Source organism: Venturia canescens, chromosome 8 (genome assembly GCF_019457755.1).
Source record: "Venturia canescens isolate UGA chromosome 8, ASM1945775v1, whole genome shotgun sequence".
Classification (NCBI taxonomy): Eukaryota; Metazoa; Arthropoda; class Insecta; order Hymenoptera; family Ichneumonidae; genus Venturia; species Venturia canescens.
The window spans coordinates 12,730,254-12,802,342 of record NC_057428.1 but is presented as its reverse complement, the minus strand read 5'-3'; the positions used below and the strand labels follow the sequence as shown (position 1 = coordinate 12,802,342).

General features: G+C 42.5%; 1 protein-coding gene across 2 annotated transcripts; it reads left to right on the top strand.

The window, feature by feature from the left end:
* The first annotated feature begins 19,487 nt into the window (after positions 1–19,487).
* On the top strand, positions 19,488–63,507 carry LOC122414411 (retinal homeobox protein Rx-like). 2 transcript variants are annotated; one of them, XM_043425670.1, is made up of 5 exons: positions 19,488–20,620; positions 35,866–36,092; positions 61,588–61,685; positions 62,097–62,275; positions 62,775–63,507. In XM_043425670.1, the coding sequence occupies exons 1-5, from the start codon at positions 20,440–20,442 to the stop codon at positions 62,936–62,938; spliced, it is 849 nt and encodes a 282-aa protein (XP_043281605.1). In that variant the 5' UTR covers positions 19,488–20,439; the 3' UTR covers positions 62,939–63,507. The 2 variants fall into 2 exon arrangements, with proteins under 2 accessions (XP_043281605.1, XP_043281606.1); XM_043425671.1 differs by having other exon boundaries at positions 62,755–62,892.
* Positions 63,508–72,089: the final 8,582 nt, after the last annotated feature.

Here is a 72,089-nt window from a genome sequence, read left to right as displayed (position 1 = left end):
ATTTTGCTGGCATCGAATGCAATATATTTTCGCGTTCTTTCTATTCGGTGCCTTCCATTTAAATCAGAATTTTTAAGATAGCTCATGCACGAAACGATTTTCTTAATAAAGTCTTGACATTTACACAGAATTTAAATGGATAGTCGACTGACACGCGCATCAAATTTTAAGGGGCTCCGTCTTATTCGTTATTAAGATAAACGGGTTTAAATATGAAGAAAAATACACACAGGGTTATAGAGGCCATGTGTAAAAAATCGTTTATCTTTCTATACAACGAATGAACGCTTCCTACGAAGTTTATGAAAAAGTACATAATAACAATGAAGTGCATAATGAAGGTTTGGGAAAAAATTAAAGACGATTGTTTTACTAGTAATAAAAATATATTACGTTAAAGATTGAACGAAATTGGTAATGTGCACTCGTATAACCTCACATTTGCTTATTTCAGCATTTTGGGTTTTCTTGGCTTGGCCTGTCATTCCTGTCATAACCTTCTGTCTTTTTATCAATACTTTTTTCTTTGTGCTCTCTAATGCGATTTTTTACATAAATAACTAAAGTATTTTCACTGGGGACGAATGAAATTTGGGGTTCAGTCAGTGATGGATCCCCGATTAATTAATGGCTCGTAATTTCATTCGCCAAAAGATAAGTTGGAAAAATGTATATTTACAATTTCGAAATAATGAATCTGACATTAATTCGAAGTGATATATCTTTAATTATGGAGTAAAAATCGATCCAATTTGGACACCCATTAAATACGATCCTTCGAAGATGAATGTTTGCATTCATCTTCGGTTTTATTGACTAACGTCCACGAGCATGGACCAACCGCAAAGCAGCTTCGGATTTTTCTGCATGGAGCCTCTGCGCCTCATCCGCACGTGAATAAAATGAATTTATCCAAGAAGGTCTTTTCCACGAATCGGGTTGCTTCTATGGCGTTTGGCTAATGCAGTTACGTCGGCAGTCTCGATAATTGGTGATAATTCGATGAAACTTCGTTGAGACGCTCATCAAGCAGGGTCTTATAGGGTGCTTGGCGAAATATCCTTTCATTCAATTATACACTCGATTTCGATAACGCAATTATCACATCTACTGCATGCAACTAAATATGAATATCAGTATTTTCAAAAGGAAATGTCTAACGTGCCGGAGATGTGATAAAAAAAGTCTTTCCCAATCATCGGATTCGTTGAAAAACTCGGAAACAATCAGCAATCGATATAATTTGTGAGTGAATCCGAAAGCTCACAGAATTCAATGACTGATTCCCCGTTCTTATTGTTTTTCGTTCTCAAAGCTTATTCTCAAGTGTCACATGAAAGCAGATACGAGAAATTAAACGGGAGAGAACTATTTTCCACAAACGTTAAACGAATGTCGAAGCTGTTGAGCGTAGTGAAGATAATTGACAAGGAAAAAATGAGGCGTGCGAATGAGTTTCACCTGATTCAAGGAACTTTTAGTTCTATGTCAAAGCTTTCAGCTCTCATAATGCAAAATTTAAGGTTAGCGAAAAATCTGCACTACCGCGAAACGCATCAGCAGGGGGCTCCAGAAACTGTGAACTTTTGGCGACATTAACGATAGCGAAAGCTGTGCACGCTTGGCAGTGAGGACTTGGAAAACTAAAAGTGAGAGTTTACCGATCAGAATAGAACGTGCAAAAACGTTGGCTTCCACTGTCTTTTGTCAATGGCAACACCGACCGAAAGTACAGTAAAAAAAGTTCGGTTTTCCAACGCCCGACACTCGACAGAACGGCGTAGAACTTTTTTCCACACCCCGCAAACACGCATCTCTGTGAAGCAACGTTCATAACACCTTCCATTTAAAAAGTCGGAAATGACGGAAAAAAGGGAGTGAGGAACAAGCTCCGTTGCCGAGAAAAAGAGAGGGTTTAAGTGCGCACACCACAGAGCAGAGGAGAAAATAATAAACGAACGTTATACACGGCCGAAGCCGGTACACGAACAAGTGTGCAAGAGTCTCGGATTGCATTCTTCGGTCTAATTAGGTTTGTTCGGTTTACGTATAGCGAGCGGTCCAATTATCGATAATTGCGTAAAGATGTCACTCCCTAAGCGGATTCCTGGCGGTTTTACGATATATTGTGTTCCACGTGGGTGTGTGTACGCGTCTGTGTGTGATTGGGGAAAGACTAAGCTGTGCCCCGTGGACCAGGCAACCGGATTGTGTGAGTCTCGTGTAACCCAACAGGGGAACCGTTACTTCACATTAAAATGCATCCCCCTCGCCTCCTCTCCTTCTCACTCGTTAATACACTCGCCTCGTGTACGTACACCTCGTTTTTCGCTATCGCAACACACCGCGACAACAATGACGAACGTTCCTCTTTTCACTATTTCTCTTTCACGTTTCTATGTTCTCAACACCCTGCGCGCGATAGCTTTTGTATGGGTTGACGCTAAATTTCCATGTATTATTAGCAGTAACAGACGCGTCAGGCGTTAACAGTAATAGACTTTCACGAAAAAAAAACGATTTCGTCCTGATTCTTCGTCCAATTAAGCCCCATTTATTCGTTCATTCAATCAATTATTTACGATAAAAATATTATCGCCCAAATAGAAGTTATCGTGGTCGACTGCTGGTACTTGGAGTCCTTAAAAAATCCCCGGAAACTTTGCATCCAACGAAATGTTACAGAGGAAGAAATGCTGCTTGAACAATTCGATGACATGCAGGAGGATGATTAAAGTAGTTTGGTTTAAGTATAGATTATTAATAAAATTAATAAACACTTGCATTGAGAATATTTTGATGATAAAAATGTAATAAAATGCTTTAAAAATATCATAAAAGATCAAATTTATACTTCAACTTGACTAGTTAACGATTGAGTCGATATCGGTGACACTCGAAATGCACATAATCTAGGGAACTTTTTTATTGTGCGAAAGAAAGTTTACATCGGTGTAATGCCACGGAGAAAAAGAAATGATCAATTCGTTAAAAAAAAGCGAAGCTACTAGACGAATGAAAGCACGTGAGAAACTCGAAATTGTAATAAGTGAAATAATTCAAAATCTTAACTATCATTCGCCGCGAAAAAAGTGGATCTTCGCCGTAGTTTATCGAAGGGCCGAACCACTTGCAAAAGTTATCAATTAGCACGATCGCTTACGGAAATATCTCAAATATCGTGGCTCCAATTAATAAATTTCGTATCGAAGTAACAGAGAAAATTGAATGAAAATTGCTTTTTGGAGCATTGAATGTTCATTTCGTGTTGAAAAAATAAAACACTTCACGTTTATTTTTCGCTTGGCGAAGGTGTTAGTCTGTGCAGATTAATGGTCATGTATGTGTGCGTTTGTGTGTAAATCGAACGTCACAAAATTTTGACAAGAGACAACTATTGGAAATCATACGGAACTGTATTCGATTCTCAGTACCTCGGGAAGTAAAAATTCCAACGTTCTCACTACTCCTTTTCAGAATTCATGCCACGGTCAAGCAGTTTTTGGCTGAGATAATTTGGCGTATATCTCTCTCGGAAAATAGCTAATTTAGCGACTCATACGTACGAGTTTATCTTTCTGTATTGCGGGGATAAAAAACTTGGCCTTTTCACGAGAGGCGTCTGGGTGAAAAATGAGGGCACAAATTATCTTTTTTGCTGAGCGTTTTTTTACTCGTGCTCGCTCTCAGCAGTTTTACCTCTGCGGTAAAGAGTTACGGCGCGCATCAGAGCAGCGCACAGTAAAAAAGTAATACAGCCCCGGTTTTCTCGTTGAGGAAAACGTGACATACAGAAATTGAATTAGCTTGCCGTGGCGAAATTGAAAAATCTCTTAAACCGAGGCAAAACTGCGGGCAAAAGAACTGCTCTCGGTTTTGCACTCTATATACGTACGCGGTACATAAATACATGTATATTGTATAAATAAGAACGGGTACATAGAGAAAAACCGACAAGGAGACGTCGGGAGAGTGAGGCTATGGAGAAGCACACGCGGGTGGTGGCGCGCACCAGCGCAAAACTCGTTTAAAGATGAAAGGACGGCTAACGACTTATTTTTGATAAGAAGAAAAAGTTAAGGCACTTTGCGGAAGGAGAGCACGGGAGGTTTGGCTCCGCAGCGAAAACGCAAGAAACGAATGCGGGGGATCGAAGGGCGGGGGGGGGGGGGGGGGGGGTGTGGGGCAACTGTGTATGTACAGGAAAAACCACCGAGTCGAAGACGAGAGTGCCAAGAAACTTGTACGTGAGATTACTAGAGAAAAAGGAGAACACACTCTCGTGCGATTTCTTGCTTTCTACTCTAAACTATTTTTCTTTGAGTTCACATCTTCCAAGTTCATTTCATCATACCGCCTTATTTGTGAAAACACAAATACTACGAATTCGTGCACTTTGAGATTCCGTTTCGTATGGAAAATATTCGCCAAAAATCATTTGTTTGAACTCAAGTAGCATCGGGTCATGAAAATTGTGACAATTCTATTTTGTGTTCAGCAAAATGACTAATTTTAAAGATCAAACAAAATTTATTTATACTTACATCATTCACAACACAATAAAATAAAAAAAAACTTTTCATTTTCGTTTCGAATAATTGTTTTCAAATCCTGTTTGTTTCATCGTACCAGTTAGTTCAATCGTTACTCGTTCGCTACTAAATAAATTCAACGATTTACCTCGATTCGCGAAAACTTGGAGAGTAATCGAGCAACGGAGAAATATTTTGCTCGAATTATATCCGTTGAAATTTTGAGATAGAGCTCGGTTTCCAATTTCTCGTTGCAAAGTAAAGAAATTTTTGAGAAATTATCGTCGCGAATGAAACTGTTTTTTGTCGCATCCCGAAAAATATTTTTTCCCAATTGTTGATACGCGAAAGCCCTCATTCCGTTGCGCAATCATCGACTCGTTAAAATCGCCTCTCTCCAGTATTTTCGGGATTCGTCATCCGTCAAAAAGTCACAATACCCAGAGGCCCATCGTCCAAACGGTGCGTCAGGAAAAGTGAGAGGGCAGCGAGTAAGCAACGAAAACACAACAGTTGGGCCAAGCTCAACTCAATTGCCATGTCAAAACGATGTGAAATGGGATTGATGTAATTTGGTTAGCCGCCCTTCTCCTAAATCCACCGTTTATATCCTCGTCCTATTCTCGTCCTGTTTTATACACACACGTCTCGCTACACTCGCGAATACAGCGACATGCAGAAAATCCAAGTGGTAGTCCGCTGATGTACCGGGTGTTTCGTGATAAACCAGAAGTTAGGACTCCTTGCTGCGGGGCTGATTCTAATGACTTATGAAGTCAAGCCAAATGACCGGGCCGCCCTTTCTGCCGCGTGTTTGTGTGCGTGTGCGCAAAACCTCCACCGAGTCAGTCCTAGCCACGAATTTGACGCGTCTGAATGTGCGCATTGGCAAATACAGGGATAAGAATTCGAGTGAGTTTATGGTGCCGTTGGAATAACTCGAGAAAATTGAATAGTCTTTCGCCCTCGTCGTTCCTAGGCCGTCAAACACTTATCCGTCCCTCCGTTTTGGCGAACCTTACTAACGTTTGAATCTTCCTTTTGGTAACACTCATTTGTATATTCGGGGGTCGGTAAATTTGCGTTTTTTCTACGATCTCATTTGATGGGGAATTATCGACGAAATGAGAGAGAAAAAATGAGACGAAGAGCGGTGCATCGAAAGTGGTCGGGACGATGCGAAGCAAATGCAACTGGAAATTCGGTGCTTTTTACCATCTCCTACGGGATTTTGGGCACGACGATTGCTGATTGGAAATAAATCGTTTCGTGAGTTCGCATGTATCTCTGGTTCGTGTAACGTTACGTCGTAATTACGCATATTTTCGAGTATTCGAAGGCGTGCCGAATGCGCTTTCGGTTACGAGGAGAAATGAGTGATTTGCAGAGATTAATCGGGAATCGGAAAGCGCGTCAAGCAAATCTACGGAGTTTACAAAAGCACAAAGCGGTGCGATGTCCAAACTGACGATCATTCTCGCACGCATCGACGTTTCCATTCCCCCGCACACTCTTTTTCCCTATACACGTTTGTATTTTTTTCGTACATAGATATATAGAGAGAGAGAGAGAGAGGTGAAATATATATTTGTAAGGGTGGGAGGTGGTCGGCGAGGGTGAATATTCACCCCGCGGGACTCGACACGCCCAACTTCGTTAAACTTCGATTCCGGCCGTTCTTGCCCTCACTCGCGCTTTGTCAAATGCCAGAGAAAAAGAGAAAGAGAAAGAGGGTCAAGAGAGAGGGCTGCTCTCGGGGCCGGAGCCCGCGCACACCTCTCTCGCTGCCCGATAATCGATTGCCTGGCGATTAAAAAAAGCAAACATACAGAGAGCCAGAGAGGGCGGAGGGAGAAGAAAAAAAGTGAAAATAAAATACTCGTGGGTGGGCAGTTACGCGACGAGAGCTTGTTATATTCGTGTAGTACTGGAGGGGATCGAGGCTCGAGGGATGAAAACGGTACAGGGGGTTGTGGGGGGGTGGGAATTGAAAATTGGCTCAACAACGATCGCACCTGATGGCTATTCCTATTTATAGTACACATTTGTGTGTAAACTATACATATGATTGCGTATTACAAGATCGTTTTGAGCTTTTTTTGCATGTAAAAGACTGCGAGCCCCGGCGTTGTTGACATCGTTTTTGGTGACAATGGGGAGCATCAATTTTTCGTCATTCCCGTTAGTTCAATTTCATTACTGTCCTCGTTTTCCAACGCAGGCGGATCGATCGGGACCTTTGACGAAACAAACTCGTTCCACGGAACTTTTGAGAGCCGCACAATTTTGTTCGAGGAATGAAAATGGAGCCGAGTTTTTTAATCAAACGCACGCAGCGCTGGAGCCTCTAAAAGTTTCTATGTACTCTGCTGTTCGCTCAAATGCTTTTTCGAGTTGGAATCGACGTGTTCAACTGTACGCGGATATACCAAAATGTTTTTTTTTTTTTTTTTTCCTTCGTTTCGTTTCTATACAAATACTTTGCGGAATAATGTTTTTAGTGAAATATATGATAAATGTAGTAAAAAAAATGAAAATGCCCAAAATGCAGCGGCAACCCTCGGGCACATGTGTGGATTTTCTATCCAGAAACTTCTCGAGTAGTATCTGTATATTTATGAAATACATGGCTCTATAGAACTCCGGCGGTTTTCTGGTGGCGGTTGAAAGAACCAATTTTGTCCTAATAGAAAAATCCCCAGCGCCGAACCCAATTTATAAACCCGCAAACATGGCTGGCTGACTCGCTTCGTAAAATGGTATTTGTGTAAGAATATGTGTGCGCTCGTGTGTGCGTACGAGCTCGTGGTTTTGTGTCGACGAAGAGAGGGTGTGCGGTTACCAAGTACGTTTTTCGTGCATACGTGGGAGGGGATGCCCACACGCGTATATCCCTCTATCGTCAGTTCGTGCTCCGAATCCCGTCACACAAAACCCCCGGCAGAGAGGCCAAACGAGACGAGCAAAACCCCGTACATCGAATTTATAAAAGCGCGCGCCGTCGCGGCGAAAAGCGCGAATTTTTCACTTGTATATACAGCGCGTGCACACCTCTTTTCTCCTGCTCCTCCTCCGCCGCCGCCGCCGCCCCCCCCCCCCCCCCGCCCTCTTCCGACTTCTTTTTCCTGCGTCATCGTTACGTTTTCATTACTATCCGAAAGGTGGCAAGAGCCTGAGTGGGGAGGAAAAAGCACGAGGTGTGTTGAAAAAAGGAGAAGAATGAACGCTCTGATGCTGTACGAACTCGTCGCGAGTTCAACGAAAAATGGGTATGGGGATTAAATCACGATGCAGGGAAGAAAAATTGAGGGTTTTTTGTATTTATGAAAATACTGACGATGAATTCGCGTCTTCTTTAGGCATGCACGACACGTTGAATGCCAATTTCTCAATTACGTTTTTCGTTTGCGAATTATATTCGTTTGAATATAAATAACTCACGAGAGAATATTTTAAAAATCCACTTTTTTATGCCCGACGAAGATGTCAGTTGACCACACTTCCGGTATTTTGTCATTCTGTTAATTTTGAAATAAATATTCTAGCAGAAAAATATGTCAGAGCTATTAAGGAAGATCATGCGTTATTTGTGATCCAAAAAGCAACTGAACTTTTTTGGTCTTTTGATGATCGAAGAAAATATTAAAATTTATTCTCGCAATTATTAAAGTTATGTGTAACTCATTTGTTGAGATTGATCGATTTTTGATATAATGATTACGGTGAAATACTTTTGTAGTTAAATCGTCAAGCAAAATGTTGTCATAATCTTTCACCGCGTTTGTGTCGTTATTATTCGTTAACCTTAAACGAAGGTTTTTCTTTTTCCATTCCCAAGTGATTTTTACCGGTAACAAGGCTTTCTCAGGAAATCATTGATATCTAAAAACATTTTATTTTCTTATTCTCGGTTTTGGCACCGGACAAGACTTTGTTTTGTAAAATATTTTTGTCCGTATTGCCTTCGGTTTCCTTTGATGCGTCTACATTTTGTAATGCTTTTTCCAATGTTCAATATCTCGTCGAAAAAGCTGCTCTGTAACAGAGAACAGTCAACGGTGTCATAAAATGTAAAACGCAGTTTTGACGATCTCGTCGATCGACGCATTTGGAAGCAGCTTTCCGTACGAGTGCAGCAAGTATTAATTACTTGCTTCTCGATAAAATCAAGAGAAAGAGATTTTGAGATACACGAATTTAGGGTCGAGCTGGGGTGCATTTGAGCGACGAGTAATCCATTCGTCGAAAAAGTGGAATACATATTGGAAAGCAGCACATGGTTTCTCAAAGGGTACTCGTATATCAGCTACAAAGGTATCCAACAGAGATAAATACCTCTGCGAAAGTTGGAGCCTAAACCCGCTCTACACGCCCCTTCGAACTATTCGATAAAACAGAGGACTTTGCGATCAAGTATGGCAGTGAAAATATAACACATTTATACGTAATGGACATGCACGATATTCGTATAGGTAGAGTACAAAAAGTCAGACAGCATATGGACCCAGCAGGAAGCTCGCTGGGTCCATCTGCAGCAGCGCCGATACAGACGAGATTTGCGAATGCGATAAAGGGTTTTCGGTAATCGATTTCGAATTCGATAACGAGACGAGCTGCCAGCAAGAGAGAAATAAGGTCAAATGGGTGTAGCAGCAAAAGTAATAAAGAGGACCCCGAAGGAGCACCGTCTGGATTAACGGCTCGAGATGTTACAGTTTGTAACGTCGTTACACAAAATCCATGGACGTGTGTTTGCACGTGATCCCTCAATCAAAGAACTCGACACCAGCATATCTCGAGGAGCCTGAAACGTGCTTGAAATGAATGAGTTATCCGCGACTTTGAACGAGGATCGAGTTTAAATTTGCTAATTGTATTAAGGAAGAAGCCTGGCGTGGAATACTACAAATTTTCGAGTAAATCCAAAAAGAGGTTCAGACCAGCGGTCATTTTTTTCTCAAATGCCTTCTTTCCAGACTGAATGCCAAGATGAAAGTGATTTCGTTTGAATGAGGATCGTAAATAAAATCGAAACTTTGCGGAGAAACCACGTGGAAGAAGGTCTGGTGTAGACACAAGTGTTGGTAGAAGACATTGGGTGGGTAAGATCGAAGAACACGCCCTCGCACAGAGGGCAGCAGAGGGTCGACGAGGCGTTGGTGTACCATAAAGTGTGCGTGTGTGTGTGTGTGTGTGTGTGTGTGTGCGTTGGTGGTGTATGGCTGACGATGATCGTTCACCCTTGGCGTGGGTGGATGAAGGACGCGAGCGTTGTAGTTTATTTAACAGCGCCCTGGGCATCGGTAAACACCGGGTTAGCGAATTGGCCCCGAGGCCAACAACCAGAGACCGAATGATAGTTAACGTATCGCTAAACGCCATTGGATAGCGAGCAGGCGCCCGCAACGCATGAAAGAGCGGAGAGAGAGAGCATCGAGCAGTCTCGCTCTCTCAGCGACGTCATCACACGTATCTCATTTTTCCACACATCGCTCTTTCGTTTCGTCGATTCATATGCGCATGCATACACGAACATGGAGACCCGAACGTTTTGTGTACAACACATAGGACACTTGTCCCCGTGAGATGCGCGAGGGCGAGCCCGAACGAGGGGACGAAATTTAATTTTGTGCTTTTTGTACGCCGACGAATCTCGTTTCTACGGGTGAATAACGTCGATGCCGGGGGCGGCTGCAAACTGGTCTGAAAAGGGACTGGGAAGCAGCCTCGATGAAACACGCTCTGATACAGTGTGTATAGATTTTTCATGACAATTCATCGGTTTTAAGGATCATCGGTTCGCATATTCACACTGCGTGTTTCATTCGACGCTTGTATCTCCGTTAAATATTTGCGCGAGGATCAATTCATCAAGGTGAAAATGGCCTGCTGGTGTTAGGACGCTGATAGAATGATTCGGCTAATATTTTGTGTCGTTGGATAATAGCTGGAGTCTTTAAATCCACTGCGAAAATGATTATCCCTGTGCATTCGTTCGTCACGAACCGATTTCGATTGGATGGATTATGATGCGTTTGAAGCACGAGGCTCTTTCACGCTCACGTGGCAAAGTTCATAGAGCCCTGAACGTCAACAGTTTTGCATGCAGCGTGTCTCTACTAGTTAACTTGATGAAATCATGCCACGATAATTAATGGTGCGGTTACCAAAATCCCAGAGTTCGGAGTTCATAACACACACACACACACAGCTATTTAGGTGGACGACCAATAGTTGTCAGCCAACTCCATATATCCATTACCGCACGCATGCCAAACGAGAAAGAGAGAGACAGCGGGAGATGAGGATTGCGAATTCGAGAGACGCGTTGCAAGGTTAACCGAACAGAGAGTGCGGCGAGAAGGCTGGCCGGCTACGCCGGTGAACAAGGCAAGCGATGCTCCAATTGGCTGGATCAAGACAACGGCCAGGAGCTGGCTGCGATGTGTACCCAGTTAATTAACCCCGGAGCACCGGTGTCTCGAAGGGTGGACCGGCGGAACGATGCTTCGTCACGTTTGTGTAAGTAAATCGAGAAATTGTCTGACTATGGAGAGAGGCAAAGAGAAGATGATGCCTTATTGGGAAGCTGGACAAGACGGGAAGCTGGACGAGATACAAGTTATTCGAGGTCGAGTGGAAGCTGGGGATGCTGCTCGCGGGAAGGACTCTTCTCGGATTTAAGGCAGTAGGGCCCGAGGATTGTATCAAAGGACCAAAGCGTCATTCTCAAATGACGAAGAACGTCGTAGGATGTTTTTGTAATTTCATTATTCGACGATTGTGCAATTGATGTGTAGACGCCTTTCGTCCAGAAGCCAATCACAGAGTCGAAACAGCACGCGGAAGAGAAGGGCCATCGGATCAAGCGATTCCCTGCTCCGCTGAAAACCCTTGATAACGTCCACCCACCCTCGGCTCCGAGTCTCTCGTCCGAAACAGCAGGAGAATGGGGGCAGGAATCCGATGCGCGACCAAATGGGAAGGACGGTTAAAGAGGAATAGCATTTACGATGGATAACAGATATGCGGTGTCTCTGAATCCACCGGATAATTAATTCCACTGATAGAAGCCCGCAGAATAATGGATGATCAAAGCTTAGCATTGTGATTCGGTAGGTTACCGATAGATTCTCCATTGGATACTGTACGTCAATTTGCCGAGCAGTGCGAACGGGGAGTATGCGGAAAAGAGAGCAAAAAATGAGTGCTCCCGTCGAAAAAAAACACGAGCGAAGAGAGACCCTCTCATTTTTCCTGGACGTAATTGAAGCACCCACAGCTACTTGAGGAGGGCTTTAGTATCGACATTGGAGATTAAGCGAAGGAGGAAGCTCTTGTTCCGGTGCGAAACAGCGGGATTAGGCGTCGGAAATCTCGAGAGATCCTCTGCTCTCACTCCTCACCCTGCTGCACCTCTCGCACCTCGGGGTAGTCGTGTTCCTACTGTTTGCGGGATACAGGGATGAAGCCAAGTATACGTACAACGAGGCCACCGCCCGCTGCGTGAGTTTTCCCAAACTTGTCAGGATGAGCTATACCGACAGAGTTTACACACAGTGCTGCAAGCACCCAGTTGCAAAATCCGCGAGTGTTTCAGTCTCTGGATGAAATACACTGGGAGCGTAACGCACAACAAATATCACGCTCTCTTTCTTACCGCTTTGCCAGAGGTTAGCCAGCGGCGTAAGGAAGCTTTGGGCTTACAGCGAGCAAGGTGGAGAAGGACGCGAGTATGTACAGTGGGTACGACAGTGCATCGAGCACGGGTCTACCACCCGCAGCGTTGGGATTCCCTTTGCGGTGAATCGCTTCGTTCGTTGTGCTCTCGTCACCGGTACATTTACTCCGAGGCCTCCGTCGCCCAGTATTTTACTTCTCGCGTTGTACACGTCGAACAACAACAAGCAAAATATTGAAAATCCCGAGGTTTGGGGGCTCAAGCGGTGCAAGTTAGGCCCTCCCGACACCGAGGCTTCAATGGGGAGAACTGGAGCGCTTCGAAGATTTCAATATGGCGAAAGATCCGGGGTAAACAGAGCGGGTGGTAAATCCTCTGATTCTATACTCTTCTGTACCTATAATATATATATTTGCACTTCACACTGCGCATTATGCATCTTTGGTAGGCCAATATAATGGCGCATTATGTGTTGTGTATAGTAGAAAATATGGCTTAAGGGGATACAGAGAAAAACGCGTTCTAGCGCCTCTAAATTCCGCTAAATTCTACTTAAATTTCCTCTCGCTCTCCGTCCTCGGCTGACGCTCTTGCGACGACACGTCCACTATCTTTTTTCTCAATTGGAGCGGATTTTCTTTTACGCCGGAATGAACGAAGTGTTGATGCGCTCTCGCGTTTTTTCTGCCCCCTCCTTCCCTCTTTCTCCTTTTCTTCCTCCGGAATGAGCCACGAAGAATGACCGCGACGAGGCTCGCAGGATTCGAGGATAAAAATTAGACTTATCTCAAGCCCGCGATCGTGGCGCCTGCGCGGCTAGGCTTCACCGCAGCTGCGCCCTCTTCGCTTAACCGCGGAATTCTCTTTCCAGCTCTTTATTCTCACTATACGAGCCACTCTCTCTTATCGAAAACTGCGTCGCAGCTCTTTCCTTCGATGCTTTTTCGACGTTCGTACACGGAGAGACTTTTATACGAATATTTACGATGAATTTTCTAGAAAAATTTGCTATGTTTTGTAGCAGCGCTGTTCTATATCGACGTTTCATTACATTTCACCACAGTGCATAGTAATTTTGATGCCGAAAGCAGCTCTCTCAAATTTTACCATGTACGACAGGCAAAATTTAGGTCTGCTACACTCTTACATCATTGATTGAAATTTTACTATGTGCCACTGGTTAATTTTCATGTTTATACGGAGCAACGCCTCGTATAATTGGTGGGCGCATGAATTTTGCTATGTTATCGAGCAAAATTCACTTAAAAGGGAAAATACGATGAAATTTTTCGTATAGCACAGAGAAACGACTGCTTTATTATCTCCTAAATTTTCATCAAATCATTTCATTATTTGCTATGTTTTTTATCAAAATTTGCTCGATCTTTATTTTTGATCTAGTACAACGCGTTATTTACTATGAACTGTGGTAATGGTTCCCCAAACTTTTGCATATTTGACACACTCTGTAGCGATTATTATTATAATATCGATGTGGTCCGACGTTACTATAAAAACATAGTAATTTTTGCTATAAAAATCTCTCGGTGTACATAGAATTCGCGAAATTGTGTAGAAAGTACGGAATTACAGACTCGCCAAAGCAAACGCACGAAAATTTCGTTTTTTCCTTCTCTGCTCTCTTCCTCCCTCCAAACAGTTATCCTGCTACTTCGAATTTGTATACACACTTCGTCTTAATCTCTCGTCTCACGTCCAATTCTTTCGCTCAAAAAGGGATTATTGAAAACAGTTTTGAATTACAGTCGCTACCGTGTGATCTGTATGCCGTGCAAGAGCTGTTTATTCTCAAATTCTTGCCGATGCTCTTTTCGTCGCTGAACCGCTTCTGTCGATGCACGTGAATCAAGAGATTTTCAATAAGCTTTCCACATAGATATAGAGCCCCGTGTATAGAAGCGTGTTTTCGATTGTTAACGCGGGCGATCGGATCCGGCCACTCGAAAACACAATGAGCCGAACACGCAGGGAGTCGCGTCAGCCTCTCTCTTCCTCGCTTACGATCGTCATCGAACACACGCGGTAAGAAGATCGCTAAATCTCCGTTGCTTTTTCTTCACGATTCCGAGAGCGAGGATACATAATGCGCGTGCGACACATTTTTTTCGAGCATTGACCGCGCGCGATCTTTGGCTCAAATTCACGTCGATTTTGGTACGGAAATCCTCAGAGGGAAAACTCCGAAAATAATACAAGTGCGGCACCCCGTGCACTCGAGCGGGCTTCGGAGAGGAATGAATGAAAAATCCCAATTGTATTTCGACGCGCATTTGTCCACCCCGACTATTTTATCGCTTCTTCCTATCGAGAAATCATTCTTCCGTAAATCATCGCTCGTTTCCATAGCGTCAAATCTTTCCACAAAATCAATATTTCTCAACTCAATAAAAGATCACGTGCCCGCTAATAAATTGAATAAATGAAATGATTTTTGAAGGGCACGCCGCGTCCGGGTCGATCGATCACGCGAGAGATTCGACATTCAACTTTTAGGATTTACGGGTGACACGTGGCTTGTCCAGCCAGTAATTTGACAGAAAAACGGGCTCGTTTAAATACTCCCTGCTCTTCAACGAGCAGTAAATATTGAGCGAAAAACTTGGTCCGGATTGCGAGGAGATCTGAAATTTTTCTCATCCCGATGTCCTGAATCCTCTCGTAAATTTTTTCCATCTCCTCTTATCTCGAGTATTTCCCTGTTCGGATTGCATTTTATCATAGCGGAATCCGATCGGAAGTTGCCTTTAACCAGATTCCATTTGTCACGATAAATATCTCTCGGAAATATATATCGCTCTTCGGAATCGCCTTGATGAAGCGATTTTACGGAAGGCACTAAGACTTTTCAGTAGCGTAAAGCAGTGAAATCAGAGTTCTTTGTTTCGTACCTGTAGCGCTGTTAAAATCGCACTGGCCAAGCGAAATGTCATCGCTTTTTTTCCGGGAGATTCGTGCCTCGATGTCTCGTGTTTTAGGTCTTACTGGCTCGTACACTTTTTGACCTTCGATTTAAACGTTCCTCCTAATTTTTCGGAATGCCGATGTTGACTGATACAGAGCAAAAAGTTTCCCAACTTTGCCACGAAAATCTTCGCTCCGATAAGCCTTATCTTCGATGCCTTCCAGAGAGGATTTCCAAGGTTCCGTATCCATTTTCGTCAGGAAAAACCATATTTGAGTGCGGACACTCTCGACAAGCACCCCGCAGGTCACTCTCATCGCATGTTTATCCCTCCGCAAAACTATCCCTCTGTCTTTCACTTAAGTACTTTCTTTAATCCTAATAGAGACTTGCGCAAAATATATTCGACCTTTTTGTTTCGGCCGGTCATCCGATTAGTGACGTCTCGTTCGTAGAAACCGATTTTTTTTCGTCCAATTAAGCTCAGCGTTAAAAAAACTGCACGGAAAAAAAATATTCCTTTTGTATAGTTGAGGAACGTATTATTTTTCAAGAATTTTCAAAATATTTATCCACCGATTACAAACAGCCTAGTATTTTTGAATTTTCCTATTTTTTTGTTGTTCTCCTGCTTTATATTTACTCATTCGCTTATATTTACTATATTACGCTTGTTTTTACTTAGTTTTACGTAGTTTTTTTTTTACTTAGTTAAGTTTAGATACGTTTTAGTCTAATGAGCTATGTTATTTTTAAGTTAGGCTGTTATGCATTATGCTAGAATATGTTACTTTTAATCTTCATTTTATTTTATTATTTACTTTTCACTTAATTCCTTCTTCATGTTATTTTTATTTTATGCTTTTGTATTCTTGTACCTTGTGCCCCATAGCTTTGCTAGGGCATAAATAAACCTATCAATATCAATATCAATATCAATATTTTCCATTCCTTCAACAGCTTTATGTGGATAGTAAAAAGTGATGCGCGTGAGAACTATATTTCGTTTCGTTTTCGAGTGTTATTCATCACGTTTATTACCGATAAGTGGAAATTTATTGTAAATCACAAATTTTCACTCTCGGCATAGTAAATTCTATGATAAATACACACGAATGTACACCGAATATATTCGTGCAAAACATTTTTTATTATGCTTATAGAGAAAAAGACTCTCGAGTCTTTTGAATAAAAGATATTTTAGTATGGTGGATAGAACAATTGTTATTACTGCTCTTCGAAGTCCCCGAGATACTGTAACCCCTCTAGAATTTTCGGCCTCGTTTTCTCCGTGTGTTTGAGACCGTGTACAATTTTTTTAAAACGTATCAACAACGAGCTGCGATCGTTATCGTGTTCTACTAATAGATCCAAAAATTAATATTTTCAATGAAATATTCAGTTCTGTCTGAGCTGAAAAAACTTGAAAAAAGAAAAAAACAGAAAAGGAAAAAAAAGCATTTAATGAGCATGTGGTAGGACAACTGTACGATTGGGAGATAAAAAAGAACTTATAGCCACGCCCGCGAGTTGATATTACACAGCGGCCGTCATCGGCAAACCACTCTGCTAATTTGGTGTAGCTAAACGGTGATTTGATGATTGCCGTAGTCTACATAAACTCGACTCATACAAATGCTTTTCACATGGAAACTGTGTGGCGTGCATTTATGTGAGAATGCGTGCGCTAGGATGTAGACGCATCGTCAAGGCCTTTGAAACGGATTCATTCCCGGAGGGGAACGAGGCAGAGAGAGAGAGGAAGAGAATTCATCCGCAAACGTATAATTTTCCGGCGATGGCCGGGGATCGATTTTGAGTGGCCACTGTTTCGTTACAGGCGGATATCTTTTGTGGCGGGAATGTGGGCGTGCGTTTCCCCTCAGGGCTAAAACGCCAAATGGTTATGCGCCACTGTTGCCATACGATTTACAGACATACACATGAGCAGTTTAAAAATGCACGCGAGCTCGTCGGATGCACGGCGGTACGAAAACGCGCAGGCACATCGACGTTGAATAGCAAAAGCCAGCAATGAGAATAACGGCGGAGGAACAAGAGGAAACTATGAATGGTTGAAAATGAACTGAGAAAAACAGGAAAAACGAGATAGAGAACACGACAAATGGTCGCGGTAAAATCATAATAATAAAGAAAAAAAACTGTTGGAGAGATCGAGTGAACACCCAGCCGAAAAACGATTGACAAGGGAAGAGAGAGAGAGAGAGAGACAGAAATTCCCGGATGAACTTTCGCGGAAGTGGTTTTCTTTCATTTCGTTCGAATATCAACCACCCTCCTCCTCCTCTTTCGCTATGTATACCGTCTCGTTCGTTCGCGGCAGCACACACGATCGATATCTCCTTCGTGGATTTTAATTGAGCTGCGGAAGCTCCCAATTGAGATTTCGATGAGTTATCTACACAGGAGAATCGGTATTAAATTGGTTGAAAAAAAGAAAGAATCCAGTCGATGGAACGTTCCACATCAATGTTCAATTTCTCCCTTCCAATCCTCAAGTATTTCGTTTATAGTTTTACTCCAATAAAAAATATGCTTTTTCGAAAGGTTTTCTAAATTCTGGAATCACTTATAATCGAGATGGGCCGAGTTTTATCGCCTTGTTCGAGTCACGTAGAAAAGTTGTGAACGAGATCCAATTTTTTTCGTGTCCCTTTACATAAATTTGCTCTTACACTTTCATGGAAGCAGGTACCAAAAAAAGAGGCATAAATTTCGATTCGAAAAATATGGAGTCAAAGTCCAGAGTCATTCAATTTTTCCTCGATTAAAAGCGTCGGATTATATTCGTCGGAAGAAACTCTTGCAATTCCGGAATGTCGAATGCGCCGCGAATAAACTGGAAGTTGTATAAATAAATAATCAATCTAATAGAATCGAATAGTATGGAGAAAAGAATAAGATAATGTGGCGAAATTTAGCGAGTTAAAGCGAGACTGTGAGTGCAGTAAATCTGGTACAGAGCGCCGTGTACAAAGTGGCGATATTATTAGAGATAAGTAAGCGACGCATCGAGGAAAGCACGCCGCGGGCTCTGCTCGTTTGCCGAGTGAATAAAAACGGTTGGCAGCGCGCGGGCGCAGTGGGCGAAGAAGTGAGAGGGAGAGAGAAAGAAGAAAGAGGCGATGAGAAGCGGGCGCGCGCGCTCGCGCAAAGTGGCTCAGAGAAGAACAGCACAAAAGCAGCGCGCTGCTGAGCTTCACCTCGTTTCTGGCAATTACAGGGGATGCCAGAATCCGCCACAAGAATCAACCCACACCGTGGCGTGGTCGCACCCTCTGACGACGTGCGTGCACCGTTGCTCTCTCGCTCGCTCGCTGCTCTTCCCCCTCCACAGATCCTTTTGAAGATCACCGTCACAGCGCCATCTTTTCGTCTCGCTCTGCTGCGTCTGAAATTCATCTTTTCTCCCGCAGCCTCCGCTTCCGATGCTGCGTTTCTCTCGTGATCTTGGGCAACGAGATCGGCGGCGTAACTCGGGAGCTCGCGCGAACGGCCTCGCGAGGAAGCCGCGTAAACTGCGCTGGGATTCGCGGCGTTAATTTAGTTCGGGAATTTTCATTCCCGTACATTTTTAAGCCGTTCGCGGTTGTAAAAGCCCGTGATTGTCTCACTCGCCCCCTCGCTCAATCCTCGAGCACAACGCTCCGTTTTGGACGCCCTACCTCGCGATCAAATCTACTCCTCTCCCTGGCCCTTCCATATACGGCGTTGTCACGCTCGCACTCGTGAATTAACCCCCACCGAGCGAGCGCGGAAATCAAGCAACGAGAGGAGAGAGAGAGAGCGATTGCGTTTCCCGCGAGGACGGGGACGCGAACTCGAGGGGATCGAGAGATAGCGCGGACGAAAGGGACTGCCCAAGGGTGCAACGAGGATGGGAACGCTAACCGGCCTCGCATGAAACGCGGGGATGAAATGTGCAAGAGAGACAGGAACCGCGGCGGGCGAAAGGCAAAGATACAAATCGAAGGGGACGGAAAGAGAGGGAGTCGGGCAAAATCACTCCTGTCGAGCTCCCGGACTCGATTACACAATCCCCTCTGACGAAAGCTCCGTTTGAGCACCCCTGATCTCGCCATGTTCTCGAAAATCATCGTTTATTGGCTCCCACGAATGTGGCTGAGCCCCCGATTGGATGGGACTGGTAACGCCTCTCGTTTCACGTCCTGCCTTCCTTCTATTCACGGCTTTGCCTTTGCCCGCGCCGTATGAGCCCACCGCGCGCTTTATTGTCCTCGTTCGACCTCCTCTACCTGCCCTCGCCCGCTCACTCGCTCTCCAACCTCTCCCGACGACTCCCCCATATCCCGAGGCGAACGCGAAAGATCGCGTCGGCGGTGGCGTGTGCCTTGCTAATGCCCGCAAGCCAGCAACCAGGCCGGCTAGTACACGCTGGCACAACGCACGCTCAACAACACCCCTTGCGAGACACTACGCTTTGTCGTTCCATCCTCGGTCGCCGGATTTTCTACGAGCACTTTTCTTCTCTAAACAAACGAACCGACCAAGACTCTTCGTCCGGAAGAATCGCGACGACGATTCCTCGAGGTCCAATTATTTTGACGCGTTTAACCGCGAGACGTTGACGAACGAGAAAGACATTTCGCATTTCATGTGATTCCATCGAATCCAAATGAACTTTGTGTCTTCGAAAGAAGTTCCCTGGAGTGCCAAACCCTGCCTGACGGAAATCCCATGGAAAATTCATGTGCAACGACCTGTGCTTTCAGTCTGTGAGGGTGAATTTTTATAAATTATTCCACTAAATCATTGACAACCGAAATCGAAAGAGTTACAGTATTCGATGTCCATTCTGGTGTAACGGCAAAACAGCAGGATTCTGGAATACGCTCGGCTTCCGATGTTTTGTGCTGTTAAGTCGCAATCGAGTAAGGTTTGGGTCGATACTCAGTGACGAGTGTTGTTTTTCGAGCTCTCGCGAGCCGGATTGTTGTGTCAGCGGAAAAAAGCTTTTATTTTCTTATCCTCGATCTGTATACGTCGGGACGATGAGTTACCCAGTTATTTCTACAACTCGCTTGTGCGTTGACCCCTATAATTAAAGTGCTTTCTCTCATGGAACATTAACCGAAGGCGGAGCTTGCGAAAACTCACGATTCAACGGAGCGAACTACCGATTCAATCGAACTTATATGTTTACTCGGAGATGAAATGCTCTGACATACATGAAGACCTAGCGAAATATTCGGATTAAAGAATTTCGGTGTCACGCGATTCGACACGATCGCTCGACGCAAGCTTCGTCAAAACGACCGATTATGGATTCTCAACAACTCGTCGAGACTACCAACTCCCAAAACAGCCAAGACGCGGTCCTCCCTAAACCACCGGCTAATACCGTACCGAGACACAGCATAGACGCGATCCTCGGACGTGCTGTGAGGAAAAGGACTCATGACGAACTCGAACAATCTTCGAGGGATATTCAAGAAAATACTGGTAACGATCACCATTTAAGTGCAATTATTTACTCTTTATTTGCTTTATAAACTGCTCGATTTCATAGCTACTTTTCCTCTTCAATGACGCTGAAATTTGCAACGTTCCAATCCAACGAAATGACGTCAAAAAACCCTCCAATAATTCCAGTTATTTTCCAATTTCGTTCCCTGGCGAATTTGCAATTCGTAGTTTTTCAAGCTGCTTCGTGAAATAAAAAAATGGTCAATTGAAAATGTTTTTTTGTTCATTCCGTTGGACTCCAACGTTGCAAGCTTCAGCGTCGTAGCTGTTCAGGCTTTCATAATTTAGAAAGCAATCGTGCAAAATATCGTTTTATTGCAATCTTTACAAAACTGTCGCTCTTGATGTTTCTTTTACAAATCTGCTTTGAACGAAATTTTTGAACTTTCAAACGAAAATGAATAAATGAGGCGAGCGTGAGGATCGAATGGGCCGAAAAGTACAAATTCCCGTTACGCTCGTTAAATATTTATCGTCGAATAACAAGTTCGATGATATCGTCGCAACATAATCGGAAGTCGAGAATCTCGAGTAATTAATCGACCCCAACAGATGAATTGTCGGCTTTTCAGCTGCTTCGAATAATCCGACGGCGGGCGTACAGCGTCGCCGTAAAATATTCGCAACGCCATTGCGATCTTAAGGGGTTTCCTCGTCCCGGGGATAATATTTCTCGGTTATATCAATAATTCGACCAGCTGAATCGATCGGCTCTAAACGCGCATGGAATTGTGCCAGCAATCACGGATCGTATTGTCAACGAACGTTTTAAGCAGCAATAACAAAATAGTAATAACATTGTTAAGGGCTGAAGACTCGTGCTTGGCGTGGCCGTTGGTTCGATCGGTCCCCCAGGATGTGCAAGACGATACGTACACCCAACAGTAACGTTGTCACCGTTCTACTGTGTCTCCTGTATACACGTATAGTGTTCTGTCGCGTGGCAATGTCGGCGTATAATTGGAAAATCGTTAGTATCTCGGCGAGATCTCGTCGTTGCCCTCGTCGCTACCCTCAATCGGTATAACACACATAGAAGCCTCGCCAAGACTAATTTGTCGTCGAGACCACGTTTCGCGTACGAGTGCAGCGAGCTCTCTCGCTCGCTCGCTAATTTCGAAGCGACGAGCGATACCGTGCACGACGAATACACAACTCGCAGTCCCGTCCAACGATAGCGTCACGTTCGTACTTTATTTTATGTGTCACTAAAATAAAAGTTGAAACCATTCCGGAGATAACATTGTTGTAGTAATTAACACATATTTTCCAACACCCTTTGAAAAAAAAACGTAGTGAAATTTGAGTTAAGCTACGACGACGAGGGAGTTGTAGAGATTTCCATTTCATTTTACATTATTTTCTAGTTGAGCCATTACTCCCTTTTTTATGTTTACGCTCGTCGAATTTTTCAGTAAAATGAAAAATGAATTACCGACAATACTTTGCCGCTATCGGACGTTTCAAATTACTCGGGTTTTTTTGTCCACTTGCACTCTCGCCGCGTTGTTAGCCCGCGATCGGATAATCGAGGCGGATCGATCCGCGCGTCAAAACCCTGATTTGGAGTGCTCGCGACCGGGCAGAGTGGCTGAAAGAGGAGGCGAGACCGAGAAGCTGTGACGAAAGAGGACGCTTCCGAAGTCCTGCTTCGCCGGAGGGCCCGTAATCTTGACCGACTAATCGAATCATCACCAATTATGATACTGGGCTAAGAATTTGCCTCTAGAAATTAGAAGAAATAAGAATATTTTTGAAGAGATTCCTGAAATCGTCCGGTGCCAAAAAGCCGGTCGTAACAGGTGAGAAATTCCGCTCGAAACTCAACGACGCTTTCTCCTCAATCATTAATGACCGATGGATTGATAGTCGCCGGAGAAAAATCAATTATTCGTTGGATGTTATTGTGATCAACAAAGTGAAGTCGTCAGCAATTAACCTTTTTTTACAACCCCCCGGAGACCAGTTGTGTGCGGAAGCGAGAAAAAAACGTTTCCATTTACCGTACTTACGCACACAGCCTCAATTGAAGCGCCGGGAGCGAATGCGAGCTTCGGAATAATGAAGGTCTTTCATGACAGTCGAAGTAATTAAAAAAATGAATGGTCATTTTGAAAGATTCCTAATTAACGGTTACCCGTTGACGACGGGAATGGGGTATCCGTCCGAAAAGGCCATTTGGAATGAAACTTCACGTAATTTTCATTGAAATTTCCATTTTATTTGATAATTAATATTGAAATTTGAATCGCATCCCTTTTTTTTTATGCAATAGTTTTTCATTCAATCGATTCGATCAATTTCGCACCAAATGTAACATTAATTTATACCCTATGAATATCCCCAGTCGAGTTATAACCGCGGGCGCCGACTAACAAGTAAATGCGTATGAAAAAAAGCGAGAGTCCAAAAAAGAGATCGTCGAGTGAAGATAGAGACGGAAGAGGAGCCGCTCTTCGCTCGATCTTTCTCTCGGCTCTCGAGACTCGAATTGACGTGTCCACTAATGGATCGCGCTTCCCGGTCCCACCTCTTTTTCGTCTCGTTTTTTCTTTTACGGACGAATATACACAGACATACATTCGTACAGGTTTTTCGGCTCGAATTTTTTATCTCTTTCTTCGCTCCCGATCTTATATATCGACGGGGACGGTCTTCTTTCCTCGTGATCTCAAGACTGTAAAAGAACGGCTCTATTATCCATCGTTATGCTCGCCTTGGCGGCATCTCGCCATCAGGATCAAGACCGTTTCGATTCGGTCACAATTATAGCGGCTCGCGCCTTCACATTTACATTTGAGAGGCCGAATGCACGCAGGCGAACTTGTACGTCAAGCCCCCGATTCACTTGTCTTGGACGAAACAGACTCAATAATATTGGCGGAATCTCTCCGTCTCCGCACACAGACCGCCAAATCATATCAATCAAATTATAAACGGATAATCGTTGCTTTTTAATGAATCAGGGATTTTTATTCGGGACGAAACGTACCTGCTGCTATTACGAGCTCCTGTTCGACGCGCGTGAAACACAGATTCGTGCACTGAAAAAAGATTGAAACTTTTGACGTTTCTCTCAGTCGAAATATTCTCAAGATAAGACAAAGTGGTCCTCGAATGCTTAAAGATATTTGAACGAATATTTATTGAAGCAACTTGAAGGTACACGCGATTGGAAAATGCCAGCTCAATAATTTGCTATTTAAAAAACAAATTGTTATGGATACCCAAAATTTTCTTTCAACAAAATGAATCAAAGTTCACGAACAACATTTTTTCTCTCGGTGTCTTCCTAATTTTTTATGTCAACGATATAAAATTCTTGGGTGAAATAAAGAATGGCTCGACTCACCGATTCCATAAAACGGATTTAGTTCGACGCACCATTTTTTTGAAACCTTCAAATATTTCATTGCATACATTCACCAGAATACTTAGTCCACAAAAGCGAATCGTTCCAACGAAGTTTCCTTCCAATGTAAATAACTTTGTTACATCATTCGAAATTTCTATCGAATTTCATCGATTCGAAATATCAATTTTATCGAAAATCTATTTTTCATCTAATCATTCGATTTTTATTACCTGAAGTAAAAAATTTTTTCAATACGACCAAGCAAATGTGTCAATATTTTAAAATACATTTTGATCGATCAATATTATCGATTTGCTAAAAGCTTTTTGGTACTCGACTCTCTCATCAACGAAGCAAAAATATTTCGGTACAAACCCACATAATATCCATACGCAATAGCACACGGAGGCCAGTACACGGAGAAAACGAGGCCGGAAATTCTAGAGGAAAGTACTAAGAATATAGTATCTCAGGGACAGTATATAACTGGCTTGCAGAAGAGCAGTTATAGCAATTTTTCTATCCACCATAATAAGTTTTTCTCTATAAGCATAGTAAATAATCTTTTCAGTCATTTCAAATGTTTACATTGTAAAGTATGCTCGGGCAACCCTGAAAAAAAACGATATATGTATGGTAAAATGTCACACACGTATTCGGTCTATATTCGTGTATTTATCATAGAATTTACTATGCTGAGAGTGAAAATTTGTGATTTACAGTACATTTCCATACTTATCAGTAAGTGCTAGTCTGACATGATAGATAACACTCGAAAACAAAACGAAATATAGTTCTAACACGTGCATTAGTTTTTGCTATGGACATAAAGCTTTGTACAATTGAAGGGATGAAAAATTGGAAAATTCAAAAAATACTATGCTGTTTGTAATCGGTGACTAAATACTTTAAAAATTTTTGAAAAATAATATATTCCTCACTATACAAAACAAATCCGTTTTCTCCGTGTAGGTTTGCAATTGACGAAGGGAGAAAATAATGTCTGTATCGAAGAAGGAAATAGCCGCGGGAACGATGGCGCAACTAATATACGAAAGGTGTGTGCAAGGAGCGTAAAGTACGTTTTTTTCGCCGTGTAGCGTTGTGTTCTAGCAACAATCGTGGGTCGTGTTAGTTGAGCGACGTTCTGCTACCACGGAAAATAATCCATAGGCGAAAATGTATACACGCGCCGTTGGGGTGTATGCATTACAGTCATACATCTAATTTAGTGTGTATCAGTGAATCGTAATAGGTGGTACATGAGGAAAAAAACACGCGGGCTCGTAAAAGTCTTTTGTCGAGGGTGAAGAGAGGAGGCGGGTGAAGGAAGAGGGGCAAATTCCGATCGCGTGACATCCCCTTTACATGCATCGCTGAGCCACATGCAATTACGTGTAATTTCATAGCCATTTATTGCCCTGATACCTTTTGTTTTTCGGACCGGAGTCACACCAGTGTCCAAACATATATTTATAGGTGTAGATCGCGGCTATGCTCGCCGGTACCACGCCGGGGGTGTGATCCCGGGCTTGAATTCCAGACTGAAATGTGGACAGCCCGACAGACAGCTCTTTTCGGGCATGCGCGGGGGCGCTAGTCGAATGCCCAAGATTTTGAACGAATACTTGGCTCGAGACACACTCTCGTCATTCGGGAATTTCAGTTTTATTGGGTAGAGCTCAAAAACATGTTAAACTTGTGGATTCTAATGTGGAATGACGTTTGTAGAGTGATTGTGAAGCTTTTTCATTTAATTTCAACTCAACTTTTAATGGATCATGTTTTATTGATAAAGGAATGCAGTCCCGAGGTAATTTTTTCTGTTTTTCATTTTTTTGTTGAGCGATGAATTCGCAGTGGAGGCAAAAATTGTGCGTTTCAAGCTTATTGAGGCTTTTTTTGGAGGGTGCGCGCACTACATTTGTTTCCTTCCCTTTTATGAACCTTCATTAAACACTCACTTTGCCGAACTCCCTCGCAACAACCCTCCTCGACAACCTCCTGACCCTAGGAGCTTTGTGTTGTGCCATTCGAAAAATGTTTCCTTACGTTTCAAATACAAAATGCGTGTTTGAACGAGCGCTCGTATATACTCAACCTCGAGAATAGGGCATTCAACCCTGAAACCACGAGTCGTTCAAGTTCACCGATTCTTTCGAGTCTTCCGCTCGAAAATTCGTTGATAATGAACCAATCGATCGTTCCAGGTTTCGTTAAGGTAGTTCATTCACGTAACGATTTTCTCAACCTTTATAGGACGGATCTGGTCGAAATATCGACCACTAGTTTCGTCGGGCACTCCACTTGAAAAAATCATCGATATTACGCACAATTTTTGTATTAAAAAAAGGTTTATTTCAACGTATAAATCCCCGTCCTTAAAAGGTTAAGAAAGTCTTTGAAATTTAACGAATGAACGCTTCTTACGAAGTTTACGAACAAGTTCACAGTATAACAATGACGTATATTACGAAGGTCTGGGGAAAAATTCGAGACGGTTGTCTTGCTGGTAATAAAGATATATTACTTTAAAGCATTTGCTTATTTCGGCATTTTGTTTTTTCTTGGTTTGGCCCATTCCTGTCATAATGTCTTTTATTTGTCTTTTTATTGATACCTTTTTCTTGATCAATTCCCCGTTGTCTTTCCCTTTGCACTTTCTAACGCGATTTTTTACATAAAAAAACTGTAGTATTTTCGTCGGGGACGAATGAAATTTGGGGTTCAATCAGTGATGAATCCCCGATTAATTAATGGCTCGTAATTTCATTCGTCAAAAGATAAGTTGGAAAAATTTATTTACAATTTCGAATTAATAACTCTGACATTAATTTAAAGTGATCGTATCCTTAATTAGAGTGAAAATCGATCCAATTTGGACACCCATAATACACGATCCTTCAGGCATGATCTACCTTAACTTATTATTATCGAGAGCTTTATTTCCCACCGAAAAAGTCCCAAATCATCGAACGTTCCTAAGAAAAAAGTGAGAAATAATGATTTTGGGTGTCAGAAAAAGTACGAAAGGGCCAAAACATCGAGGGCATTTCCACGAAACTCCAACTGACGAACATCGAGGTTAACCTATATTACGGCCCGTCGATCGAGTACACGAAGAGACAATCAGCCTCAAATCGAAAATTTAATATTGCCTCTGTACATATACATGTATATATTTAGATCAAACGGTGTATATGGATCGTCGAGCATAGTCAATATCGCGTCGTGACATTACCTCTGGTGTAGTATCGACTTATCGAATTGTCTCGGGATTCTCTTGCTGAGCGACACCAACAGGCGACAGACTAGCTACACAGATCGAGAGAGGAGGTACGATTTAAGCGAATTACCGCTCGATCAAAGCTTCACCGGGGTGTTAATGGGATCCCATCGTATGGAGCTCTCCTATCCATGTATCTAGAAGTGTAAGGCGATGTACCTGAGAAGCATTCTAGCGTAAAAAATGTGCAGCGTTACTATCCATTCCTCGGAGACAATTTTCGTCACAAATTTACTAAATTTCCACGAGAGTGTACCGAACGAAATGCGAAAAATTAAAGCACGCTTCGAGGCGATTTTTATGGGGAGTATCGCAACGTTCTGCAGCGGCATAAAAAACCATCAATTTTCCATGATTCATTGAAAAAATGGTGAATATTCGGAAACTGGAATATTCCATCGTCACAAGGAAATTATCAAGCCTCCGATATAATCGATTTCCATTGCTGGGCATAGAAGCAGGTATTTTTCAAAAGCGAAGAGTCACTGCGATCTGTAGAAATGGGAAAGTGAAGAGAGGGCTAAGGAAAACGATAAAATATAAGAAGCCCTTAAAGAGAGGAAACTGCGTGCTCCACAGAGGAAAGAGTGCAGAAAGGAAAAAACAAAGAAGAAATTTTCCAATTCGTTTTCAACGAAGTAACCAAGCCAGACCTGTGTAAACTGTAGCCACGAATGATGAGGCAGGGCACAGAGGGATTTTTTCATTTCGTCGAAGGGCGTTCGCCGCGCGGAACGGTCAACGTGTATAGCTATACTTTCGTATTCCAGGCTGGTCGAAAAAACGTTTTATTGGCAATACCGAATCAATGACCATAAACGAATTTTCGATTGAATCAGCCTGCAACACGATTCCTCCTATTGGAAAATCGTTATTGGCTGATTCCTTTCGACCTCAAACTACAACCATTATCGTATCAATGTCAGACAAATAAAAATAACTCGAGATAGAAGAAGGTTGATCAGGAAGATCGAAGAAACACGTCCAAGTATTAACGAGATGTTAAAAAACTTGTGAAAATATAGCAAAAGTGACTGTCGGAAGGAAAAATTCTGGCGAACGCAAATGGAAAATGGGACGATTGCAAAATCGTAAATTGTTAGGAATACCGTCGCTGCGTATTCCCAAGCAGAAACGTGTATCATTCGGACAAAGGTAATTCTCGGGAAATGATCCGTAACGACCTCTATTAAGGAGCGGGGACGAGGTAGACAACAGGGGAAGTTAGATAGGAATGTAGAGTGAAAAGCAATAACGTATGAACGAAGGTGGAACGGAAAACTAACGAGATCTACCAATGGCTTGAACAGGAAATGCATATAGAGATAGTGTATATACAGATGAAATTGTAGCTGCGAGTTTGATGAGAATGTGAGCGTGTATCACGTGCATTAGCACTAATACCAATTAGTGGCTATAGTCTCGGTGTGATTCGTCGTGTAATTATAGCGATTGCCTCGTAATTATCGACGTTAACATGCGTCGAGGTATCGACAGCCCGCAACCGGAATTCGCGTGTTTCACGTTCGTCTCTCTATCTCTCTCTCTCTCTCTCTCGCCCTTTCTCTTTCTCCTTCTTGCTTTTCTCTGTCCTCATACCCCTCGTTCAATTCTCTAATGCAGCGTATCGTTAAGTCACGGTACGAGTTTAATACACGTACGAATTCACACTCGTATAGGCGCACTATGCAACCGCGTACATGAATTATACTTTGCGTCCTCGCTGCACCGAATTCTCGTCTCGTTCCTGTTCCTTATTCCCCCGTAATTAATTCGCTGTCTCGTCTATCGCGCCAGTATTCAGCTGCCTGGATCTTTCGCCACTCACGATCGCATTCACGATTGATCGTTCATTTCCCTCCTTTTTAATAAGTTTATTGCTGTAAAATGCTTGTTAAGTGGTTAATTAATCATATGCACAAGAAAGAAAAGCCTAGATAAAAGTAACAAATGTGTATCGTACTTTCTTGATACACAAAGTTTCATAGCTCACCAGGAAATGAGCGAGGTTCATTTTTCATGAAAAAAAAAGAAAAAATAAAAAAAGACTCGTGGAGGCTTAACTTTGATTCCATTTCTCCCCCCCCCCCCTATTTTCCCCTGTTAGAGGCACACACGCTTCTACGTATACAAGGATAGCAGTAAACTGTCACGCAATTCCGAGCTCACAGTCGGCACTAACACGTAAGTGTTACAAGCACGTGGACATTCGCATGTATCGAGTCGAAATTTATCGTGCAATGGATCGTTTGACACACGCACACATTCGCCGTCAAATAGAGATGGAACGAGGTAAATGGGGAAGAAAAGAGCGAGCGAGAGAGAGAGAGAGACGAGAGGAAACACGACTCAAAGTCGGCGCTCGGGTGGGGCAAATTAAAAAGAAGCATATTGGAGCGAAAGGGTCCGATGCCCGCCAGAGATATCCCAATAAAGCACAAGCACGCCACGAAACAATTAAATTATTAACCGGCGACGATAACGAGGCGCATGGTAACCCTGATTACCATTATAATGAACGTTGCCTGCTGTTACCTGAACTTAAATTTTACTACCGCAGAGTGGAGCTACCCAGACCAGGCAGGCTATGACTTTTGTTCTTTGCACACCCTTTCCACTGCGCGTATTTGTACAGGTATAAAACGGAAAAACAAATCATGAGTTTTGAAGTATTACAGCCGAAGAGCCTTCGCGTTGAACGCAACGAGCACAGGCTGGAAGAACCTCCTTAACACGAGCAAACGTGAACGAATGAAATGTTAAATAAGCATGAATAATGTGATAATGAGAGTGATAAAAATGAAGGGAAATAAGCTGAGAATTGTTCACCGAGCTCTCTGCTAACTTTGACCTCCTTGTTTTGCTCCTTAATCAAAATTAAGCTAAGGTGATGGATTAATATTCATAACACGTGAAGATAAAAGCGTTAATTGCCTCGAACTCAATATTATTTACTTTCTGTTGGTGAAAGTGACGACTCGACGACTATCGCACTTTCGGTTTATTGCTTAGAGTTTTTTTCTTATTCGTGAACTACTGTGAGCTCTGACCGCACTGGATTTCTATTTTATTCGACGATTATTTTAGTGTCGGATGTTTAGAGCCTGAGGCAAACTTTTCGGTGATTTTGGGTAACAGTGAAGGATTCGTCGCTTGTGTGTTACTCGCGCGCAATCGTCGAGAAGCCTCGGGACTCATGAAGGGTTTCCGATGCCTTGAGACCGACGTCGGCCGTTATAACACCACGGGTTCGCGACTCGATATCTTGCTACGGAAATTCAAAGGTTCTACACCGTTGTGGCACGTTTGTTTGTACTTGACAGTTCGATTTTCCGCGTTTGCCGAGCCTCGAGATTCCAGGGGAGTACGCAGCGAGAGGCAGCGAAAGAGGAGAGAGAAATCGTGGCGGAGGCAGGGATTCCTCAAAATCTCGCGATATTTCACCTCCCCCTCGTCGCCATGTCGAATATTCTGATATTTCCCAAGCTCTCGAGCTCCGCGCACTCGAACTGGAGACCCGCCGCGAGAGCGGATTAACTCAAACTTGACGTCTCCATTTCATGTTCGATTTACAAAATTCCAATGAATTAACGACTCGTACACTTCTCGTGTGCGACGAGGATGCGATGTCATTTGTTATCAATTTAAGACTCATAAAATCGAGCATCGCTCTCCTCCGCGAACCCCTCGAGGCAGCTGAACGTGTAACTCTATATGCAACCCGAGGGGCTCGAGCGAAAACCCGATGACAGCTTAAGAGCCTTTGCGCAAACGCCTTACGCGTAATGCTCGCGAAGAATTTCGGCCCGGCGTGCATGCAATGGATTTTTCAATGTTCTTTATCAGAGAATCGACTTAGTTTGTGTCTGACGAACTCGAGCGGATCCTTGATAGAAATAGCGAAATTTTTTGTCGGGTTTAACAAAAAAGAGCCTGAAAATACGAAACTTCGAAGCCCCATAAAACCGCTCGCAAAGGTACTGCATCTTCCATTTTGTAACGAACCGTTTTTGTTTTTGTTGCAATTATAAATCCCCTCAATCCAGAGCTTGGGATCTGTCACCTCGACCTCAAACGTTGTCAAATCCAAGTGCTACTTTACGCACAGCGAGCCTCAATTGCAAAGTTTGAAATAAGGACCACTTACTGCTTTCTGGACTGACAGAGAACGCTCGAAATATAAACGAGAGAAACACGGCCGAGGCACAAAGACAACAAGTCAAGAGAACCTCGAGATCCTTAACAGAATGTCTCCGTCCATGTACAGGGTGACGCGCGACGCAGAAGCGACTCGAATTCGAGTTCTAAAACACATTTGGAATGCATAAACCAACGTTTTTTGTGATTTTCAGATTTTCTCACCGCACACTCGATTTGGCTCGTTCACGGGAAATCAATAGCACACCAATTTTTTCAAATTTTCGTCACATTAAGAGGATCTCCGAGTGCGAGAGAGTTGTCTGCAATTTCGAAATCGAAATTTTTTGACACAGTTCGACCGATCCAAAAAGGGTCCGCCCATTTTGCCATCGCCCTGCGTAAGTCGAAGAATTTCGATTTCGAAAATTCCAAGTGAGCTCAGCCGACTGATTCATACTCTCAAGGAAGCGCAAACTTCTGAAGGGTTGCGGAACGTCAATCTGAGATCTGCAAATGAAGCTAGTGGGACATTAGTGACGTGTGTCGGGACACCCTGTATAGCTAAGGAAAGGTCCAGCGATAGGTTTACGTACAGAAACTACGAGGTTGAAGGAGAAGCGAGTGTTCACGGGTTTCTCGAAATCGTTCGTCGACCGACGAAAATTCAGTAATCCTCTTTGGTCGGTGAGCTAAGCTCTCTGTTTGACGGCATCTCTCGTGCTTCTTTCTACAAACTAGCTGCATATACACATACATATATTAGCCATATTAGCCGTTGGTGTCTTCCGTTTGGTCTCTCGTGAGCTTCGAGATCTTATTTTCGTTCGACTTTATAAAATGGCGTGAGCCCACGCGGGTTATTAGTTGCGAGACGCGTTGCGTAGAATAAATTGGCTTTGTGTATTCTCAGGCGTCTCAATCAATAACTTTAATCCATGAATTCAGAGCTGTCCGAATATTTAAACCGACCACTTTAATCATTAACCTTTCGCTCGTTCGAAGACGCGGAGCTGAGTAAAAACCTTTTATAATTCGGTTTGCACGTCATAAACGGATTTAAGCGAAGAAGAAGTTTGGAAAAAAACGAAGCTGTAAGATGAGCATTCGGAACGACGGGGGTAAAAAGAAAGTTGGACGAGCGACAGCCAACGTTAGTTGATCGCTAACGAACCATCAATTAATAATATAACTCGAGCACGCTACAGTGCGAGAGAATAAGTTAGTGAGATCGAGATCCAATGTGCGTGAGCATCAGAGCGAGAGAGAGAGAGAGAGAGACTGGGAGAGAAAGAGCCAAGTTTAATCCGTTTAACTCGCAAGCACGAAACTTGCACCATACAAACTCTCTCCATTTCCCTCTCCTGCAGGTCTCTCAACTGCTTTGCTCTTGCTGCAACACTCGATGCAGCACTCTCTCACACACACACACATACGAACGCCACCATATTGAGCCTGTTTTCGTAATATATGGAGATATAAACGTATTATGTATCTAAATACATATATTTACTCATGTACATAGAGAAGTGGAGGTATGAGCTGGCTATTCACGAAGATTCAATGTCTTGATTATAACGCCTGGTGCTTACTAATTATCGGCAACGGGGTAAGGAAAATGGACGCACGTTCGTGGGCTATCCACCCTTCTCCTGTTCCTCAGTACCTTAAGGTCTTATACCCTCAGGAAGGTATTCTGTTTGTTTGAGAATCCGCGTCGAAAAATTTCAATAGTGATTATCGATTTGCTGTGGTTTTTCAAAAATTATCTATCGTCGGTTTCACTGTGTGTCTCTCATTCCTGTGTGATCTTGGAAGTTGAAAGGGTCGGAGACACAACACGCATTTGCGAAGACGTAAATAAAGGTTCGCCAATTGATGATGATGGAGGAAGAACAAAAGTTTGTTCATTTCGAAGTGAATAATCGAGCTAATGAATCGGCTTTAAGGAGGGTGGCTACACTCGTCAAAATGATAAGAAATTGATCAAATTTGGTGATAATGTTCTTCAACATCAAGTGCGAAGACACCATTTTTTTTCAAAATTTTCTTCTGCTTAGTTATCGAGTAATTACGCATTAAAGCAGATTTCTTATGTCCGGAATATATACCTATATATATGGAAACGCTATGCTTATACACTTGAACTTTAGTGATCAATTACTCGATAACTGTACAGAAGAAAAATCGTGAAAAATTTGTATTGTCAAATTTGGCCCTAAAGAATATGTTCACCAAATTTCATTAAATTCTTATCATTTTGAAATTTTTAATGTATTTAACATGGTTTAGCATGGCAACATTGTATCGTCGGTAGCCACCCTCCTTAAGAGTTTTTCTCCCATCTGACAGGATGAAATTCGACCGTCAGATTTTTCTAATCTGTAATTATCTATTACCATCAATTAGTTGAAGACACTTTGAGCAGTGAGTATCGAAACGTCCATCTTTTTTTTAATGATTTATTCTCCGATTGGCAAAAGCGTTTAAGTAGCTCCGAGATCTTTAAATATACGATGGGATATTAACGTGAGTAGATGCCTTTCACTCGTCAATATATCTACTAATACGTGCTACACGCGGGGAGATGCATTATGAGGATTACGAGGAACTGTCAGTCTTGTCTTCGCGTGAAGGGAGCAGCGAGAGAAAAGTGACTCTTCTCTCTCTCTCTCTCCCCCTGGCTCTGTCCCGTTTACGATGAATTAAGACGCTCCGAAAACTTGAGATGCAGACGATGAGGCAGCAGGAAGATCACAGGGCTTGGATTATGCAACGGTGTACATGCGGTCCCCGTATATTATGTGTGTATGCACCGTATCCTCCTTCAATCTTCAACACTGGTTATTCGATTAACCTGTGAAGGCAAAGGATTAATTTATACCACTCGATCAATTGATAAACAAGCAAAACAAGCCCACTTTAAGAGGGAACAACGTTTTCAATAATCGTATTAATAAGCTGTTGATAAAAAAGTAATCGGATACATGAATAGCTGGAAATTTAAAACAACTCTGTTCTTTGCGTTGGTCATGTTTCATTCGATCTAATTCCGTTAAAAATATATTTGAAATGTAAACATTCGAATATGCGACAAACCGTTTTTATTTTGGTTCTTTGATCAATTTCGATGTTGAGCGTCTTCCTATTTCTTCATCGGTCAACGCAAACATTCGAAGGTGACTGGAAAACGCTTTTTTGACTAATTTCCGAATTCCTTTTCAGAATGACGTTCAAGCTTACATCCTACCTTAATTTCTCGATTTTTGGCGATGGAACAATATTCTGGAAAAAATGCTCTCAAATCGCATCTAAATGTACGCTGTCTAATGCTGATCAAAGCTTCTATCCACATATTTGTAGTTATTCACATGCTACGAACTTTAACTCGATTAAAAGTAACAGGGAGTAATCGACGTTCGAAGTGTTCTGGGTCCAAAGCCCGCAGGCGTTTTGACAGAATTTATCGGCAATCAACGTGTGTTGACCCATTAGTTTCTGACGCTGCGACGAGTCACTCCGCTCCACAAAATTCACAGTTCTCTGTGTCTGTCTGGAAGTATGTACGCACGCAGAGAAAAGTAGGAAGAGTATTCGTAACAAGCTCTTTCGAATGTGCGAGTGTGCGACGACGGTCCATCGACGTGGCACCGGTTTTCTTTGTGTCCATTACGTTATCTTGCCTTGTCAATCTCTTAAGTAGCTAGAACGAACTAGAACTTCTTTACATCGAAAATATGGGGAGGGGAAAAAGAGAGACGATGGAGCTCGTGACGTCCACTCGATAAAATCAAGCACTCTGCGATTCTCTCCTCGCACGCTCGTGTCGTCGAACAGCTCTCTCATCATCGTCGCTCGCTACTGCTCAAATAGTCAATGAAAATCGTACCAAATGAAAAAAACACAAAAACGCAGTTGTTTTTTTTATTAAAAAAATAATCCAAAGTCGTCCTCCGGTCTTTGAATTTTGTCTCGACGTTTCAGCTTTTGGTAAAAACGATCGAATATATCGTTTTCGGTTTCTCTACGGAATCAACTACTTGGCACCTAGAGGTTGCCCCGAAGGAGTCTTTCCGACCCAACGTCGATTCGATTATTGATTGTAGCTGATAATTAGTCGCTACAGAGCCGCCAATCAAGTCGTGTGCATGGCGTGGGGTTATTAGGTCGTTGGTTAGCCGACGGCGAAGCTTTGCCTTCCCCATTGTAAACCATGCTTGTACAATCTGAATTTTCCTCCGAGACTGCTGTGTATTCATTTAGTAACAGAGAGAGAGAGAGAGAGAGAGAGAGAGAGGGGGGGATGAGAGAAACTACAAATTTGGGATTCGTTTCTCAACCCGTTTGCATCCTCGCCGAAAGTATTTGCCAACGATTCGAGTTGTTGGAGTGAACGCGGAAAAACTGAATCGTAAATCGAAACATTCGTTTGATTATTCGCAGGCGAGAATAGCTGCAATTCGCCCGGAAGCGACGAGGAATCCGGCGCAGGATGCGGCGACGAGTTGAACGAAGTGGTCGGCAAAAAGAAGCATCGTCGTAATCGCACGACGTTCACAACGTTTCAACTTCACGAGCTTGAAAGAGCTTTCGAAAAATCCCATTATCCGGACGTTTATTCACGCGAGGAGCTCGCGATGAAGGTCAATCTGCCGGAAGTACGAGTACAGGTGAGTTTTTCAAGTGTTTTTATAGCTCGATAAGCTTTATGAAATAATAATTATCGAGTGTTTGATCTCACGAGCTTGCAGAGTTTGAAAAGCTTAACAAACTCGACGAGGAGGGCCGAATTCACTGAGCTCTTCCGTCACTATTTCATAACTTTGTTAAGTTTTTTTCTCCGCTTTACCACGCTCAATTCGTTGCTCAACTTTCGCCTTTCGTAACCTCTCGCACTCCACCCCGCTTTTCGTCTCGCGCGCTTTATTAAACCAAATTAGATTAATTATGTGCGTGTCAGCGATAAAAGCACGCAGTCGCGTGCCTACGACTTATCGATTATGCTCGCGAGAACGCCGGCTCGAGGGGATCTCGCAGTCGAAGAGGGGCAGCGACGGAGAGGAAATTTCGAGCTTCCAGACGTAAGAGCGAAGCTTTCGCCTGGGCAAACTGTACAGGACGCCTCGGCTTTTCCAATCCGCGTACCAAGACCTCGTAAAGTCAGGACTCGTGCTCCACGTTCCAATACGCTTCCCTGTGCCTTCCCGTTCTTTATCTCTGCTACAATCCTCCCCAAAAATTTTCTCTTCGGTGGCGCCATGGCACGCCGATCGATGTTAAAACTTGTTAGCACAAAAAATGTATGAAATGAGAGACAAAATAAACTTATTAAAAATGATTGATTGACGTTGCCAGAAAATCCATTCGCTTCGAGAGCTTTTCACATGCGAAATCAGGGTTGAAAATTTGTTTTGAAAATTGTGGGGCCAGCAACGGCTTAAAATTCATTCAATTAAATACACAAATTTAAATAACGAAATGAACATTTATTTCTGCTTCGTCCCGCCGCTGTTTTTATGCCCTGGCCAGAAAACTTTAATTCCCCGCCCCGCCGCACGAACTTGTGGAATACACTCACAATTACGCATCGACTCGACCGAATAACCCGCGAGGGTATGAGCTGGCGTCTCGATGTAGCGGAACGCAACGCTGACCGATCCACAGAACGAAACAGTAATTAAAATTTTTAATTGCGTTTTAAACCTGCCGCCCGGGTAATCCTTTTCTTTTTCTCTGACGGATACATACTCGCTACGCCATGAACTCTGTCTCTGCAGGTCTCGTCTCATCCTTTTGTCGACTACCACCCTCCGAGCAAGCTTTTTTCATCTATTCTCTGTTCCCCGTGCCGCTCGGACTTTTTCCAATTTTCATCGGTATCTGGTGGATTATTATCCCGACTATTTCAGCAATTTAAGTGAATTATTTCGATCGCATTATCCATCAAATACTGGCCGAATTCATAATTTAATTACGCGTTTTACTATCGAGCAGGTTTGGCAGGAAAAGCAAAATGTCAATCCAAAAAATGTACCCTCGGATCGTGGCGAATGAAATAACATTTTTTTTTTCAACGATGTCTTCGCGGTGATGACAAATATTTGAAAACAAAGCGCTTTTACGAACTGATTTTCTACGTCGAATCAACGCTTCCCGTTTTATATTTGACACGATTTTTTGATGCGACAAAAATTTTGGCGAATCGACAAATTCATTTTCTCGATTTTCAATTGTTCTACGAAAACGTTATTCCTTCTCGAATGCATAAAACAATACCATCGATTGAACAAAATTTAGGTACTTTTATTATCCGTCGGCAATGGTCGTAAAAGGGGTGGCTCACGAATGCAGTGAATCCAGGGAATCTTCGGAATGCTCGGGATAACCGAAGCCGCGCACGGAATGGTAGCCGCTTAGCTACTCTCCTGGTTTCATCATTTTTAATTGACAACGTGCGCCAATCTCGTCTGTCAGATTAATCGCGGACCGCGTATACGAGCGCGCAGTCGCCCAATGATAGAAGGCTATGGTGGCAAAAGTGAGCTGGATATAGGCAGTGAAGAACCGAGGGGCTGAATCGGGTAACGCCGGACGGTTTTAGGGATGCGGCGTGCCGCAGGCCACATGCGCGTTTCCCCCTCTTTACTTTTTCCTCGACTAATAATCAAAGAGTGGTCTCGATTGATTTTTATGAGAAATAAAAGGGTCCAACGAATTGCTTTTTAATTTGCTTTTCCACTGAATTCATCATATTTGATAAATTACTGTTAAAATCGTTGCAACGTTTCGGGACAACACGAAAATATCCAGCAAATTATTCAGCAAACAAGATTCCCAATAAATATGAACATGCAATCTTGTTCCTCTAATAAATTCCCAGTAAAAAGTATATCAAATATTTAAAACTTATATTTCTCAGTTCAATATTTGTACATATATTTGAAGCTCCACATCAAAGCGTCACGTACACTGAGAAAAAAAATCATAACAAATAACTAAATGTCTTTAGTTATTATTTTTGAAGTACGAGATAGTGATTAAACTCCAATAATATCGAGAATTAATTACGATATACAGGAAACGACACTCGGGAAAAAAAATCGTTGTAACAACTAAATGTCTTTGGTTGCTAATTTAGTTGCTTCGTCTAACTAACATCCGCTGGTGATAAATAAGGAATAGTTCATCCATCCGAGTCACTAAATTTTTGTTTATGTGATTAACTGAACGAGCGAAAGCAAATCTTTTGTTCGAAGAATTTTTATTCTCCAGAGCACCAAGTTTTTCATTTATACTCCCTACTTTTTGGTCGAATGATACGTCATTTTGTAAATTCAGCTAAAGTTTTCTTGCCACAACACAGTCTACGGAGATTCAATATACAATTATTTTCTTAGCAACAAAATGTGACGTTAGAGGAAGCCTAATATCGTCACATAAGCCTCAATTTCGTGAATCCAAATCACTGTCTACTCGAATCATTATCTAAATATTTTGTGAAATTACATAAATATTTTGTCGGGCGTATGGGACTAAATATTTAAGTTGAATTGAGCATTTATCGCGAGTCTTTCAGCCAAATTTTTGTCTCGGTGTAACATCACAAAAATGCCACTTTGTTGCATTCGATTTTTATTTCACTCTCAAAATTCGAGGAAAAAACAAAACAAAACGGTTTTTCAGTCGATATGTAATTCGCTTACGTTTTTAACGCGAGAAAATAAAAATTTCGTGGAACTCATTATTACAAATATCCAATCATTTCAATTCAGCGAATCACGAACGGTATCGTAATAATTCACTGAATCGCTAGTATGCCTAAGTAGAGGGGCATTGATAACAATGCCGACACACTATTAGTGCAAGGTTATTATAATTATATGACGTACGCCACTAATGTTATAGAATAGACCATACAAATGAGGCAGATAATTCAATGATTATACGATAGAGGGAGGAAGCGGTTGCTTACGGTAAACGTAGCTGAATGATCGTTGGTTATCGATGACTCCCGGGTGCACGCAGCTGCTGGTTACGCGCATGAGAGCCCTTTGCTTCCAACACCCCCGCAATTTGTCTCCACGCTAATTCCTCTATGCGACCTTGTATACCCTAGTCAATATATTCGTGTACGTTTATTTATTTGAAGATGCTATTTTCGTAGTGAGATTATTATCAAAAACCTTTAAATTTTTAACGTCAAATGAAAAATATTTAATCGTATTGTTCGTAATGTGAGTGATCCTTCAAAGAGTGCCATTTTTTAAGGAGTTTTTTCCGTGATAGAACAATCTCGACATTTCATCAATCGAGTATATGGCAATTGAAAGATCCTCGTTGTGCGTTTCCCAGTGGATAAAAGTGTCTGTGAAACGTCGTCACGCGTCGACGCCCCGCGACGAAATGGCACGAGAGCGCCTGGAAAAAAAAATCGAATTAAATGTATCGCTTACAGATCATAGGCTTTTATCACGCACTTATCTTCTTCAACGTTCGCTTTACACGTAGGGAGAGCATTGTTTTTCCTCGTTCGTCGCGTCGAAGTGTATGGAAAAAATAAACGAAGCGCGGACGTTTATTTTCACGGTACTTACGCATCGGTTCGTAATAAAAGCCAAACGCTCGTTTCCTCCATTTGTTCGTGGCGCAGAATAGAAAAAAGAAAGAAAAAAGGCTTGTTACGTGTGAATTTACGCTCATTCGAGCTCGTACGTCTTCCGATATACGAGCGTACAAACATTCACTCATTATTATGTATTCAGGAATATATTTTGCCATTTATTATTGTGTGCGAGCACGAGCTCACGGGCAACTCGAGCGAGTCCCTTTCTGCCTCGACGCTTTTTGTACAGTCCTGGATATACTTCATATTATATCGAGGCAACATTGTCGGCAGGGGCGTACGTTACCTTTCCTGTCACGCGATCCTCTCCCGTGTATACCGAACCCCGGCAAATAAAGGAATAGTGTGTATCCAGCTAATTCGACGATTTCGTAGCTCTCGCACCAGAGAATCATTATACATATTGTATGAAGAGATCGGTACATTGTGAGTGTATCATTTTTTCACAGCGTTGTTATATTTATGCAATATATGCGAACAGCAATTATGCGAGGGCTTGCATTCGCATTGTTACAAAATCGATAGGGGGTTGGAGCCTGCTCGTGCAGCGCGGAAACGCACCTTCGCTCTTTAATTCACGCCTGAAACGTTCTCAAATAAAGTTTTCATGATTTTTTCCCGGAAATTTACTCTCGAGTATAGTTTTATTGATTTCTTTGGGCTAAGCACTAAAATGGGAAGTGGAAAAAGAAGAAAACGGACTAACGGACAATAATCGTGCGGTCGGGACCGAATCGGAGTATTTTCAGCATCGAAAAATTGGAATCTGAGGTCGGACGGTTCGAAACGAGCTTAACGAGGAATCCTGGCGAAGCTATATAACGCGAATGATTGGATCCCATGGACAGAGGGAATATCGTTTGAAATAAAACCCATCGGAATAGTGGTGACTCGTGTGAATGAAAAGAGTTTCGTTCCGCGAAGCTCGACGATGAAAAGAGCAGAGCGAGACGCAGCGGGGAGAGAGAAAAACGAGAGAGTTTCAAATATATAGGAAACACGCAGCAACGAACTATTTTCGAACTGACCACCGCTCGAAATTGGCTATGACAGATACCTGCGATACACGACAGAGGAAACGCTACGATACGGGCGAAAAAGGGAGATTGATTTTTCGCGGTGCCCCAGCTAATTTGCCAATGCGGTTCTCTCTCCTTCACTCTCGTACGGAATATTGTTTTTCTTCCATTTTTTTATACCCCTTTCTCGTTCGTGAATTCTCCTGGTGGATAGAAATTCCGTAGTTTCTCGAGTCCTTGCAACACTTTTTCGATCGAGAGGCATACGAAAGGATGAAAAATTGATTGGACAGCGTGAAATCGCGACAGGAAAATTTATCAAATTTTGGGGAAACGTACACACTGAAAAAAAAATTGGTTGAAACTCTCGAAAAATCTTCATTTCAACATAAATATTTAGTCCCATATGCGCGACAAAATATTTATGTAATTTCACAAAATATTTAGATAATGATTCGAGTAGACAGTGATTTGGATTCACGAAATTGAGGCTTATGTGACGATATTGGGCTTCCTCTAACGTCATATTTGTTGCTAAGAAAATAATTGTATATTGAATCTCCGTAGACTGTGTCGTGGCAAGAAAACTTTAGCTGAATTGACAAAATGACGTATCATTCGACCAAAAAGTAGGGAGTATAAATAAAAAAATTGGTGCTCTGAAGAATAAAAATTCTTCGAACAAAAGATTTGCTTTCGCTCGTTCAGTTAATCACATAAACAAAAATTTAGTGACTCGGATGGATGAACTATTCCTTATTTATCGCCAGCGGATGTTAGTTAGACGAAGCAACTAAATTAGCAACCAAAGACATTTACTTGTTACAACGATTTTTTTTTCTCAGTTAAAAAGTGCAAAGGCATCGAATTCTCTTATTTATCGTACAAAATCATTTCCGAAACAAACGAACGAACGAATCGTAAGTTCGAAGAACTACTGAAATATCGATTTTCATTCGAACAGCACCGTGAATTTGAGTTTTAATTACACGTTTCCCATGTACAGTAACTTAATTCGATATTATTGGAGTTTAATCACTATCTCGTATTTCACCTGTTAGGAAGTGGAAGGATCACGAAACGATTACCGACCAGGTGATACGAAAGAGGCCGGTGGGGGGGGGGGGGGGGGGGGGAGGGAGGGCGAGTAATGTTTGACTCTCGAGCACACCCCGTCTCATTTTCACAAAACTAGGAAACTCACCCGGTGTCAAGGAGAATTATGTATTGCACGTTGTATCCGAAGAAAGGGGTGTTGTGTATATGCAGCCCTCGTGTCCCTGATCGAAAATTGGTCACGCACAGTGAACGGTGGAGCGAGCTCAGCGCATTAATTCGAGGTGAAATTTAGCCCCGTTTTTTTTTTTTTTTTTTTTTTTTTTTATTTATTCAAGCTCAATAGTGTAACCATGGAAATGGCAACGAGAAAAAAAAGCCGGGCAAACAAAGTTTAGATTGAAAAAATACGGTGATTGGGATGGGGATAAAATGTTAGAATGATTCAAAATTTCGAATAGCTAAAATCTCGAGTTTATAATCTTCGAATGATAATACGAAGACAGATGAATTCGACTAGAGCTTTGAATGTCGAAATTGAATAACGTAGGAACTTCAAAGTTCGAAGTACGTTTACATCGAAAATAGAATGTAACGATCGTCCATAGAACGAGGACTAAAATATCGATTTTCCGAAAATTTGACTATCGCTCTTTCGATTCAAATTTCTACATAATCAGCAATCCTTTGAATATTCACAATTTCGAAAATATAATAACGAAAGAATAAATATTATACCGAGGTTGAAATACTGAAAGATCAAAAAGTCGAACGGTCAAAATGGCGAAACGCTAGAAAGTCGACCGATCAAAATAAAGAAACACAGTGGAGCTGAAATTACACGCCATTTTGGCTTTCGCCTTTTCGAGCCATCGCCATTCTGCATATTCAAGTTTTATAGGCTCGAAAAATTCACTTTCGATTTTTTGCTACTCTATATTCTCTGGACTATCTATAAAACAGCTACTCTCCATTTTGAATTCGAAAAAATGAACTTTTGACATTCGTATGGCCTGTTAAAATTGCATTCGAAATGAAAACTATCGAAATATATATTTCCGTGAGTAAATACGAATTCAAAGATGGAATATTCGATTAAACACGTAATCTTCTAAATATAATTGATCGGAAATAAGAATTTCGAATAACTTATTTTTCTCCAATCTTCTATTACAGCTTTAAAAATTTCGAAACATCGACCGTTCAACAATTCGGATATTTGCACATTGAACCCTACCCGAATCGTCGAGACGGCAAGCAAACAATTTTCAGCTCGTATACAAAAGCGACTTCCGTCATTCTCAATATCGCTGATTAGTTCCTCGCAAATTGTTTCGAGAGATCCAATTTAATTTTCGCCTCTTTCGTCAAAATCGGATAAGCATTAGGCAAAATGGAAGAAAAAAAAAAAAACATAAAGAAACACACGCAAATAAATGCCCCCCGTGGGAATATTGGGGTGTATAAGAACCGTGATGATGCGGTGAGTCGGAATTGCCTCGGGAATTGCCCGAATCGAGGAATAATCCCCTTAGTTACACAGTGACAGAGGGTTGCTCCGTGTTTTGTTGAGTTTGGCTCGTGCTCCTCACTTATTCCACCCTGGAAGACGACGCTCGTCGGATTTATCCGAACAATATGTCTTCATACGTATGTACTTATATCCACAAACACGTTAATACTCGACACGGAGTGAATGCTCGTAATGCCGCGTAGGTCCGAATGCTGCGTTGCGATCAGAAGCAGGCGATAATGGAAACAGCGAGATCCTGATAACCGCGAGACATTATCATCGTTTATTGTCGTTATTGTTTTTTCGTAGTTTGCTTTCGATGCGGTTGAGCAATAAAATTTCATGAATCGGTTTGCCGTGACATCGGTGTGAATTTTGTCACATTCGAGGCGGGTCCCTCGTTTGGGGAAACTCTGTTCGAACTTTTCTCGACGAACGAGGAGGGGAAGCGGAATGAGAATAATTTATAACGCGTACAATAACACTCATACGCGTTGATAACCGCGACTAATAACCGTCCAGCAATATCCGGACATAAATCAAATTAATAGATGTGCTTGCGGTGAATACAAGAGCGTATATTTAGAGTTCGAGGCAGCATTGGCATGTGCGCGCACGGAGTCGTTTCGTTTTATGAGCTCCGAAAATGCTGCGTTGAGTAAAAAAAAATTATTGATCTAAAAGAATTTTGGTCGTTCGAGCATTTTTAAACTTGTAATCCACCCCGCGTAATGCCGCATTTCGTTGTTCCAATGACTTTTATCTCTCGGTGTGGTATTTTCTGATCGATGCAATCTGAATTCGTTATTTCAATTATTCTCGGAGATGAGCGGTGAAACGGTGGCTCTCAGAGACGTCGATTTTTCTTGAATTTGCTCTCGCGAAGAATAGAGCGTGAAATTGATGAGGGAAGAAGAGGAGACGCGTAGGAAGCGAAAGGGAAGTGAGGTGCTCGTGTCTCGTAAGGAAAAAGGGATGAAAAAGAAAGGGATGAAATTACTGTACGTTTTCTTTCCGCACTTTTCGTACGGTATCGCGCGCGCGCGCGTTCGCATCCGCAAGGCCCCAGCATAAGCTTTTTTGCTCTCTCCGTTTCTCGAGAGCGGTGCTCGCTCTTCCGCGAGATCGTTTTTCTTCGGCGGGATCGTGATGCTCTCGGGCGGAAAATAAGATAATGGCTGGGAGGCAAAAGGCGTGCGAGAAGCGCACTCGCCGGTGAAACGGGCGCGAAACACAGAGGATTTGGAGGCTGCGGGGGCGACGGCGTGTGCGGAATGGCGCGAAGAGAGGAGCAGGGGTCGCGCCACCGCCGCTCAGTTTGATGGAGAAAAAGGGACTGCGAAAAATAGCAAAAGACCGTGGGACGAGTTACACCTGCCGCAAGCCACGCGTCGAAGGGTGCTCTTTGCCGCTATGAGAGCAGCCTCGAGCGAGATAAAGATGGAAGAGGACAGATGTATGAAATAAAGGTACCGCGCAGCGACGAAACCACACCGATGAAAAAAAAAGAAAAAAAAAAAAAAACAAGAAAAAATAAGCGAAGAAACGGATAAAACGAATTGTGATATCCAGCGGAGAGGTCGAGATACGAACGTCTCAATTCCCGAGTACCCGACAAAAAAGGTATCGTGAGATAAACGACTTAAATCTGAAAAAAATGATGGGACCGATCTGATGGAAAATTTCCGAGGATCTTACACCTTCGGGAATTGTTGCTTTCGAAACCGCCTAAAATCCTTGTGAACCAGTATTATCCAAGTAATATTCGGAACGAGAATAAATATGATCGATCAGCGTCAATCTTATTCCGAAGCATTTGCAAAAAAATAATCATCCCGATGAAGAATACGGGAAAAATCCCGGAATCCCTGGGCCGCGAAGAGACGTGCCGACGATCGCAATATCGCAGGGGCAAAACCTCCTTAATATTGATAACAGTTAACGTGTCAATAGCTTCCTCCAGTACCGTTTAATCTCGAGAATTAATTTGGTGGTTTTACGAAGTGATAAGGGCCTGGAACGTTCTCGTCTTCTTCGTAAATACTTTGGTAGCGTCATCTCCTCGCATATGTACCGTGCGCACGTAACCGCATCGGAATACATGCACATCCGCACCGTCACGCTCGTAACCGAGTTCTGTAACTATATAAAATTTCATATACATGTACGGGGATGGAGGCACATTGGAAAATGCGCACGTGGACGAGGACCGAGGCTCCCCCTTTGCTCTCGCTTCCCTTAAGTTATCCGCCCCATAAACAAGCTCTAACTTTTGCCGAGCGCGTCGCGTCTAACGAGTATTATAATTACTGTCGCGTAACTCAATATTGCCTCCTCCCTCGATATGCTAAACTCAACGGAATATAGTGTTAATAGGCGTCGAATGGCGCGCGAGACCGAGGAACAACGTGCGGGCAAACACACACACACACACACACACAGATACGCACACAAAGTCGAAGCGTGTGTATGGATGAGTTGTACGTATTATACACGAGTGTAATGTAAAGCTTTGTGTATGGATGCGAAGGAGTGTGGGTCTATAGGTGGAGGAAAAGCAAAGCAACGCTGCAGCACACACCCCGCTCCTATTAATTGCGCTTCACCCTAAATGCAAATTGTTCGAAATTGAGCGAGGGCTCCCCGAATATTTGGAAACTCCATTACGGCCAGTGTTCGTCCTTTCGTGCATCTAACCATCCCGCGCAGCTTCGAAGGCAACTGGGAGACACTGGAGAGCGGGAGAGAGAGAGAGAGAGAGAGAGAGGCCAGGCGGAAGATGAGGGTGGAGAGTGTTTCGAGCGAGGGAGATCGAGGACTGAGAATAGAGGCTCGTGTGAGGTGGGCGGTTACCATCGTAAGGACGTTAACGTCGTAGCGAGCCACACAAAACTTGGCTTCGATATATCCTCGTGTTTGTACTCGATAGATCCACTAGACCGTGTCCTCGACTCCTTGATACACGGAGTTCGTGTGTATGCACGTGGTCTGAACGTTGGGACGGAGCTTTCTGACTTCGTTGGGAAAATGGAGACATTTTTGGGCTGGAAACGTAATGCTTTGGAAGAGTTCGATTCCACTAGGAGATGATCAACGAATTTTTGATTATTTGGATGCTTTCAAAAGGTCGAATCGATTAATAACGAACGTGCCATTCTCCCTGGCGAACGATGCGTCAAAATACTCGTTGCTTTGCGTAAATCTACTGGAGGCTATTTCGGTGGTCGTAATATAATGTGGATTGGAAGCGCAAGGAAGCGAGAAGCAAGCAATTTTCTTTAGTATTATCCCGGTTTTAGTCTCGTTGGCATTCATTTGTAAAAACGAGATTGGTTGTGGCGAGGGAGTTGAGGGTCTTCGGGAAAAGTAAATATCGTTGGGAATAGCGGGAAGAGCGCGAGAAACGAAGAAAAGGAGAATGGAAGTTGATCGCCTGGACGTGGACGAATGGTAGCACCGAGGAGCTCATCCGGAGCTGTAACCGTCGCAAATCTATACGTACTTGTCTGTGTGTGTTTATATACACCGGAAGATTAGCTGTCCGTCGATCGTTTTCCGTGAGGTCTGCGGGCTCAATTAAGTACTCCGTTTAGTGCGGGGGCGGTGAGCTCCGGTAAAAAGGGTTGCCGGAGTCGTTCGTGGCTCTCGCTCAGTCGGCGGGAGAAGCAGCATCAAGCGTGCTGGGTTCGCGACCAGAAACCCTTATCCGGCGATGGGAGAGCAATGGGAACTCGCCGATGTACGTATACACGGATGTGTCTGAGAGAGAGAAAGGATGGAGCAACGAACTCCCCTCGAGCATCAATCATGTCGGCAGCAACCCTTTACCGAGGGCGGTTTTACTCTCCATTGAGACGGAGTGTTGTGCTCAAACACAAAAACACTTCATTTGGCAGATTAGCTGTTAAACACCGGGCTCCACCGTACTATTCTCTCTTTCTCTCTCTCTCTCTCTCTCTCTCTCTCTCTCTCTCTCTCTCTCTCTCTCTCTCTCTCTCTCTCAATAGAACACACGCTCAATGTAGAATGGAAGAAGCGGTACACGTGTCACTGGGTGCCATGTAAGAGTGCCTTAATGACGCCTCTCTCTCTTTACCGCTTCGTCGCGGTTACTGCTTCGAAAAATACTGCGAACGATGTAACAAATCTGTTTTTGGAACATATAAATAGGAACATAAATCGTTAGTTTCCGCTTTCAATCGTACTGCATCTTATTAGTAAGCTTTTTATTCAAAACGATATTTCGAGGTCACATATAAAATGGTTGGCCAGTCCAATGATATTTTCGTTCTTCTGGGTTGTTGATCGGATTACGGTCCCGGAGCGAAAGAGAACGAGTCGACGAGAGTGCGAATCTCCTCAACGAGGTGGGAGGAAAATTTCGACGTCATCGAACGGCAAGTTCAAATGGTCCATGTTACTACGAGATGCCTACTTTTGCTCGGGAGGAAGAGTCTCGGTGATGAGTTGATGGCGTTCACGAAGAGTGCGATTGAACCCGGTGGAACAGAAGCGATTCAGTAGATTTCAGGAGAAATCAGCGAAGTTTATTTTCAAATGTGCGGTGAACGTTCACCAGAGTGCGAACGCGGACGTAATTTCCTTGGAATTTTAAAACAGCGCCAGGCGCCGTGGAAGCAGCGGCATACAAAAAAACGTACGCCCGGGAGTTTTCTCTTGTGGTTTTCGTTCTCAGGGGACGGCTGAAAGTTACGCAATACTTAATGAGGTATGACCTTAGAACGCGATGTACATACCTGCAGACGCGAAGGACCTCGAGAATTGGCCTGGAAAGGAAGCGGCTGAAGAGCCAGATATCGCAGCTTTGTCGGCGAGACCGTCAATTAACAATTAGCTGGCGGTCCTTGTAATCGAATTACGTGGTCCATTGTCGGTACCAGGTACAAACGTATTCAGTTCCGTTATCGGCTACCCTTCAGGCTTTGCTGTTTTTCTTCCTCTTCATCTTACTCTCATTTGATGTTTATTCCTTTTCTATCCTTCTCGTCTTTCTCTTGAACGAGGCAACGTCTTCCTCGATCGGGGGGCTCTTTACTCCGCCTGGCAAAACGCCGCGCGTCCTCGACCCGAGATCGAGTTTCTTGCCTCGGCTCTTTCTTACATGCGCGCAGCACACTGCGTCATCGCGACAACACACCGGCGCACACCTTTCTTCCCCTCGGATCTTCGTCTCTCTGCACATCCACCAGAAGCAAATGCCATGAAAGTGACCGATTTGGGAGCGGATCATTGCCCGACGTGCCGGCAATAGTCTCACCTTTATCGTTTGGACACCCGATATATAAGAGCTCTGCCTAAAACTAGATGCAGAATGCAGCCCGGAGGGATCTCTTACAAAGGCAGCCAGCCGGCCTCTCGACGAGACCGCCATCTCACTTTCTTCATTCTCCTTTTTCCTTAGCCCCGAGATAATACAGGGTGAGAGCGAGAAAGGGAACTCCTGGATGAATGTCACTAAAAATATATCCGTTTCACATGCTTCTCCTAAGTTTTTCTGGCTCCGATCTCACTACACAATATATCTCGTAGTTCCCCGGCTCGCGGCGCGTCACCTAATACGTGTAAGGCACCCCTCTCCGAACCAGTACACAAGCTCCCGACATAGTTTTCTTCGCCTTTGGATACGTCGACACAACATTTTATTTCGCAGCTAAATCTTCCCTGCGAAATTACGAAAAACCACGCACCCCAAGTATTTGTTCAAAGGCTTGAATTTTTTTCGCAATTTTTTTAAAATAGTAAAAACAGGTATTAATTGCACTTGGCTTGATCGAATTGGTATGATTGTATTTTCGCGAAGATACAGAGTAAATAATTGGAGGAAGAAATATAATAAATATTATAAACAAGATTGCGAGTTTTTAATACTTGGCGTACACGGAGATAACGGATTCGTATGGATGGCGAGGAAATAGTATTTTTCAAGAATTTTCAAAGTATTTGGGCACCGATTACGAACAGCGTAGTATTTTTTGAATTTTTCTATTTTTCGACCCTTCGATTCTAAACAGCTTTATGTGAATAGCGAAAAGCAAAAGCACGCGAGAATTATATTTCGTTTTGTTTTCGATCATGGCAGACTTGCACTTACTGATTAGTGCAAATGTATTGTAAATCACAAATTTTCACTGTTGGCATAGTAAACTCTATGATAAATACACCGATATAGACCAAATACGTGTGACGTTTTACCATACAAATAGTTTTTTTTCAGGGTTGCCCGAGCCGAAGTGACTGAAAACATTTTTTACGATACGCTTATAGAGAAAAACACTCTCGAGTCTTTTGAATAAAAGGTATTGGTCTTTCTACTATGGTGGATAGAACAATTCTTATCACTGCTTTTCAAATTAATCCCCGAGATACTATGTTCCTAGTGCTTTCCTCTAGAATTTTTTGCTTCCTTTCCTCCCTGTAATTAGTCCACTTTTAAAAAGTTTTTGTTGGGGATAACGTAATTTCTTTTTGTATCGGGCAATATAAACGTATTTAACAAATTTAAAAAATGTCTACGAATAAAAAATACGTATTTTCAATACTCGGTAAGGAGACACTGCCAGTTTCTAGATGCGACAAGGAAACATTAAATTCCGGAAGAGTTTTTAGCCGCATTTGTAACATCAAAAAAGTAATTCTGCTTCGAAATTGAAATTGCGTTCCACTTTACATCGAAATAAAATGGAAAAAAATTGCGATTTATTATTCGAAGAATCGAGTGTCGAATGTCAGCTCTGAAAGCAAACGTGCTTTCTTCCCAAGCCACGAATCCTAAGGCCCTAACGGAACAATTTCAATAAGCCTCGATGCGAGATCGTCGTTAAATTGAGAATTCCCAGCACCGCTGCCCGCCGCAGCGACCTTTCGTGGCGAGATTCTGAGACTAAGATTGTTCATTGAAGATAGACAAAGTTGTCAAATGCAGGAAATATTCTACCAGTCCCACGTGCACATACAAAACGAATATACGTGTTCGAACGTACGGTATTCACATTCGTTGGATGTTGTACACATCGTATATAATATAGAGGCGAAACATAGAGAGAGAGCAAACGGAGAATATCGGAAGATATATCCAAACGGGTCCGCAACTATTAATTTGGTTCCCAGGAGCAGCGGGAAATCGGTGCTGGTGCCTCCGGGGCAACAGATTACTGTCTGTGCAGACGATGTACGTATACACGTGTGCAGGACGAAGGAGAGCTTGGACGCGAGCGTTCGCTGTCCTTGCAACGTTCTCTGTTACTCGCTCGACGGGACACTCCCAGTCGCCCTGTGAAGTTAATAATCATCAAAAGTCGCAGTGTTTGCCGAGGGCGGACGAGACCCTTTGTGCAAAGGTCTCGCGCCACGCGTGCTCCTGACGCTAATATGACTCCACTGGGCTTTATTACGAGTTATTACAGCAACGTTTCTTCGCCTGACTGCCACTGGAGAACACCGGGAAAAGAACACACTGTCGATGCTCGATAATGCGTATTTACCCCTCGACACTTATTTTCATATTTCGAATGCAGCTCATCGCGGTCAGCAGCAGCAAATTCGGGTTTCGGTGAAAGTGCCAGAGGATTTTCCGATTCGAGTAAACGGCTGCAAAACTTTGTCGTTATTCCGCAGCTGCATCGAAAAAATCTCGCTCAATTCAGAGCCCGTTTTCGGAGGCTGCGGAGGCGATAAAACAATCCGTGGCGCAGAGAAACGGCTCAAACTACACCCATTGAAATCGCACTAGTTCATCTAACCTTGGCTATATTTGTCGTAGCACCCTCAAACATTTTGCTCTATTCTCCCTTTCGTTCTGTTTCTTCTTTTCAATTAAACAACAGCGAGAACTATGACCTATGACAACTGCCAAATTGCGCACAAGCGGCAGCACGCCCTCGCGATTTTCGCTCTTTTATCTCTCCGCGCCTCTCTCCCTCGCTCTTCCTCTCTTTCTCTTGACAGGCTCGTTCCTTATGTAGGGCAAACATATTGCTGCGTGATATACCTGCGATCCGGTTTACAAAGGGTGCATTCAAGCACGCTTGCGAGACCGGGTTCATCGAAAGACAGAGAGAGGAAAAGGGGAGCGAGGGCGACAACGAGATACGGGACCGCAGAGCCTCTGTAAGACAATGCTTTGGACCGGTGTCAAAATACACGAGAGCCATAAGGCTAATTTGGCGAATTAATCGAGCACCGTTTTTCGTATCGCCCTCTTTTCTTTTTCTCTACTTTTTCTTTCTTTTTGCCCGCTCCATTTCTTGTCAGTGGTGCACTGAGCTGCAGTACTGCGGTTAGCTCGTCCCAGGATATGTCACACGACGTGGGACACAAATGGCTCGAGTTAGCCTCTCTTTAGAGTCGATCGTCCAAATTCGACGCTCTTCGCTTCGATTCGATTCGGACGAATATTTCGTACGAAAAATCTCGACGAAAATGGGAACGGAGGAAGAAAATTTCTTCGGATCAGACAGCTGGAAGCCCAAGTGAAAATTTGAGAAAAATTTCGATGGAATTATACTCCAATGACGCTGACGCTTTTTTGAACGATCGTCTGGACAAAAATGTTGAATGCTCAACCATTTGAAAAAAATCTTGAAAAATCACGTTTAGAAAAATCACGAATCTCTAACTATGAGAAATGAGTGAACGAAATAACTGCATGGAAAAACTTATTTCGATGATTTTCGAGCTACGACACGTTGCTTTTCGAGATCTTGCGCTCTCCACTCTCCCGTTATCAAAGTTTCCCTTTGTCGTTTATTTTCGTCTCCGCGTGTATCAATGACGTCGAGACTGCGGAGAGGGTTTCATTGTATAAAAGTGAAATCGGGTCTTGTTTGGGATGTTATTTGTAGCGCATTATTGTGTCGCGAGGCCAAAACGGAGAGAGAGAAATAGAGAAAGGGAGAGACATACGAGGCTAGAAGCGGACTCGGGGCGTTGGAGTGTTTAAGGGTGATTACACGCAACGACAGGGGTGGCTTTATTGGAGAAGGCTAACAGTGGTGCTCATTCTCAGACTCTCTCTCGTACGCATAAACACGAGAAATCCACTGCCCGTGCCTTCACTTTTTGCCTCCGTCGTTCATCGTGCCCTCGTGTTTGTATACAAGTATCTGTACATGAGCGATTCCGTGGCAAATGAATCAATTTAAAGCTCCTTGCAAAAAATCGATTTTAACGATTTTTCAGACCGCTGTGGAAAGCCTCGTTTGGAAAATTGAATTTTTTCTAGAAAATATTAACGTGTACGCCCCCATTTCCAGAAGCTGCTAGATCAAGCAGCTTGCAAATTATTCGGAAGATAAAACTTCACCACGAATTTGTCGTTTTCAAAACATCGACGAATCGGAGAATATTACTTTTCAATTTTCAATCGCCATTGCTGATTAGTCGACGAGTGTAAAGCTGTTTTCGAGTAAAAGAGAACTCGAAATTCGACATAATATTATATGTTGGTCAATAATCGCATGGAACTTTTCAACAATAGAAATTAACAAATTTAGCTGTTCCGTGAAAAAGAAGCTGCGAAACCTCAAAAAAACGTTTAATCTTCTCATTCGATTGGCGTTATAACGGTAGCGTAATATGAAGAAAAATTGATGATAATATTTATATTTTATTTCAAGAATTTTCATGCAATATTTTATGCAATAAAAGTGTGCGCGTGAGCATGTATATAAAGATACATATAGCTCCGCGCCGAGAAGAACGCGATCCGATTACGCTGTCGAGACTATTAGTGAGCTGTCCCAGGGAAATTCACCGAGAAACGAGAAGCCGGTAAGGGATGCTGCGCCACAGAGATAAAATCATCCCCTCGTGTTCTCCTCTCGCTCTCTTATTCCCGTCGTGCACATTTTCCTTGTTTCTCCAACTGTAAATACAACAATTCATAATTTGTCTGTACTCTTTTGCTCTGTGTGCGTCGTTACCACTTTCCAAGTACACGGACACATCCAGGAATCGTTTATTTTCCCATTTTACGAGAGAACAAAGGGAAAAAACGATTTGTTCGCCGGTCATTTGCACATTGTGCTACTAATTTGATACTTTGCAATTGCATAAAACACACAAGTCACCACAGGAACGTAGCTAGTTTGACTTTTCGATTAAAACATTTCAATGAGTGCGTTTATCAAAAATCAACGTTAAAACGAATTTTCCTATTTTCGAATGAGCTTTACGAGAGCGAAGAGACGCACGTTTGGATTTTCACGAAATTTTCTTTTGCTTCTAAGCAATAAGCTTGATCACAGTTCCCCTTTGATTTTCGTTTGACTTGGCTAGACTAAGCAAAAAAGAAAACGATTTGAAAAAAAAATTTTCAATTTAAAAAAAATGGTGCTCAAATCCAGTTTCTCGTTCTTTCGACCCAGCAACTGTACAGCCTCGTTAATGGATAATTGAATTTGTCTGAGTACGAAACACTTATAACCTATTTTTCAAGGATTCGGGGAGGAGAAAAGAGACACACACACTCGATTGAGAACGACTGTTTGGGATTGAATTTGCCCGACAGTTTGACAGAGGGTAGTGGTTGGTGATGATGGTGGTGGCAATGGCACGGTAGAGTTGAGCCAGAGGGGAGGGGGTGTATAAAAAGCGCGGGAATAATAGACTGGAACCCTCTCGAAAACACCGCCCTTCGATCGGACGTGCATACCGCACGAGCCTGGAGATTCTCCGCAGAGTTCAATCTTTCTCTCTGTCTCTCCCTGCTCGCCCTCGCTCTCTTCCTCTTGTATATTTTCCTCATACAACTGGTCCTTGTGCCATTTCTCCCTTTCTCTAACCCTCGACAGTGTATCTAGGCTTATTCTACGATCTAACCCCTGCGATTACACTGATAGGTCTTTAATGGAGGCTCGCACCTAAATATACGCATCTATAAGGGCATACACGAAGCGCGCGCACCCTTCGAATACGAAATCGTCTGAAGGAGTTGGAGCAGTCAATCGATGCTCTCCTATCATTCATTAGGCACTTCACGCGGGATTTCGTGTTTGCAGGATCCACACACGTTCGACAATGGCCCTTCAGAGCCACTGGAATTCCATAAGTCATCGAGCACGCAGTTGGACTTTGTTTTTCCAGTTTAAATTCCTTTCGCTGTGCTCTTTTCATTCGCTCATTAAGGCAGATCGTGCTCGAAGAATTTTATTTTGTGGATGATTTTTAATCCCTGATTAAGGATACGCCGTCACTTTAAATTCAAGTCAGAGTTATTTATTCGAGATTGTAAATACATTTTTTCAACTTATCTCTTGGCGAATGAAATTACAAGCCGTTAATTGATCCGGGATCCATCGCTGACTGAAACCAAATTTTCATTCGTCCTTGACGGAAATACTACAGTTTTTTATGTTAAAAATCGCATTAGAGAGGGCAAAGGGTAAGCACAACGGGAAATGGATCAAGAAAAAAGTATGAATAAAAAGACAGAAGGCTATGACAGGAATGGGCTAAGCCAGGAAGAAACAAAATGCCGAAATAAGCAGATGTGAGGTTATACGAGTTCTCATTATCAATTTCGTTCAATCTTCAACGTGATTCATCTTTATTACTAACAAGTCAATCGTCTCGAATTTTTTCCCAAACCTTCGTTATATATTCCATTGTTATCGCGTGTACTTTTTCATAAACACCGTAAAAAGCGTTCATTCGTTATATGGAAAAAACGATTTTTTACGCACGGTCCCTGTGTATTTTTCTTCATATTTAAGCACGTTTATCTCAATAACCAATAAGAGTAATCCTTTCAAATTTGATATGCCTGTCAGTCGACTAGCCATTTAAACTGTGTGTAAATTTCAAGATTTTCTTAAAAAAATCGTTTCGTGCAGCTTAAACGCATGAAAATAGTTGAAAGTCTTAAATTTGAGAAAATTTCTTAACTGCAAATATCAATGCAAAAGAGACGTTAGTTTTGCTATGTAAATGATTCCAACGATCTTTCCGACATTCTAATACGCCCTGAGGGGGCTCCCCGAAGGTGTGCACACCGTAAAACTCTTCTGATATGATTCTCGCAATGGTACTTGAATGTATATACACGTGTATTTACTTGGGATACAATACGTCTGTATTATATCGTATCTGACGAACAATGGTGAAAATCTGTTAATACGGCGGGGAAACGACAATGCGTTCGTCGCCCCGTGATCGCCTCGAATACCTTTTACCGTCGCTAATCCAAATTCGACGTGCCACGATCGTCCAAGCGTATAAAAACGCGGTCCCCGAGATTCGTGCGTTCTCCATCCGTCCTTAGCAAAAGTGCAGGACACTCGAGAAAAAAAAAGCAACTGCATCGACGTACGCTCACATCAGTTTCGGGGCTCGAAAATACTCACATGTATATGTCCCAATGCCCTGCTGTGACCGAACGAGGACAAGAGTGAGCTGATTTTTCTCGCGATAATGAAATTTCGAGAGTGCTCGCCATTGTCGAGTCGAAAATTTTTTCTCGAGGATCGCAAAACGCGCCGTTACTCGTTGCGTCAGAGAGCTCCGGAAATATGTGAAATATCGAATGAAAAGCGTCAGAAGAATTTACGATTTTTTCCCTCTAACGAGATAATAATTTTCCATGTGAATATTCATGCTTCGCGAGTATAAACGCGAGCGAATAATCCAAGTTGAAATCACAGGCAAAAACTTTCGATACGAATGAAATTTCATGTTACGAAATTGATAAGTGTCATCCCTCCTGAAATTTTTCAATCTCGCACATCATCTTGGCGCGTGAGCTTTTTTAATGCGATTCCTCTCAATAACACCGACTGCTCCGCTTCCTAAGAAATTTCCTTCCAACTTCCATTACAATAAAAGCCAAGGAGAATATAGATATGCGGATGCGGACAAAAGAAGGGGGGAAATGAGAGACGAATGAGATGTACGAAGAAGAACGTTCGATATCGTCGCCTCATTACCGTATAATATAAATCCAAAATTCACTTTTGCTGAGATTCTCTTCTCCGTTGGTCTCTCCGTATTCCGTAGATCTTTTTCCGTCTCTTATTCTCATTTTGCATCAATTCTCGCTCAGTTAAAGCCGTCTAAACGAGTTTATCCTCGGCAATATCATTCCTCGGTGGAGCTCGCACACTTTCTCTCTTTTCTCCCTCCCTCGCTCTCTCTCTCTCTCTCTCTCAGGTGTCGCTCGTTCGCGATGCTCGATGCCGCCCGCGCGCAACGAAACATTTTGTGGAATGAGGTGGTGCGGGTATACGAGAGCTTTCGAAGTACCTACTCTAATAGATTTACGACCTAAAAAGGTTAAGCCACGTTAGTCCTCTTCTTTATATTTCCGCGAGGAGGCGAACGACGTTTCACTTTCTCGAATCTTATTTTTCATCCCCTCGCGCGCGCGCGCGTGCCTCGCCCCTCGCTCTTCACCTTTTTTCTCCTTTTCTCTTGCTCTCCGCTCTTCCTTCCTTTCCTCTTCCTTTATTTCCTCCTTCCACTCGCAAGGGGAAGGAGTCGCTTGAAGAAAACGTCACGATATCGTTCGACCAACCCTCTTCGCCTCTCCGTCCATCAGCCACGTCTTGCCTCGGCACGGATAAGAGGGTGAAGCGAAATTCGCTTATTTTCCCATCATTTCAACGTGGCATCTTGTCCCTTCGTCGCCCTCCTCTCGCAACCCGGACCGAAGCCTCTTTTATCATCGCCCCGGGGTGGCCGAACGAACATTCGATTATATCTATGTACGTACACGGATATACACGTTTATATATTGTGCACGTAAATATAGAGCCTCTGAGGAACGAAGAAACGAGCGAGCGTGAAAGAAAATTGCTTCTTCTTCTTCTTCATAAACGATGAAATATCAGCTTGATGAAGAATCGGAAATTCGCGTCTTGTCATTATAGTAATAGGATATATTTTCATCCTGCAGCATCGCGAGCCGAACCAGTTTACATTCAATTTACTTTATTCTCAAGTTTTCCGTTCGTTATAATAGATTGGAAATACGAACGACGATAACGGCCACTTACAACGTCGGCTACATCCTTAAGAAAAATCATCCAGAGCGCTCGTCGCTTTATTGGATTTTTGGAAGCTAGATTTTCTCACTTTAGGTCTAGAGAAACTCGAAATTTCATTACCTTTTGGACTGAAGTTGGAGATTCTCGTGCTCTCGAACGCTCGATAATGGCGATGCGTGTATCAACATTTTTTTCCTTTGTTTTTCAAATATTTTCCCACGCGGTAGTTCAATGGTGGGAAAAGAGGTTAATGGGAAAATGGGACAAAGAAAAAATTGCGTTTGTGATTTTTCCCTTTCTCGCGTGAGATTTTCATTCGTCAAAGATTCTCATTCCGAACAAAACCTGAAATCGTTCAACAAAACCTGAAATCGTTCAACAAAACGAACGATCCGGCTGAGCAGAAGCGCCTTGTACGTTTGCATTTATTGGATTTTTGGAAAACATCATCAAAGTGTTAGAGTTCAATCGACGTATGTACGAGTACTTACTTTACCAAGGCCAAGGAGTTTAGCGACCTGCCAACAGCAGCCATGTTACAATAAAGAAATCAACATGGCCGCGGTCGGGTCTCGCCTCGAGCGCTCACGAGACGTTCGCTTCTTCTTCTTTCATCTCCTTTGGCATTCTCTTCGCTCTCCTTCTCTCTCTCTCTCTCTCTCTCTCACTTTCGATTTCGCCCCTCGAGCTTGTTACCCTCTTGATGCTGAGGAATAAGGGTGGACCTCTCCGACAGCCCCTTGCCTTTTCTTACAAGCTAGTTTTAGGGGTGGATCCGCCCCTTTCCCTTCTCACTCACTCCTTTTACCTCGTTCTCATAGCCATTACCTTCGAGCAGTATTCTCATTGCACTTTTTCCTTCTCTCCCGTTTTCTCCTCCCTTTTTTTCTCTTTCGCTCTTTGCTATTTCACTCGCGCCCTTCTCGCCTCCTTTTTCGTGTAACGAGCCCGCGGCTTTTCTCGCTTTTACCGAGTGACGCGATCCGTTCTGTGTTTGTACCTCCACGAGAATGAAAAAAAAGAAAGAAAAAACGGAGAGAGAGAGAGAACCTCATTTACCCACCCCTTTTTGTGACCCTCGTACTCCACTGTACATTGGTTACTGTCTTCAATTTACCCACTCGAGGACCATTATAGTCGCTGCTTTTTATATACACCAGCAGCTGATAATTCCCTTGGTTCTGGCACTTTTCAAAATTACCTTTGATTTATACAAAGCCCGTTTGATATTACTGCGAAGGAAATTTCTCATCCAAAGTACAAAAACCGCGACTTTGTGCCCTGGCGAGCAATTTACTTTATCAAGTTTTGATTTACAGCCGAGAAAAAATGGCGCGAGATCGACGAACAAAATTCATTTGATTTATTTTTCTCGTGGTCTCTCTTGCAGTCAATCCTGTTATCATCGAATTTCCAGTGAATATCTTCATGAGATACTAATCGACGATTAATTTATTTATATGAAATGGCTTTGAAAGGAAAAAGGGAAAACGAGTGTTGGAATGCAAAGCTATTTCATTTTCTCTCGACTCCAATTTCGTAGCCGCATTAACCCATTAATATGCACAAAACAGCCATTTTGGAAACGCAATTTCAAGTACACAGTTTTAACTGAGGAACGAAAGAAAATTTCTTCAAAATCTAATACCGGGGGTTTTCGAGGGTGCTCTTTCAGAATTTGGCATTTATTTTGTAAAATTAAATCAAAATATTTATTATTTTTGCGTTTTTAATTAAAAAATTTTCGAGGTTTTTTTTTCGAATCGATTTTTGTTATTGTTGCTGTACTTGAAGAACCATATTATCGCTAGCAAAGGCGTTCTGAATGTCTGACCTTTCCATAACACTGGTTATAAACTCTTTTTTCCCACTCAGTTTTTCCAAGATGGTGGTTTTAGTAAAACAGCATATCGTCAATTTTCATGATTTTTTTTCTCGAAAAAAATTAACTTAACGAAAAAATTTTATAGAACGAAAAGTATTTAGAATCATCCTAAAAGTACGTGTGATTTTTTTCAAAAATTTTCTAGCTATTTTTGAATTTTTCAATCTAGACAATTTTTTGAACAATTTCAAAAATTCTGGAAAAATTCACACGTATTCTTTGGATGATTCTAAACACTTTTCGTTCTACAAAACTTTTTCGTTAATTTGAGAATTTTTGAGAAAAAAATTATGAACCTATAGAACTTTCTTTTTTGTTTTGTTTTGTTTTTATTTTTAAATTTTTTTTTCTCGTTATGAATAATGTTTTATTTTTTTATAACTATTATTCTTTTGCGTATGCAGAATCAAAATAAGTTTTGTAGAAATGACTCAAAGGCTTTACATGTCGTACAATTTATATTTTTGGTGTATTTGAAATTAGGTGTCTAAAATTGTCGTTTTGCGCATCAATGGAGTAAAGATAATTGATAAGCACAAAGTTACAATTAACAGTTATTTATCCGTTCATCTAACAATACATAAGAAATTCGATAAGAAATATCCTCAGAGCTCTTTAATCGATGTCTGTTTTTCTTCTTCAAATAACTTCCACTTTAAATAATTTCCCATCAAAACCCAAACGGTTATAATGAGTTTTTTTTTAATTTTTTTTTCATTTTTATTTCTCTTTCTCAACGATAAATGAAGCCGCAGGAATGTAGTTTCGGTGTATGAGTAGTAGTCGATTAGAAAGTCGGAATGTGCCGAATGCGAAGCGGAAAAACACAACCGTTGAATTTCCCTAATGGACATTTTTCTACACCGTAAGCTTCCAACAGCTTATTACATCATTCGGATCTTAAAATATATAGAACGACGATGGCTGTTCGACGACGGCGTAACACGGTGGCAGAATGGCCCATGAGTGGTTTTGAAAACCACTAATTAGCGGATAGAAGCTTCAGATTATGCGCTGAAGATAAGTGGATCCTGCTGTGTGCTAGGATAATACGAGGTTCCGAGCTCCTCTCGGGGCCTTTTTTTGCCCAGAGTTTTAACGTTCTTTGGCTATTGGAGCCGACCGCCGCGAAGATCGAGGATTTTTAGATTTCAAAATTAAAGAAAAGCCATTTCATCGGAATAAGCACGTCATGGGAACCGGAATAATTGTCAGAAAATTAATGCTCGAAACAATCGCATTTGAATGAATAGCGAGAAAGTTGTGGAAGTTAAAGTAGTTCGACCGTTCTATGACTAGCCAAGTTTATGTTGATTAATTTCAAGTCTAAACTATTAATAAAATTAATAAACACTTACATTGAGAATTATTTTATCATAATAACGTAATATAATGCTTTAAAAATATCGTAAAACATCAAATTTATACTTTAACTTGACTGGGAACATTTTTATTGTGCGAAAGAAAAAGCTAAGCTACTAAACGAATAAAAGCACGTGAGTCAGTCTCGAATTTACCCGAAGTTCGATCAACTGTTACCGTCAGTTCAACGTAATCTGACTGACATCCGCTTTCGACACGTCGAAAACCAAAGTTTTTTCATGTGTTCTTTTTTAAAAGCCCCGTAAGGTAATGTTTTCTTTTAAAGAAGCGGAATCTGTCATAAATTTTCTTCGCGATATAAACTTTTCCGAAGCTCGAACAGCGTACAATTTTTTCACAATTATTATTATTCTGAGCTCTCCCATAAAGTACCGTGTAAAAAACTCAAAATTGTAAATGAAACAAGTCAGTGACAAACAATAATGAATCATGATTCTCCTTGTATGAAACTTTTTTCGAAAAAACTTGTTACGGCTTCTGTTCGCAATCAAATCCTTCAGCGATGACAGAAATAATAATTGTTCCATGTCGTATCCAAAATTCTTTTGTTTCTGGTGTTCCGGTCCCGACCCCTCTCCAGAGGCTTCCCATTACCGTAGTGCACATAAAGGAAAGGTTTTATCCTGAAAAAGATTCATTGGGTTTGAAAATCATTCACAATTTCGACATTTTTTTGCTCGTCACAGGTCTGGTTCCAGAACCGACGGGCCAAGTGGCGCAGGCAGGAAAAAATGGACGCCGCGAGACTCGGCATCACGGAATATCGCCATCCGGCAAACATCAGGTATTTATCTATTGGTCGTTTCATTTTGTGATAAAAGTTGTGGAGAAAATGGTTCGTCAGACTTGCGACGGCCTATTTTCGGTCACTCTGAAACCAGGAAGTTTTATTTCACCCCAAAAAGCAACGAAAAATGTTTATTTCTCACAAATCGACGTCTTCCATTCGATAGAAATTTCATTACGAAATATTTACAAAACTGGATTTTTATATAGACCATTTTCTTTGTTGACTTAAAACTACGAAAATTAAAATGAGAAAAGAAATAATCTTCTACATCAACGGGGAGCTAACGTCGAGAGAAAATAAATTGTAAGCTTTGGCTAATCGTTGATATAAGTTTGAAGAAAAAAACCAATGTTTCAATCGAACTTTCGAAGGATATTTAAATAAACGAAGTGATTATTTTCAAAGGAACGTTGCCGGTCCCGGACTCGGTTTGCCGGGTGATCCATGGCTCACGCCACCAGCACTCCTGAGCGCTCTACCAGGTTTTTTACCGGCAGCCCATACAGGATATCCAAGCTATTTGACCTCGCCTAGACGGTTACCGTCGCCGACAAAGCTCGGGGCGGTTGCCAATGGAATCCCAGGTGAGAAACGCTCCCTCAAACAAACGTACCTCTTCCGCAATTATTTTTTCTCGCTTCTCCGCGTTTTTCTCTAAAAACAATATTCCAAACAAACATGATATTATTATTCCTGCCATCTATAAGCTTTTCTTCATTTTTTCTCGCGCTGTATTTAGTCGGAAAAGGTCTTTGGCTCGGAAAAATCGAGTTTGTCGAAGCGAATCGAAGTGAATTCATCCAAAAGGGCGTGACCTGAAATGCTTTTCAATTCAATTTACTTTTCCATTTAATTATTCGGCTCCAAATAAAAATATAAAAAAAAAAAAAACAAAGTAAAACGAATGAAATTATGATAAAAACTGACATCCGTAAAGTTTTTATCTGCAAAATTTGGTGTCTTCTTTGCTGCATTTCATTCGTATTTACGACGAGATAAATAAAATTGTATCGTTATCGATGATTCGGGTTGAACGTTCAGTGCAATCACTTAGTAATGACAGTCTGTTTCTACGCGCCGTAGGCACCATGAGCGGGGGAATCCCCGGTATGAGTAGCAGCGGTGGGCACGTCCAGTCGTCGCCGAGTCCGCCGGGCCACGATCCTCGGACATCGAGTATCCAAGCGCTGAGGATGCGAGCCAAGGAGCACGTCGAGAGCCTAACGAAAGGTCTGCAGATGGTGTGAGCCTCGATATCGTTCGATCCGGCGAGCGGGCGATGATTTCAACTCAAAACTCCAGTGTATATCGAAGAGAGAAAACCCGGAAGAAGAAAAAGACTTTCGATTGGGTCCTCGTATCGGCCGAAGTGGTGAATCTTCCTGAAGTTCGCGCGTTCGATCAAAGTGGCGAACAGTGTGGCCTGAAAAACTAAAGATTCAACGTTTTTATTACGATCCGCGTTGTTGACTCGTTCGAGCCTTGTCGAGAATGCAATCGATGCGTAAGTGAACTTCGACGATTCGCTGTTTTCGTTTTTATCCCCTTTGAGAGACTAAAAAACCGAAAATTAAGAGTGCCGCGCTCGAGGACGTTGTATCAAGTATAAATAAATGAATGAATATAGATATATAAATACAAATAAATAAATAAAACAAAAAATATATATATATATATATAAATATAAATATAAATTTGTATGTAGAAAATAGATGAAATTTGAAGATTCGACGTGGAGCGACAAAGAGATGAGAATTGAGCGTAAGATCGCTGCGACGTTAATTTGGTCAACGGGTAATGGGACAATTTCGTCCGAGGAGGGGGGGGGGGGGGGCAGAAAACATGTTTGCCAAAATGGGAGCTGCGTAGTGTCAATAAAATCGGATCCAGTAAACTTCAGCTTTCCCGGATTCTTCTTTGGAACGAAAATAAAAACAAACAAAAAGAGAGCCCTCGATGGAAAAATACGATAAGTGAACACGTAGAACGATTATCACGCAGTATTAATAAGTTAAGAGGACGAGGGAGAGTTGGCGAGTCGCGAAATTCGATAAAACCGACACGAAATAAAGGAAGAAGAAGCGAAACCATAAAATATATAGTTTAGATAAAGAAAAAAGGCTCGTTCCGTTTGTGAAAGTCGGATTTCGTCGTCGGGCACTCCCGAACGATTGAAATTGGGCGAAATCGTTAATGAAAATCAATGAAGCGAACAAATAGGAAGAAAGTTTGGGTTTAAATAATAATAACGTCCCACACATCCGAGACTCATCTATTTGTATATAAATTGATCGTGATGAAATAAAAGAAATTTGATGTACATATTCAATCGTATATTCACATAATTCATGTACAAATTCCCTGTTTGATTCGACTCCTCAGCGTTATTTCAAAAGGAGGAATGATTTTTCGTAAATTTCTTCATTTCGGATCGTTATCCCTGAAGGAAAAGCCGACAGAGTGACGAATTTTCAATATTAAAAGCCGGTACGTATACACACGTTTATATACACACGGATATATACATCTTCATAGAAAGCTTACCAGCGGCGTGCTCTGTTTGTTAGCGAATTACCATCTCAAAGAACCGTTTTAATTAAGCCTTAATTAATTTCGTCTAGCATGAACGGGGCCCTGGAATGGGGGAGAGGAGGAATAATGGAAGAGAGACTCTTCCAAGCATCTAATTATTCGGTCTTCTTTCGGTTTAATTAAAATCGCAGGACTGCCGATACAAGGCACTATTAAAGCAAATTCTGGCATATATAAAAAAAACAGCCATCCTGCCCCAATCGAATGAATATTGAAATATATTCTTCTCCAGACTGCTGGATATTTTTTCATCCTCGAGGCTCGATCTTTTTGCTTTTCCTACACAAAATGGATACTATGAAAAATCGTTTCCCATGGAAAATAAGAATCGTTCGGGAGTTACGGCTTCTCGACCGTTGATTTTGTTCTCGATGCTCTCGATTGACTGATCCTTGCAGCTGAGATGCTCCGGGGTAGAACCAATCGCAAAAGGGAATGACCGAGAAGGTTTTTTCTTGGGAATTCGATGATTTACTCAACCCCCGAAACTCGGGGTGGTTACTCCAAGGACACTGTGTGTACACGCACTGCAAACGATAGATTCGGAATGGTCACGAGACCGATTAGGTATTCCAATCCCCGCTCACACGAAGGGTGACAGTGAAGTGCTGACAGGCTCGGCATCGAGAGGAACCTCCGCACCCGGACTGGGAATTCGTTACTGGCAGAACCACGAGAATATACAGAGAGAAGTGTGGAGAAGAGAAGGACGAAGAAGGAGGGCCGGGAGGGCGAGAATCGAGAGAGACGAGACTAAAATGGGTAGAAGGTGGAACCGTAGTGGCTCAAGAGGCCAGAAACTCACCCAATAAAATGCTAATTTCTGTTTGTCGAAGTTAACCATGCGAGCGGGAGCGTAGAAATTCGAGTCCATGCGTTCTACTCCAATGGCACTTCTAACTCCTAAGACCAATATAACGATTGCGAGGGAAAGAGGAGGGTGAATAAGCTAGACGGAGGAAAAGCTTTGGGCTCTAAAAATGCCTGTTTCCAGCTGGATCGTCCAGTTTCAGTGTTTCTATCGAAGGCGCCAGCTCCCTGATCAACCTCTTCGAAGAAAATTTCGTTGAATTTGACTTCTGCCAAGAGCTAGGCTTGCTGGTTTATAATTTAATGATTGCGTCTCTGTTGGCTCGTCCGGACTTTGCGATTTGATAATCGCTCCTGAAACTCAGTCTTTCCCCAGGGAATTTTTCGTTGAAATAAGCATCCTCGTGATTCGCAACGAGTCGTTCGAAACGGAATGGTGCAATAATCGAATGATTTCATCCTAGCAGTTCCGACAGGAACGTTCAATCGTCAACAGCGTTTTAAGCTCGTGTTTTTCTTCTGGGTTTCATTGATTCCAAGCCCGAAAATCCCATTCGGCATCCGAATTGACTTAAAAACCCGGACGTAAAAGCGGCAAAAAGGTAAGTAAACATACACTAAATGGAATGGAATCAAGTTACTGGTTCTCCGTCCTGGACGAAGTAGACGGCCGTTCGTCACCGCGGAAAATCCGAGGATTCGGATGCTTGAAAAATTGGAACGGGAACGAGGCCGGATTATTAAGTTTGTTTGGAGGAAACTCGTCAGTCTTAGCGACAAGGAAAGTGCACGCGTGACCAGCACTCAAGTCCGGAAAAGACGAGAATAAAATCGGAAGAGGGAAGAAAAAGACAGAGATTGCTCTTGTAAGATTATCTAATAACATCGCACCCCATCCGAACGTGGTCGATCTAGAACCGAGTGGCCTGCTTTTCGCTGCGTCCATATGTATCGAATCTTTATTGGCTGACTAGAGGTAACGAAAAAAACGAAAATATCATTGAGAGCAAGTAAAAGAGGTACGAAATGAAAATGAGCAAAAAAACAGGTCCAATCTGCTCCACTTTGCGGTACTTTGCACAAAAAGATGCTACTAATTTTAGAAACCATTCGCACCGCCGCGAGGAATAAGATTTCTGTCTGTGAATTCGGACTCGGAAATGATAAATTCTCAACAGAAATGATCAGCCACGCGTATGAAAGCTTTGGTCAAAACAACGAAAGATTTTTATAAAAACACGGAGAGACTTTTATAAGAATATCTGAATGTCGCTCGCGGGCCTTTGGCAGAATGTTTAAAATTGGTGAACTGGACTGGACAAATTTACTTCACAAAGTCCGCTCACGAACGGAGCGACTGCTCGAAATTTTATTATGTGCCACTAGTTAGTTTTCATGTTTATACCCACAACACCTCATATATTTAGTCGGCGCATGAGTTTTACTGCGTTAGTGAGAAAAATTCAGTGCGGTAAAAAAGAAAATACAAAACTATGCAGCTTTTCGTATAGCACATAGAAACGATTGCTACGTAGTTTCCTAAACTTTCATCAAATCATTTCAGTATTTACCATGTTCTTAATCAAAATTCGTTCAGTGTTCATTTTTTATGTAGCGCAGTGCGTTGCTTGCTACGGACTGTGCGCTAATGGTTCCCCAAACTTTTGCATTATTTAATCGACACTCTGCGTCGATTATTATCGTAATATCGATATGGTCCGACGCTACTATAAAAACATAGTAATTTTTCGTACAAATCTCCGTGAACTAATTAATGACTAAAAAATACCGAATGGTCAGTTGCACCCCGTCATTTCGGAATGATCATTCGAAGCACTCGATTAAGTTCTTAATCGAGTAGTTATACAGCAAAAATGTGACAAAGCAAAAAAGGCAAAATGTCGTTTTGAAAGTTGGTCCTGGTTCCTCCGAGTTTGAGGTTAATAATAATCGAAATGTAATTTGACTGCGGAAGTCAGAGAGAACGGAGGAACATTAATGAGGTCCGGAGGTTTTTCCATGAGTGAACAAAGTCATAAGAAAAATGTGAGCGAGGGGCTGAAGCAAAAGGGACAGTTTGGACGTATCGGGGGCTAATTAAATGGAGTTAATCTCAAGCTATGATAGGAACAATGTCAACGAGGAGGAATGTACACCGTTCAGGATAGGGTTGGCGGGCAAGTATGATACGGCGTTAAGGGCATAGAGGATGCTTAAACGCTGGCGGTAGAAAGAGGCTTCCCGCTGGGTGGGAGTGCCGAGGTTGAGCTATGGCGCCGCAAAGGCTGTTTAGCATTATTAATTAAGACCAAAGACACACTAAGTTGGCGAGTACATAAGCAGAAATAATATTTGCTTGGCGTTCATTAGAGGATTCCCAGGCGCGGTATGCGCGAGTCAGACGAGTGGTGGAGGATGCGCGCTCGTTGGCGGGACCAAATGGGAGGGAGGAGTGCCTCTGGTAGTGGAAAAGCGAGAGCGAGCGGCGCGTTAAAAGATGGCGAACGCCTCAAACGAGCCAGATTCTCATTAAAATAACCACGGGAGCCTTTCCTCCCACAGAAGGATTCTGTGAGACCGTCCTCGCCGGTTCTCCCCCTCTCGCTAACTTCTCCCTCTTTAGCTCCACCCCATACCGAGCGAAAAACTTGAAATAAAATGCGAAAATTAAACTCGAGACCCGCTGGATTCGTCTTCGCTGTGCGAATCTAGCCCCTCTGCGATCGCTGCCCCGGAAACCAGGGGCGAGAGTTTTGATGGAGGTGGGAGCGCTTCGGTATGAGCTTTCGCCAAGCTTCACTGAAATCGAGTTAATCCTGAATTCAACTACCGGAGAACCCGAGGCTCATCTCTTCCCGCTTTTCCTCTTTCCCTCTCCTCCCTCATCTCCTCTTCCTTTATCTTCATCTACGCTCACTCTCTCTTATGGATGGCGATACGTACAAAGGGTATACACCGCGCGGCTATTACGAATATAACTCGGATATAGCGAGTTCCATAACTTTTAAACAAATCGATTACACCGAATGCCTCTTTTATCGTGCTCCCTTTACTTCGATACGAAGACTTATGAATCTAATAAATAACTCTACCGTGTTATTATAATTGGCACAATCATTTTAGAGCAGAAATTATTATAGACGTTTTTCATCCGACGAATCGAACAAATTTTACAGTAGCAATTAAAACGCACAAAAAGAGAGCATGATAAACGGATCAAATCCACGGACCTCCTGAATCAATAGACGAAAGGATAATTTTAATTTAAACGTCGAATTAGTGTCACCTTCATTTATATATTCTGCCGGGGAAATGAAAATGCGCTTTCGACATCCTGGAATAAAATTTGATTGCGTTACTTATTGAGTTACGAAGCGCGAGCGATTTCGTCTCTGAGGAGTACGAGGCACTTTTTTTTATTGGAATTCAAAATATTTTTCAACACCCAGAAACACGGGATCGATGCCTCGCTCTATTTTTTAATCGAGAATTACGGACGCAAGGATTTCGGGACGTTGATTAAACGCTGCCAATGTTTTCTGTTTTTTCAACGCTATTTTTTTTTTTTTTTTTTTCATTGCCACGTAATTCTCACAGCGTCAAAGGCTTTTTCGGCGAGTTAATGATGAAATCGAACAGGAGAGGTGGAGAAACGAAAGAGGAGGCTCTTCAGGCTCCGCGAAAAACGCACTCGAACGAATCGCGATACGCTCGAACAAAAAATCTGCTGTACCAGTTGAGAGAGAACAGGTAAAGTCGGGAAATGAGTATACGGCAAATATTCGAATTCGCGTCGTCCTTTTACCCGCTAATTGCAACCGACGCGGTTATTTTTCATTTATTTTTTTTCACCCTCCTTTTTAACGTTGTTGATTATCGGGTTTTTCATAAGCAGCATCAACGCGCCTAGGGCACGAGAAAGTTGGAAATTTCTATTATTGGCATTGCAAAGAGTTACGAGCTTTCCGTCGAGGTCGGAATTAAATAATGGCCAGCACATAAATTTCGCCGGCTCAGGAGTCGATCTAATCTCCAGTCTGAGACTCCTGCTTACATTCAGATTCCTGAAATACCGGATCGGAAAATCGTTCCATAATGGACAACGATTCGACCACGTTCAGAAAATAAATTTCTAGATTCAACGAATATTTTCGTTCCTTCTAAACTTTTTTCAACGAACCAAAAATTCGAGTGAACCAATTTTTTTATTGGATCACGAATTTCACTCTGTTTACCCCACTGAAAAAAATTGGCCATTTCCTTTGAATCTGCACACGAATGGAGAGTTTTACGATCGTCCATTGCAGCACAGTTTTGTGAATGTCCGTCATGAGAAAAGCGCACGAAAAAATGATGATCCAGAAGACTCGATAGACTCGAGTCGGTCGATTTGCGCTGATGCGCCGAACGTTTTCGCTTCCGGGTCGAAAGTGGCCGGTATTTGATTTTATGCAGACTCAATACGCACTCTCGTTTCTCTATATACGTACATTTACATATAGACACGTGTGTGTATATACACGTATAGAAAACAGCCAGTCGGTTTCCACGAACGTTAATTATCACTGACCATCTACAGTCCCATTACGTTCCAATCGACCCCTTAATCAACGCATGATTGGTACAGTAATTGATTGCTACTTCGTAATTATAACAGTGCACTGTCGCGGAAACGATATCGCGGTGCGGAAAATCAGGAAGCGGTCGAATCGAGGTATCGCGTGTACGTAATTGTCGAGCAGATCTACGCGTCCATATGTGTGTGCATTTGTATATTTGTGTGTCGTACACGTACGTGGAGGAGCAGGAAGCAAATTGTAGAATTTCCAGCGACATCCTCAATGACAAAGAACGGGGAGACTGACTGATGATACGTGCAGATATAAAGGACCATTAGACAGTGACAATGGGCCAATCAGATGTGTAGTATTTTTATTTTTTATTTTAGGGTTGTTACAAGAAAAAATTCAATGGTTTTAAAAGATCGAACGAAATTTATTTACATGTTTTGTTATGGTATAGCTCGCAATAATTATCAGGAGGAAGAAGACTTATCTTTCGTTTGTCTTTTGCTTCGAATGGTCCTTTTCCCTAATATCGGACCTATTCGTTCAAGCGTTCGATTCCAACTGCCTTGATTGAAACACCTCTCTCGACACTTCAAAATCTTGAGAGGGGGAAATGTGTCGTAGAAAAACACTTTATCCGAATTACTCACTAAACTTACTCTTAGGCCAGAACTCTTGTTTCAATTTCTCGTTACAGATGGAAAATAATAAAAGCGAAAATACCACAACGAATAGCAAGGATCGAAGAATCACTAATTTCCTCAGCATCAGCAGATTGGATTTTTGTCAGCTGTTGAAAAATCTCGAGCCGTGTCACCTTCTGGAGTTAAAATAATACGGCTTTAGTGCGTGGAACGTCGTTCCATTCGAATTACCAAAATCATCTTTGACAGGGGAGTTTAAAAGAAAATATAAAAGCGAGAGGATCAGCAGAGTCAGCGGACGAGGAGATTTCGTTTATTTTGAATCTGCAGGACCATTGTTGTTGACTGAAAAGCGAAGAGGTCGTTTGGGAAGGTACAAATTTTTGTTCGTGTAAACTTGTTTCGCAACAATGGGAATTTCGTGAGCGATGCCCGGGATCGATCGCTCTGGGATGAGGGAATGAAATTATCGAAAAAAAAGTAGGAAGAGTTAAAAAAACAGGACAATCGAAAATAATTGTGTTCTCTTTTATCAGGGATGACGGCTATTTCCATCGCTCTTCCATTTATATCCTTTTTTTAGTGCTTCGCACAAACGCGAGCGTTTTTTTTCAACGAAGCGGCAGATTTATACGACTACATAAACATGCACATAGAGATAGCACGGTCCATTATATCGTAATAGAATTTATGGATCGTTCGTTCACGTGAATGGCTCGTTGTCGTTTCGAGTTCGCATTTTGTTCGGAGCTTTGCTGCACCGCTGAAGGGGGGAAGGAGAGGCGAGGGTGGTTCGGGGGCGGTGTTGCGTCGTTCGGGGGGGTTGTGCGAGGGTGCGGAAAAAAATAATGGAGCATTTGGTGATTTTATGGAGACTCTCGTTCCCCAAAGACGGTGAGAAAATGGATGATGATTCGTTGCTTTTTCATGATGTTATCGGCGATGAGAATTCAGCCTGAAAACCCCCATTTTTCGAGACTCGAGCGATAAGCTTACCGACAGGGGTTCCCCGGCCCTGCATGATCCTCGAGAGGTACGTGCTGCCACGCCAACCCTGAGCCCGCAAGCACTTTGCAACCCCATGGGAAATTAGCTCGGTCGGTACGCCCTGGAAGAGGGGAATGTTCCATCAACCGCTAAGGAAGAGTTCACTCTTTGAACAAACCCCCGTTTCCCGTAAGAATAACGAAAGCTTGAAGAAGAAAAATTTAAGGAAGTCGAGGCGGTACAGTCATTTTTTAAATCCAAAAGTTATGACCTGTACCTTTCCAAAGTTAGGCCAGCTTACGGTTTGCCAATGTTGCATACACTTTGAAGAAGAGTCGGGGAAAAAAAGACGAAAAACTGGTGAAAGCTCGGTCGAGAACACGGACGGTGACGATCCTAGCCTGAAAAAACTGCACGGGAAACAGATCATTATTAATGTAATCTCAGCTGTCTGAAAATTCAACTGATTTTTTGTTACACTTCACTTTACAAGATGCAATCGGTTTAAAAGCGATGGGCATCGTTTTCTTTCTAATGCCTCAACTTCCTTAATGAGGATTACCGTTTCAAGTATCGCACGTTCCCGAACGACCGCGATTTCTCCGCACAAAATCCACCCCCTTCAGCAGCAGCCTTTCCAGATTGCCCGTATGAAAATGAAGTTTAAAACTGAGCGATTGTCCCCGCGATAAAATTGGAAAGCCGCGTTAAAAAATCAGGAGAAAACACGATGCAAATTTCGTGTAAGTTTTCCAGGTTGCTGTGCCCTCCGCGTCGCGTCTAAAAATTGTGGCTCA

What these genes read in the sequence shown, in the direction of transcription:
- LOC122414411 (XM_043425670.1), top strand. Translation starts at nt 20,440, where the DNA reads ATGGATTCTCAACAACTCGTCGAGACTACCAACTCCCAAAACAGCCAA. An exon ending in GGATATTCAAGAAAATACTG is followed by an intron (nt 20,621 to 35,865) that starts GTAACGATCACC and finishes GATTATTCGCAG; the next exon opens with GCGAGAATAGCTGCAATTCG. An exon ending in TGCCGGAAGTACGAGTACAG is followed by an intron (nt 36,093 to 61,587) that starts GTGAGTTTTTCA and finishes TGCTCGTCACAG; the next exon opens with GTCTGGTTCCAGAACCGACG.